Source organism: Empidonax traillii, unplaced genomic scaffold (genome assembly GCF_003031625.1).
Source record: "Empidonax traillii isolate 1590-97213 ecotype Southwest subspecies unplaced genomic scaffold, ASM303162v1 scaffold164:size861626, whole genome shotgun sequence".
In the NCBI taxonomy this organism is placed as follows: Eukaryota; Metazoa; Chordata; class Aves; order Passeriformes; family Tyrannidae; genus Empidonax; species Empidonax traillii.
Window position 1 is genome coordinate 232,951 of NW_020955357.1, and position 64,923 is coordinate 297,873.

The following is a 64,923-nucleotide window of genomic DNA, read 5'->3' on the forward strand; positions in this document are numbered from 1 at the left end:
TTGTTTGTGAATATTTAATAACTATTATTCTAATAGTTATTATGTAATAATGTAATATAATACAATTAGCAACTAATGTCTATACAGTGGCAAGCTGCAGTGATGATTAATGAAATGGTGTTCACTTACACTCTCTTTGGTAGCAGTGCCCAAGCGTGCCCTTAGTTGTATTTATTTTGGACTATTCATTAGTCCTGTGTATTTAGTCCCACTGTCCCACAGCAACCAGTGCACAGCAGTGTAACTGCAGTCACCCCACACTTCAGCACAGTGGGGCGTGAAATCTGCCAGACCCCTTTGCACCTCACTGCTACAGACCTCACACGCTGTTCCCAACCTCCTTCCCCCTGCACATCTGCTGATAATCCCCACATGCCACTAATGCCTTTGCCCATTAGTCACAGAAGGTCTCTGTCTTAAGGCTCCCATGCTCTCTGCAAGAGAGCCTGGTACCAGATTAGTGCATTGTACCAGTAAGCTGGACTCCAGCATCCATGTGGCCTTGCAGCAGAGTGTTTCTTCACTTTCTTCAACCAGCTGAGAAAAAAGACCACTTTTCCTTGTTTTGGCCATTCCACCTCCTTGCTGGACTCCTTGCTCCTCAGTTCTTATATTAGAGAGGACATTAAACAACTGACACTTTGTGACTTTCTTCATGCCTTTCAAGATGTTACAGATGTCTGCCAAATCCTATCTCTGTCGTGAGCCAGAAAGGATCTAACATGTATGGAAGAACAGGAGACTAGGCTGGGAATATAGAATCATGTCACTCATGTTACTACTGAGGCAAACCCATTCCATAACAATTTAGGTTGTTTTTTCTAGGTGACAATACGAGAAAAACCTCCAGTTTTGCATTTGGTCTACTTAGCTTCACTTTTAGCTAGAGAAGGGATGTAGTGTGAGGACAATATGTACTTCCCTCCCTAAATGCCCGGCCTCTGTTACAGCAGAGCTCATCCACAGACTACTGAGCCTGGTGTCGGGTTCCCACCTCTGCTTTATTGGCTTCCCATGCAAAATGGAAGATACTAGAACCAACTTAGATAATTAGTAAGGTAATCTCTCTAGTAGCTGGATGTGCTCCCAATGTGCCTGCTGTTCATATTACCTAGTTGCAACTTGCACCACTATAATTCTTGTTCTGTGCAAGGCTTGAATTATTTGCATCCTTGAGGCCATCATTGTCATGAACACTGAAGTGACTCATAACTTTTAAAATTGAAAAAACAAGTTTATATTTGAGTTGCTGTCAGTACAATGGCTGATTCTAAATTACTTCCTTCAAAAAACTCATCTTCCTCCTTTTTTTTTTTCAGGACTTTTTTCAGGTTTCTGACATATTTTTGTGTTTATTGTACTTTATTACATACAGAAGTATCATTACTTTCACTAGCTTTTGTCCAAGAACCTGATCGTAAATTTACACGGGTCATCCCAGATGACTGCTCTAATTAAAGTATCAACCTGCTGAGACCTGCTGAGTGTGTATGGATGAGAGTCCACCTGTCTGAGTCCATGCACAGCAGTCTTGTTCTAGCTCTGACAATGTCCCTTCTCCATCCCTTTTGGCCTCTCTCCCTTTTCACTCCAAATCTACCTTGGTAGTTCTTATTTACACAAACTGGAAACAGCTTTAACAGTTCCCACACTCACCTCAGGATGTGCCTACGGTAATGAGGAATCTATTTTAACGAGAGTATTACAGTTAGTAATTTTTTAGCTGATTAGGTAGAGATATATTTGAAAAATGGGGGTAGTTTTTCCCTTATGGGTTTCTGGTTTCAAAGCTCCTTGGAAACACGCTTATGATGTGGAACGCATACTTTCTGCCTCTCTATTCATCACTTTCTCAAAAGACCATCAACTGTGTGGGTCTAAGAGAAGCCTGTTGAAGTCTGAGTTACAGATAAAGTACTGAAAATCTTGTTAAAAAATACATGAGAGCAAAAGTTAGGAATAGGAAGCCTGCCATAGAAAAAGGAAAAAGGTAATAACTCCTATTAGAAAGTTTACAAATACAGTCAACATGCACAATAATGAATGTAAAAATCACAATATGCATTCCATAGGGACAGCTAGCATAATTCATATGTCTTGGAGCTCCCCTCTTAGAAAGAGGGGAATTTTCACTGTTGGATGAATAAATGACCCAGACGTGTTCCCTGCATCCAATAGCTTCAGCAATGCTTTGAAATTCTTCAGTCTTTTGATAATGAGACCTACATATTTAGATAAAGTGTAGCATTTCCAGAGAGGTATACAGGAATTCAAAACAAATACAGCCTTTGCATGACTGTGCAGTTGCACAGTACTCTTAAAAAGAAGCTCTGCTTGGAAGACAAGGGTCTTTTAGTACTGTGAAAATAAAGATGACAATATGGGTTGAAAGAGATGACATTTCTGTTGAGGGGATTCATCTGCACATTACGTAGGAGGAAGAGTCACAGACTTTCAACTGCTGACCTACGCAGGTTCGTGTTTGTGGTTCAGGTACAAGAACAGGGCTACTGCTTCTCAGGGATCTGTGGCAGGATGTGAAAGCTGAGCAGTGGCATCTGAGACATGATTCATAGGGCATGGCTGCAAAAGAGTGCATGCTGCAGAAATCCGAGAGGTTGAAGGGCAACAAATGGACCTGCAAAAAAATAAAGTTCTTCAGAGAAGTCCTCTCTGACCTTTTCAATTTCTTAAAATCTGTCAACAGTGAAGATGCCAGAATTCTAGAAAGTGGCATTAAAGCTACTTTTATTTCTGATGTTACATTCTTCCACAGCATGCTACTTTACAATATACCCAAAAGGTATTAGATCTTATAGACACAGATCTACATAAGAAGTTTGTGTTGGGTTGCTTGTTTACTATGCAGCCTAGCTTCTTTCAGACCTACCTTACTATTTATTCCTATAGTTGTGACCCTATATTTGGCTGTATCTGAAGGTCCCATTTAGGAGGTACAAGTCAGAGCACAACTAGGCCACCCCTGGCTGACCATGGTGTCCCCACCCTGGATCTTGAATCTACACTGTTTACAACTCAGAATTTTAAGTGAAAGAAAGTGTCATTGCTTGCCTTAAAAATGCAGTGATGACTGGAAAGTGCTTATCAGCTCATAGACGTTTGTAAGGCTGGAATAAACCAGCAGTAGCTGCCAGTAACCTCCCCAGCTATCCCAGGCTAAGCCATTCCTTCTACATCAGCACCTTCAGTAGGTGAACCTGTTACTGACCCCTCTATCCTCAGCCATTTTTTGCCATTCTTCCAGGCTCTCCGAGTCATATACAGCTTTCATTCACAGAGATTTCACATCGACTTTCTAAATTCAGTGTTATAATAAATCCTAAATAGCATCAGTCCTACTCTCCATTTCTGCACAATCATCCAGAATCATCTCCACTGATCGATAACTCCTTTTGAGCTATGCCAGTCAACTCACATCTGACCCATGCAATGTGAGCTTTCTTCATAGAATACAACATTGACTTTCCAGAAAAACACCTGAGTACCATCCAAGTATATTATATCTGCATCATTACCCTTAAAAGCAACTTTGCAATTTAACACGAAATTAAACATTTTTCCCTAAAGCCACATCAGCTGCTACTGCTATATGTCTATCTTATAATTCCTTATTTTGTATCAGCATTTATTGTCTGTGACTGATGTCAGATAAGCCAGTCTACTATTACCTGTGTTCTCACTTCTCCAATTTGAATATAGTCAGTCTTCATGTCTTGCAGAAATTTCTGCAATAATTTAAGCTTTATTAAAAGTTAATAAGGTTTCATGCTTCCTGAGATCAGACATGCAAACCTCTTTAGGACTCTCAAATGCAAGTTCTTTAGGACCTGCATACTTGAAAATGTTTCTCTTTAAGAAAAGTTGTTTAATATTCTTCTTAATAATGACCAGAAAAGCATTTAGTCATCATCATATGATACAAATACATCACATATTCTTTCAAGTACAGAACAAATTTATTTATTAAACAGTTCTATTTTTTCTGTATGAGTATCAACATTTTTTAAAATCTAGATATAATAGGCCTATAAAAGAGTTAAGATTTAGAAAACTTGAGCAGTTTCTAAAGCTATCAACCATGCATATTTCTTGGCAATCTTATCCATTTTTCTGTGCTTCATAACTTGTAGTGATTGCTAGGTTTGCCTTTTTTCTACTGTATGTATTTATTTCAAACTGCTGTGTTTGCTTCCCCACTAAACTAGAAACGTATTTTTCTGAATCTCCCCTTTTTCTTGATCACAATACCCTGACTTCTTTTTAGGTGTCTTCTTCTTTGTGGACTCCCTCTACTTTGATAATTTTTCTATGTATTTTTTTCTTTTCACTCAGTAATTCATTTTCTACAGCTTTTTGGGGCACAAGTCAGAACAAATGCCTTGAAAACAAGGAGGCATAGCCAATGTCCACGTGTGTGTATGTACTATGGATAGTAACCTTTTATGCATATACTGAATGTAGTCATATCTATACAATCAGGCAAGCACAGACTTTTATTCTAGCAATAATTTTCACCATAATAAAGTCTGAAGTCATTAATTTCCCTAATATGATTTTTTTTGTCAGAAAATAATAAGTTAGGAGTTTTAGTTTGCCTTAGTACATGTGTGCACTTACTCATGTGTGCAATCTGAATTTCATAATAACAATGCAATTTTCTATCCCCAAATTATGATTAGATACTGCAACAAAAAGTTATCTTGTTCTTTAGTCTTGACTGCTCTGCAAGAAAGCGGCTCTCTGGTAAAACCAGTTTAGGCTTATTCCTATTATGTTGATCCATATGCAGTTCCTTTCCTATGAATATGAGAAGTTTAAAACTGTATTCAATACTCCATTTCCTCATTTATTACTCAATTCCCGGTGGGCCAAAACCTCTGTCAGATCAAGGGCCTTCATTATTTACATGGACTAAGGGAGACTAACCTTTAAACTCAGTTAATAACAGCCTCTCATGGTGCCTGAAGATATTTCCTTACAGATACAAACTGTCAAACCTCTAGAAATGGAGAGAAGGAATTGACCTGACATATTTTTGCTTTCTAACTCGTAACTCCAAGAAGAATAAACAGAGTTGTTTTTTCTTTTCTTTCACAACTGCTTTTTAGCACAGGAAGTTGCTCTCGATGCCCAGCCTTTCTTCTGGAATCACTGGGGTGGAAACGTATGAAAAAATAAACCCCCTTGCCAAATATAATGAGAATTGGAATAAAACCTGACCAAGTGGGCACTATTGTCAGGCTGAGCATTGTTCAGGCTGATATCAAAAGCTCACAAGGCCCATTAAAAGAAGCTGAACCCAAAATTTTCATAAAGCAAACCATGCAAACGGAAATCAATGATTGAACTTCTTGTTTTCAAATCACAAAAAAAAAAAAAAAAAGAATCAAAACTGCAGGGAGCAGTGTGGTCTATACTTAATCTGATGGCCACAAGAGGGTACAATTTGTAAATGGTATGTGAGTATAGCGCTTCTACAGGGGTTTCTCTAAGTGACATCAATCTTTTCTGAAGTCACAGAAATCCATCTCCAGAACAGCCTAAGAGAAATTCTGCCACAGCACCTCCCCAGGCATGTCCCCTCAGGGGCTGCACAGGGCACAAAACAAAGGTGATGAGCACCTTTCTGTGCACCTGCTGTGTGGTGGCTTCCCTTCATCCGGGCCACAATCCACAGTTCTCAGACATCTGAATCTCTTCAAACCTTTTGCTGCTTTAGCCAAGAACACCATACTGAGAAAAATGAGCATAACATACCTTCAGCTACATCATGGACACCCAAACAACCCTCCCGAAGGCTCTTGTGTTCTTAAACAGCCCTTGGGCATCAATGCCAAGCACAAAAGCAAAGGCCAAATGGCTTTGTCTGGGCACACCAGGAACCACAGAATCACAAAATATTCTTGAGTTGGAAGGGACCCACAAGGGTCACTGAGTCCAATTCCTGGCCCTGCACAGGACATCGCGAGAATCACACCATGTGCCTGAGAGCATTGTCCAAATGCTTCTTGAACTCTGTCAGGCTTGGGGCTGTGACCACTTTTTTGGGGAGCCTGTCCAGGAAACGGGGTATCAATTCTGTAGGCAAACATTGCCTTCCTCACGGGGCAAGTAAAATAGAAGATGGAAAAACGAAAACAGGGCTTCACTGGAAGCTTCCTCGTGACATGTAATTAATTCTGTGGGGAAAGTTTGTAGTCTGTGGTTTTGGCTCAAACCAGCCTCAGGATAACTCACTTTGATAAACAACTAATAGTACTTGTTCGAAAGCATAAAATAAAAGTAAGTGGATCTAATGGAGTATATATTGCTGTGAGCTCCCATACCCGCTGCATATCTCAATGCACTGTGAAATGGGCACCTGCAGTGGTGTCTGTGGGGTCCCAAATGTATCAGCGTTTTCACGTATTTTAGGGAAGTCTGTCAAGCATATGCTCAGATGTTGGCAGCAGTGGCAGAAGCAGAGCCTCGACAGCTTCTGTCTGTTATTGCAACTGTTTGATCCCATCTCCGACTGCGGAGTTCTAACACACGCTAAACCAAAATCTGTTTAACCTTGGAATTCACTCGAAATAAAAATTAAGAAAAAAAGCAAAAATAAAAGAAAGGAGCAGCCGTGCTCAGCCGGAGGCTCTGCCCAGCCCGGCGGGGACGGCGCCCCACACACCTCCCGCCCTCGCGGAACCGCGCGCTGGCCCTTTAACTGCCGGCGGGCCGCCCGTGCCGCCGCTGGCTGGGAGACCCCGCGCCTCCAGTGAGAGGTGAAACCAAGATGGCGGCCGCGCAGTGACTGAGGCGGAGCCGGGGCCGGAGGGAGCCGGGCCGGACGGGCCGCACCAGCCGCTGTTGCTCGCCCCCTCCCTCCGCAGGGCACAGCGTCTGTCTGCCGGCCGGTCGGCTGGGCCGCAGAGCGTCTGGAAGCGCGGCCACGTCGCACGGCGCGCTGGGGAGTCGGGACTGAGCCGCCGCAGCACCGGGAGGAGGAGGAGGAGGAGGAGGAAGAAGAAGAATAACATGGCGGCGGAGTCGAGCTGGGAGTGAAGCCGCCGCCTGCGACCGGAGCTCATGGGGGAGACGGGGCGCTGAGCCCGGCCGGTCGTTTACCCCGCCGCGGGCCGGGCAGTGTCCGTAGGCCGCGGGCAGCGCCGGCGGGAAGGAGGGCGGCTCCGCGGAGCCTCGAGCTGACGGACGGCGAGCGAGGGGCTTCGGGCCTGGGCAGCAGCTGCACAATAGAGCCGGGCTCCGGGCCGGGGCGAGCGGCCCCTCTCCCGCCTGCCTCCCCTCCTCTGCTTCCCTCCGGCCTCGCCCGGCCCCCGTCTACTCTCCTCGGCAGGGCCCCGGCCTCCAGGGCCGCCTGCTCCTGTCACTGCCCGCCGGCTGCTGTCCGCCCCTGCTTCCAGTCCCGCGGATCCACTTCTCCTCCGGGATCTTGTCTTCACCGCCTCTCCTGCCTGCTCTTCGCCCTGCAAAGAGCCTCCCTTCTTTCTGCGGCTCTGCCCTGCGTAGGCTTTCTCGCCTTTTGTGCAGCGCCTGACTGTGCCTGGAGGAGCAGCTCCCCTTTCACATCTTCACCCCTTGTTCCCCCTCTTCCACTGCGCACCCCAATCCTCCGTTATCCTCCATAATGAGGATCCCGTTGGGGCACTGAAGAGAAGACCTTGCTTGACGTGCCCGTGTGGGGCTGCTCCCTTCTTTCCCGCTCCCCTCCCCTGAGGGGGGCCTGGCCCCCGACCAGCCTTCCGCTGCTCCAGCGATTGCGAGCCAGAGTGGTGGCTGCGGTGTGGCAGGCGGCAGGATGACGGACACCCGGCGGAGGGTGAAGGTTTACACGCTAAATGAGGACCGCCAGTGGGATGATCGAGGCACAGGGCATGTGTCCTCTTGCTACGTGGAGAGGCTCAAGGGCATGTCCCTGCTAGTCAGGGCAGAGAGTGATGGTAAGTGTGTATGGCTGAAGGTATAGTCTTTCCTTGTCCTACCCAGAAAAGGACCTGGGTGTAGCTTTGGGTCTGTTGCCTTAATGTTTTGCGGGGTAATTCAAATGTTATTTCTGAAAGCAACTAGGCACTAACCAGCAGCCTTCATTTGTGTTAGGCCAAGTGAAAAAAAAGATTGCCATCAAGTGCGAGCATGGTAGGCACTTTGTTCATACTGAATACACAGTGTTGCTTACAAAATGCGTTCAGGTCTCGTTGTAAATCTTGTATGGGTTTGATTCTCTGGTGATCTATTATTAGATGTCCAGTGTACTCCGGTTTCAAAATTGATCATTGTGATATATCCTTTCGTGGATGTTTCTGGAAACGATTGCCTTGTGAAAGTTGTTGTTCAAAACTTAGGTCTTGGTTTGTATTACATGTTTTGAACGGTCCTTGGATGATTAACACCCTTCTTATCCCCCGCCTTTTTCTTTGGTAGCTTTTGGAATTATGTAAGACAGTCTAAAAGCTATCAACAGTTATCAAAGTACAGTTGTTGTTGTAGTAAAGACAATACAGTGGACAGAACAGCATTTTCAGAGATGTTTTTTTCCTTTTTTTAATGGAATGGGAGCTCTCAGTCCTTCAGCAGTTCTAGGTCTTCCTGTAAATAAACTTAAAATGATGCATTATCAACTTCCTTCACGTTTTCTGGCAACATATGTCGATAGTGTAAGTTGAGTAGTAGTGTCTAGCCCTGTAGCTACATGTTTGGGCTAGTCCTCATTATTGATTAAGTGAGTTCACGACTGCTATGATCAGAGTAAATTTTAAAATGTGTACTTTGGAATATTAAGCTTGTACCATTTTGCTATTGAAGTTTGTTAGTGTGTGACTTACGACTTCTTTTGATGTGTAGCTACTGTATTTAGTGACTTGTAGATCTAGTAGATTGTGACTGTCAACAGACCTTGTAATTTTATTTTTTAGGCTTTTTCATTGTAGGAACTAGGATGAAAAACAACTTGAAATAATTCTTACTATTTCAGAAAGTTCTAACAAACTACAATAATCCCTGCAGCAAAGATCATAAACTGATACGGAGGAATCAATCATCTGAGCAGGATTTTGATAATTGAACTTCTGATAAGCACGAATCTCAGGGTCTTGTAGTTTCTTGATTATACTTGAGAAATTTAAACTGATACTTGATTTTATTTATTTTACAGTGAGGAAGATGCGTTTAAAGTTTGAGCAGCTTCATAGTGTAAGAGAAAACATTCAAAACAGAAATAGACTTAGTTTAATTTCAACATGAGGGAAGGAATTATAAAGGTTATCACTAAGTTTTTAAGCTGATTTTTACGCCATGGTTTGTTGTAGATACTGCCTTGGCTACCTACATGGCTGATGGGGTCATGTTTAAAAACTGTCATGTTTCCTATGTATGAACAATTTCTTGGTATTTTTTTCATTCTTTTACAGAGAAAAGGTAAAAGAACTGCAGTTCATAACCTGCTTGAGAAGAAATAGCCCATTCAAACTAAAATCCTTGTATTAACTTTCAGTAGAATATATAGGCTTAAGACTGATTAGATCCTGAATTGAACCGTTGTTACCAGCTTATTTGTTGTAAATGAACGTCTCTAAGAAGTAAGACACAAATTAGTATAAAACCAAAAATGAAGTCACTGCTTTGTGTTTGTATAGCTGAGATACTCTAATCAAAGCAGGACTGTCTCAGGCTTGCTAACTGCACCTAATACACAGAAGTGTATTTGGTAGGACACACGCATTAGATCTCTCTCAAACCACATATAAGTACTTCAAAGTATTGAATAATATACAGAGCTTAAGTTCTTTATATAGTAGGTAGTATCAGTCCTGGGTAAATGTGCACTCTATTAATAGGCTAGTTTTTCTAACTTGCTGGTGTAAACACCTCATAAAATTTGATTTATATTTTATTTGCTCCCAGTGTCTGTTGTTTGTGGGCTAATTTTGAAGATAGTAATTTTTTCTTGACCAAGTGATTTTTTGAAAAAGGTAACTCCAGACTTACGTATTAGAGACTGTGCCATTTATGTGTTCCATTGCATGCTTTTTTAACTAAACAAAGCAGTTGACTGTGATTTTTCACTTTTTCCCAGTTAGTGAAGACATACCGGTAGTAGGAACTGGGCCTATGCACCATTTGCCTCCATGTTTCCATTGCGTTCTTGCATTGTCTTTCTTTGTCAGCTCCTCCTCCTTCCACAATGAAACTTCTTCCTTCCTGCATTCTAAACCAGCTTTTCCTAGCCTTTGAGCTGAGATTCATCCTGTGCAAACTGGCATGTTCTTACTGACTTACTCCAGGAAGCTGACAGAATACCTCAGGATCAGCATGAAGGTGAAGGCTCCGTTTTTTGAGTAGGGGAGGTCATGGGGATGTCAGTAGTAGTTCCTTCTGTGTATTCTCTGTAATTCCCACTCCTGGGGGCCAGTTTGGCTGTACACAGAGCAACAGCAGAATTAGCAGAGGTTTGTTTGGCTGGCTGTGTGAGCTAGCTTGTGGTTCAGTCTTTGGATTTTGCAGCCATGACTTGGTGTAGTGGGCTGCTTTACAAATGGTTGAGATTTTATGGCATGGTCAGGGTGTTCAGGTAAGAGTAATACAGTCCGTATTCGAGGTCTAAGGTAAGCTGTAGTCTGGAGTTGAAGGAATAAGAACCGAATAAAAGGGGTTTTTTAATATGTAGGAATGGTTTTTTAACTTGTGTTGGTGTTTGTTTTAACACCATCGTAAAAGAATTAAAGTAGATGAGTGATTTGTGTTGTTCTCTGAGATGTCTAATGTTTCCAGACACTAAACTGTAAGAGGCATTGCAGGCAATTTGGAGTAATCAATTTTAGAACAGAAATACCACAATCTGCTTTCAGATTGGTTATATTATGCTTTGAAGCAGAAAAATGTAACTTTTTTCCACTTCATTAACTGCTAACTTTTTATTTAAAACCCTGGAAAGTTTCTCTGTGTGATTCAGAGTTGGAGTGTATTCTACTTGAATTACAGTTGTAGAGCAGTTGTGAAATATTTTCTTACAAATTATCACCTTCCGTGTGAGTTTCTTAGTGTAGTCAAAAGCCTTTGATTTCTTACCTATTTCTCACATGGTATTTTAAGCTCCTGTGGCCTACCTCATTCTTAAAACGTCTATCTACTTCTTGGTTTTTACTGCGTGGTTTCAGATTCTCTTTTTTTTTTTTGTTCTGAGCCCAGATAACTAAGTGACCTCTAAAATAAACTCTTCTATTCAGCTGCTTTGGGTTAATTTGAAGGCTTAAACCTTTAATTAAAACTTACTTATCCTGTACCTAAACTTTCTGACAAGCCAAAGTGAACCCCTCCATTGGAGGCCATATTTGCCAGCAATTTTCTAGGAAGTATTTCACCATTTTCATTCAGAAGTTGTAGTTTGCTGCTTCTGAAGTCTGTATGTTAAGCACTTCTGCCACAGGGCAGACACCCATCCTGGCTGTTTCTTTAGTGTAGGCATCAGTAACTTTGTATTACTAGCAGAAGCTTAGACAAAATTTGTCTTAAGTTTGTTTTACCTTGCTCAAACTCAATGGATTCATTTCATTCACTTATTTTAGGAAAGCAACTGAGTACTTATCTTAGATCAAAATGAAAAAAAGCAGGGAGGAGGATGTATTATTCTGTTGGTTTTTTTTCCTTTTATCTTAGTTATCCCCATAATATTTGACTGTTCAGAAATGTTTTAGACTGAGGAGTAGTCTCTTGTAATGGAGAGCATGTTCTTGGACCTTGGTTTGAGCTGTTTTCTGAGTTTCTGTGATTAAGTTGCAGCAGAACTGATTGCAGAACTTAAACCTCTGTGTGCATCTTGCAAAAGACAACTCTTGAATTGAAATTTTCATTTAAATGTGTACTTGTTTATACCAGTGAGGGGTAATGAGCAGTGCTTTTTTTTTTTTTTTTTTAAAGGAAGAATCCACTTAACAGTTTGATGGGACAGGAGCAGTGTTCCAGATCAGCTGGTCTCCTCTATCTGCACATACGTAAACAAGTCTGCAGATTTTTAAGTTTAAGACTATGGGATTGGGATATTTGGTGTTCTCTAAATATAGTTGAAAATAAATGCAATATCTGTATGTAATCTCTTTTGAGCAAGTCTTTCCCTATACGCACATTCCTTCCACAGCACAGAATGGTGTTTTTATACTAACAAACCTCCCAGCTGTGCTGTATTGCATTAGTGTGACAGGTAACAGAATTCTGCAAATCTCTTTTCTTTTTTATGGGTGGTTTCAGATGTTACTTTCTGGCACCAATGCCTTGCAATTATGTTTATAAATCCATTCAATGCTATAACTTATAAAAATAACTGAATTGCATAATTTTGGAGTGTTGATTAAAAACGGAGCTTGCTTTAGGATAGGTCTTACCTAACTTTGAATAGAGTCATCTGGTCAACGAAGATGAATTTTGTTTGTGTGTTTTTATAAAGTAGACTGGATAGTCGGAACAAATTCTAGGATAGTGCCACCAGAATATAGAGAAAAATGCCTTCACAGAAAGTAATTGCTTATGACAAGGGCATCTCAAACTGTATTTAGGAATCAATACTGCTAGTGACTTTGAATGGAAGAGAAGTTTATTCGCAGTATGTTAGAGTTCTGTAACCTTTTTCTAAAGAATATATTTGTGTTTCAGACATCTGTTACTGCTGCCTGGTTTCCAGATGCAAGTAACAGAGACCTAAGGCTGCCTCATACCAGGAAGGGGCCTGATCCTGTAAAACTTACTGTATGAAAATACACTTACTGGAACAACTATTAGAATAGTCAGTGATTTGGAATGGTTGAACCCTTTTTGTGGAACATATTGCACAAATGGAGCATCGTATTCTCCAGCAGGAGGGATTTGGAGCAGTTATTAGTTGCAGAGCACAGTTTATCTTTCAGTATGTGTCTGTCTCTAGATTAATACTTTTCTATTGTCTGGAATGGTGAGGAATAAAGTTGAATCATGTGTTAATGAGAAGCAAGTCAAGCCTTATAAGGCTTGATTTGTCCTTCCCACAAGCATCAAGTTTAGTAGAGAAGAAGAAACACTCTTGTGATGAGTCTAGTGAAGGAGTCATTCTCTAGTGTCTGCTTCTGGCTCAGAAAATTAACTGTCTGCATTCAATTGTTTTCACATTTTTTTTAAAATAGTATTTATTTTAAATAGTATTTTGTCAAACGTGGCATTCAAGTTATGTATGATACTCTGCTAATTTTGGGATTTCCGTGTCTGTAGATCCATGTTCAGCAGTTAAAATACAAGGTTGAAATTATCAATTACTTTTGATTCTTTGAAGATTCTAATTCATATTTGCTGGTATTAAATCTTTCTAGACAGGAAGGAGTTCGTAGAAGTTAGCCAACTTAATAGCACAAAATAATATTCTAAACTTCGTGGAGTAGAAGCTGGGATTTTGAAAGACTGAAGCGAAATACTGGCTGTAGCTGATGATCATAATGGAAAAGGGCATGCTAGTTTTAGATGTTCATTAGGCAAACCCAAAATTCAAAGATTGAGACTATGGTCAAGGTATGAACAGTTTATTGGATTTCATCAGTAAAGCTCATCTTAGATGTTTTCCTCCTCTGTCCTGCTTTGTGGTTTGTGATTGCTTTTTTCTTTAGGTATGCTGTTACCTTTAGGTAAGCTGCTTTGGTAGCAAAACTGATGCAGGTTAGAAAACTGGAAAAACTCAAAAAAAGAAAGGCTAGTATAGTTGGGTTTGAGGTGAGAGAGAGCTTTTTTGTCGTCTTTGTTTTCCTTCGAAGGGTATTTATTTTAGTTTTGTTGTTGGATAGTATCTGAGTTTTTAGTTTAGACAAGGTGATAGTTTCTCAAGCCAACTTTGTTAGTGAAGGCTGCTTCTTGTAGAACAAAAGACTTAGAAATGAGGAACAAGCAGCCTTCACTGTTAATTTAAAAAAAAAAAATTACCTGATTATGACATGCATGGTAAGCTAATGAATATAATAATCTTTGGTAAAGCTTCTAAATTCATGAAGTAATAACCTTTCTTATCAGACAACAAAATATTCTGATATTTGTGTAATTTTTTAATGATACACCGCTCTTACAGCAAGTGAAGTTCTGTGATCTGGTTCTTCAGTCTCTTCCCTCACTTCCCCCAGCTGAACATCTTCATCAGTGCCACAGACAGTGGGATTGAGCGCACCCTCGGCAGTTTTGCAGGTGACACCAAGCTGAAGTGGTGCAGTCGACATGCTAGAGGGACAGGATGCCGTCCAGGGGGATCTGGACAAGCTCGAGCAGTGGGCCTGTGTGAGGTGCAAGGTGCTGCACTTGGGTCAGGGCAACCCCTGGTGTCAGTCCAGGTGGGAGATGAACAGATCGAGAGCAGCCCTGCCAAGAAGGACTTGGGGGTGCTGGTGAGTGGGAGGCTGGCCATGAGCTGGCCATGTGCGCTCACAGCCCATGTCCTGGGCTGCATCAAAAGCAGTGTGGGCAGCAGGTCAAGGGAGGGGCTTCTGCCCCTCTACTTCCCTCTGCTGAAACCCCACCTGGAGTGCTGTGTCCAGCTGTGGAGTCTGCAGCACAGGAAAGACTGGGTCCAGAGGAGGGCCACAGACATGGTCAGAAGGGTGGAACACCTCTCCTGTGAGGCAAGGCTGAGACAGCTTGGGTCGTTCAGCCTGGAGAAGGTTCAGGGGAAATCTTATTTAGACTAGATGAAAGAAAGAAATTTTTTACTGTGAGCTAGTGAAACACTGGCACAGGTTGCCGAGAGAGGTGGTAGATGCCTCATCCCTGGAATCATTCAAGGTCAGGTTTGATGGAGCTCTGGGCAATATAATCTAGTTGAAGGTATCACTGCTTATTGCAGTGGGTATTTGACTAGATGGTCTACAAAGGTCCCTACCAACCCAAAACATTGTATGATTCTGTGATCTTCAATTAGTAGTAGTTCTTTGGCAAGGGAGTGTGGAGGGTTTTTTTGTAATTATAACCCATTAAATTGAGGATGGTTATACCTCATTTGCAGACTTTGGTTTGGGATATTTCTTGCTGTGGATTTTGTGTTTCATATACTCCTCAGATAGTGAAAACTGGCCAGCCTTTGTTGATTCTGTTGAGAGATTTGAAAGTATGGCTTTAAATTCCAAGTATATTTTTCAAATCCAAGTAGTTTGTTTACTTGTCTTCAAGTTCTCAGGTTTTCATCTGAGGTGGTTGAAGCATTTTAGTTTTTCTTTACTATAGTTTTTGTGAGAATATGTGGCAAATATTTTAGTATTATGATTACCTTAGAACTATAGCGATGAAACTGAGAAGTTGACACTTAAATTTTGGACTCTTCTTAAGGAATAAATTTAAACAGGTAAGTGAATGGGGAAGTGCCACTTAAAAGTGCTTACTTGCAGCCTTATGTTTTAATTATACGATAGTTAACTTACCAGTATTTCTTCATGTATGCTTAGTGCAGCTCTGCAGATATGAAAATTTGAGTCATGAAAAAGGGTTAGTGCAGCTGAACAGCAAGATGGGTGGGGGAAGTGATGGGACCAAGAAAAAAAACAACAAGCCAACAACGTTTTAAGGGTTGTTTTCACTTAGATCACCCCTTCAGATCATCTAAATTGACATGTTAATGCCAGTGCTTGTGTGAAAGGAAAGGAAAAGAGACATAGAATGGAATTGCTCTTCTGTGTCTTGAATCAGTATAAACTGCTGTGAAACCGTTGTTCCTAAGTTTATCATGTGTGAAGTTTTTCGGTATTGGCAGTCACAGTGGTTGCCACTCCAAGCATGAGTTTCTAGATGTGTTTCCCAAGAAAAAGTGTTTTAGCTAACCTTTACAAACAAATACCAGATGATTACAAATTTCACATGGAACAACCATGGGTATTCCGTGGAAAGCAGTTGTGAAGTTTTTGGTATGCTGACTTTTTGCAGACTTTATAATCTCTAAAAAATTTTCTGTGGAAGAGGTATTACTCAGAATAAGAAAGAGGTTTAACATTCAGTCCTCAGAGCACTCTTAATTATTCTGTACTATGTGAACAATATCTTTGAGGGACAAATGAAATATAAAGCTCAAGAATAGGGGTTAACAGGCTTATCGTTGGGAGGAAAGGTGACAATACCTGCTCAGGGAAAGAGCGATCCAAAAATTCATGTGAAGATTAAAATTTTAGTACACATGTAAATAAGTGGAACTTTTTATTTTCTAGGCTCTCTTCTTTTGGAGTCCAAAATTAATCCGAACACCGCCTACCAGAAGCAACAGGTAAACATACTTTTCCTCTTGTTTAAAGGCCGGTTCTTTAACAGTACAAGCAACAGTCTTGCCATACAGTATTTTTTTTCCTCTATTGCAAATTGTATTTTATGTTCTTGTACCAAAAATAGAGGAGGCAAAGTAGTTTGCACCATTTTTGTGCATTTTATGATCCATGTGTTATTTTTCTGTGTTTTTTGTGAAGTTGTATGGATAATTTGCACTCTGTTTTGCACCAAAAATTGCTCTGGCAGAGAGAGGTAAAACATAATTGTGAAAATCACAAAGGAGCTGAAGTTCCTGAGGTTTATAGTATCTGAAACTTTATATCATCTGCCTTTTTTCTTCTTTATGCTTCAGATGCTATAACTTGCAATATATTTTTATTCACAAGAAGACTAGGAAGGCTTTAAAGCTCTTTACATGTTAATATGTGTTTGTCTTGTGCTTGGAAGGTGGATATGGGTTAATACTGCTTCAAAGCATTCTGTATAAATAAAAAGCTGGTCAACTGAGACTTGCCAGAATCTTGTCAAATACAATTAATGTCTTAAAACACTTTGCTTTAACAGTTTATTGCAGGCATACACATACTGTTGTTTTGCTCGTTGGCAGTCCCAATGGTTGTGTGGCTGCAGCTGTTTGTGGGATTGTATGTTGAACTGAATGGGGACAATCAGTATGGGCTAAAAATATCCTTCCTTGAAAAATTTAACCTGTATCTGTCTCTTGATATAATTCATCATGCACCATATAAACAGCCTGTACTGAACAACTGATAAGGCCAATGTGGGTTTGAAGAATCAATTCCAGCAAAAGTGCTAAGCAGACTAAGAGTTAGCTATAATCCTGACTAGCTTGAGGTCACGGTTCTATGATACAGTAACTTGAGCTTTAGGACTCCTTAAGTGACACTGAATATTTCACAGCTCTACGGTATAAAGTGCTGATCTAGTGTAAACTTGCTTTGCTGGCTTAAATCTGTTCGAAGAGCATTGAGGGGGGAGCTTTGTGTCAATAGGCTTTTTGCCAAATCAGCCACGAAACCTACTTTGAGTTGGCACAAAATTGTAAGATTGGTGCAAACCACCACATGTACCTGGCAGTGTAACAGCATTTGCTGCTCTGGGTCAGAGTGGTGTTGTAGTCTAGCACTGCACAAATCAGTACTGGCCACTGTGTGAGAATATGGTTAGAGAAATAAAAATATTAAATACGAGTCTGTCCCAGTAGAACAGCACTACCTTTTCTGTGCTGGAGAAGGAAGAGTGCTGTTCTTAAAGCTTTCAAATGCTGCATGGACAGAAATTTATATTTGCAGGTGGATTGTTCGTATTATTTAAGCAAAGCAGTGTCTAATGTATGTTGAATGTAGGACTCTGAATGTAGGACTCCACTCTGAGCCTTAGAAATGCCAAATGTTTCTTGGTGTGTTTATTAAATCTGCTTTGTAGCCTGTTATTTTTCATGTGAGGTCTACTTACACATTTCTTTAGTAAAATGTGAGTTCAGAGTTTAAAGGTGATTCCATATGAGCTAAGCTTGGAACTTAGCAGCTGAAAGGAAGAGTAGCTTTTTTCCAGCTCTGCTTCTAGAACTCTGAACTACCTTAACTCAGTAAACCACAAGAAAATCAAGTTGGTACTCCAAATCCCTCTGCAAAAATTGGTAATGCTTTGTGTTTGCTGAAGTTTCAAGCCACCTTACACAGATCCATTTGTGGAACTGAGATGGAAGAGTGCGTGAGATCTTTCTTTCTGACTGCAGGAGGCCACTTATGTCGCCTCATGCTGGTGAAGTTGCAGCCTGAGACAGGAGACTTGCTTTTGAGTTTGCCTGCAGTTGTTAGTTGTGCTTACAAAATTTCAAGAATGTAAGACTTGAAACTTCAGAGTAACTGTCTGGTCTGTTATGATCTTACCAGGCTTTTATCTCAGAATTTTGTTGTGAAGGTGAACCTCCATTCCATTTTAAGGGGTACCTAGCAGCATGTCTGTTTTTACTGTGACATACTCAGCACGTGGCTTGTGGGCACTTCAGATATCTAATGGAATAAGTGGATGAGTTCTGACTTAGTTTCTTTTTACAAGCTTCGTGTCAGCCCAGGCAGTCTTTTATCGGACCAATTGAAATGTGTGATTGGAAGGAAGAAGAGACCATGTGCGGTAAATTGCAAAAACTTGCTGTGCCAGTTGCTTTGGGTCCTGCAGCGAAAGCGTTGTAGATACCTTTGTGATAAACACTGAAGTTCTTCTGCTGGTGAAAGAACCTTCTACCTATGCTGCACTCTTAGTGCCAGTGTGGAACCGACGGTTTTATTAATTGTTGATATCGCAAATTACACAATCTTATGGTATACGTATGTGCATTCTAGTAACTGCACATCTTAGATAATTATTTATCAAAATAATAATGTGAAGACCTAGGACAAGGTTGCCTTGCTACCTCTGTTCCCTTGATGTGTAAAACATCCATGGAAATTAAAAACAAACAAACAAAAAAACCTAATAAAAACCCAAACAACAACAACAACAAAAACAAACAAACAAACCACACCAAAACCCAACAGAAGTTATACCCTCTTAATCTGAGCTTCTAGTAAAATTTTATCTATTTTCTGTTTCTTGGTGTTTTGAATTGAAACCCGTGACTGCCCTTTATGGTGGTAAATACCACTGTGTGCCTTTCGTTTAGGAGAGAAAGAGTACTTTGGAAGATCTTGAGTCCTGCTCAGGGACTCATTTATCATACATCAACCTGAGATACTTCATCTTGCATGGTCTGCTTTCCAGTCTTCCCACACTTACCTGACATCTGGAGATTTGAAATAATTCCTTAAAGCATGGACACATAGACAGTCTTTGAACTACCCTTTCACTAGTCAGATAAATTAGTCTTTGTCACAATGAAGCCTCATTTTCTGCCATGTGTTCAAAAAGAAAGATATGTCTGTGTATCTGATTCTGCAATATAGAGTTGCTACCAGTGGAAGTGACGTGGTTCAGAGCATCCAGAACTTCCTGGCAAACTCATTACTTATAGTAGAAGTAGAAGAAAGGAACCCATATGAAGAAAACGAGCTAGAAAGAAAACAACTTGAGAAACTAATGTCCTGTGGCTCAGAAAAAGGAGTTAATATTTCTTACGTTAAGGTACTATTTGTAGGCAAAAACTTCTTCAGAAAAAGCAAAATGTGCATCAGTACAGCTACTTGGACGCCTGACTTGTATTCTTGTTTATAGCTATATGTTGTGTTGGTTTCTTATTTTAAAATGTCAGATAATGGTTCTATAACTTTGCCATGGAATATACTGGGTAAGTAGTAGCACACAACTTAAAAACAAATTTTGTTTAGTAAGTGAAATTTAATTATAGAGTGCATTATTTGGTCACACATGGAATACTTGGTTTTCCTCTTCTGTTTTTGGTTGTTTTCTTAGTATGCTAGTAAAGGTAGAAGGTATCTTAATTGTGGGGTATTTTTTTTGAGGCATTGAAATTTCAGAATGCTAGTGACAGAGATGCTGTTCTTAAGCAAGTGATTCTTATTCAGAAAAGAAATTGTACTAGTATATTAGGAGAACACACCTCTTCCTATGCAACCCTGAAGGAGGAAAAAATATATACATAGCATTGATCAAGGGAGAAACCTGATACGGGTGTGGACTTGGGTATACACTTCTCAATATGCTTGGGCAATGCTTTAACAATAGAACAATAAATATCCTCAACTGTTTGGTAGATACATCCATGAACATCCTGTAACCCTGTGATGAAGTATGTTTCCCTTTTGATGTCTGAAACAAGGAAGACCCGAGTTGCTTACAGCTTCCTGCTGCAGAGTCTTGTCTCTGCACTAGAAGTGTCGTGTCCTGTGCTTTTGCAGCCTCTTTTTCAGTTCCTCACAGGAGTACAAAGCTTCGACTCATTCAGAGTACCTTGCAGTAGCTATGGAACTTGGTCATCCTTGAATGATGGAGAGCAGGCTTATTAATAAAAAAGCCAAATTTTGAAAAGATCCAAAAAGGCACTGGCAGAATGCTCAGAGAAGATGAACTTCCTACCTTTGCTGTCATGACAAGTGAGCTAACAGTGAAACTATTTCAATAAAATTTGTGCCTATGATAGCCAAGTTAGTAAGGAAAAATATGTGACTTTATGGGCTGAGGGGATAAACAAGGGGAAGGAGTGCTCTTGGGTTTGGGCTGAGCCAGTTCACCTCTTTTAAATTAACACGTTTCTTTTCTTTCATGTCTGTTTTCATGTGTAATCTGATTTTTCTGCTGTTGCTTGGTATGGTCATTAGGCCAGTGAGTTAACATTCTGTTACAGAACTAATAAATTGATTTAATTCCTCATGATTCATGGGAATGCAGCTATGAAAACACTAACTTAAAAGTCATGTATAGTTTCTGAGCTTCCAAGAAAGCTAGCAGAATACAGGCTAAATATGCATTTGATATGTTAGTCCAGTTTTAGGGATAAATTGGTAGCACATCTAGATAACCATGTTCCAGGTGAGGAAATGCATAAAACCAAAGGCAGAATAGAAACTTTATATTACATTACTTGAGTGGCTTTTTTAGATTCTGCCACGACCTACCACAATAACTGTATATTTACCTTAAAAAACCCGGGTAGTGCCGGTAGTTGATTTCTTAAACAGAAGCCTGCTTATGAAATTGTACTTTTGATTGTAAATATTTACATAGCAAGATGCTGAAAGGTGGCTTTACATGTCCAGGGAAGTGTCTGTGACTGTAAACAATATAAGTGCCTAGATAAGGAACAGCAATCAGGCAGTCCCTGAGGGGGAGAAACAGCCTTGCTGTGTTGAATTTTCAGCGTGGGCCAGGAAAGTGTCATAGGCCTGAATCATTTGAGGGCTAGTAGGAAAAGATTCGTTTGCTTTTTAAGACTGAAAGCAGGAATTTATGAAACACCTGTTTAATGTAGGGGGTTACTACTTCTTGAGTATAACCTGAATCTTATAGGGATGCCGAGAGAAAGTTTTGGAGCTACAGACGAGATTGGTGTTCTCCCTGGACACGAACAGCAGTGAGAGTCCATGGTCAAACAGTAACAGTTTTGTTAATTTTATCACAAGAGGAAAGAAATTGTAATTTTATGGCAGAATCAAATCCTGAGTACTGGTTGCTCTGAAATTCTTCACTGTGAAATCCCAGGGCTTGCTTTGGAGATCTTGTGAATGCTGTATAACACATCTGCTAATCAGCTTTCCAATTGTTAAATAAAACTGATTTAATGTCTAATAAACTTGTGACTTCTAGTGAGTGTTATGGCGAGGTCTTTAGACTGATAATGTGTATTCAACAAATTTTTACTCATTAGGAAAGTAAGAAGCCTTTTGGCAATAATTTCAAAAAATGAGAAGTCAGAGGGTAGATACTAAGCCCTGTTCTTTTAAGTTCAATTGCCACTGCCTCCTGGCTTGAACTGTTGTAGTTGTACGTTTGAAGGTTAGCTTCTCTAGGCATGAAGTCTCAAAACTGTAGCACACAGCAGTACTTCCTTGAAAACCTCTAACTAACCAGAATATGCTTTGTATGGGCTTGATGCAGCCAGAAATAAGAGAAGCAGCACAGAAATCTCCAATTGCATTCTGAATTGTTGCCTCAGGCTCTGTCCTTACAAGGATTAGAGTGTACAAAGTTACCCTCCATTGATAGAAATGATTAATGCCTCTTTATGGGAATGTTAAATACACAGGTCTCCTAAAAAGAGACCATGCCTAAAACTTCTGCTTATATTAAGAAATTCACCTGTGCAGTCATAAGGAACTAATATGGGCTAAGACGGTGATGACATATCCAACTGGCACTACCGTCAAAATACTGTCTTGCAAAGCAGCAAATGATTTTCAAGCTTGAGATAAGATTGTGAACTCCACATAAATGGCTCCTGATTATCATCCTCTTTAAAAAAGGTCTTGCCAATAACTGTGATGCATCTTGAAAAATATGAGGAGCTCAAATGCTGGGATTCTTGCAGAGCACTCAGTATAAAAGCCTTCAATGATAAAACATCTGTCCGTGTTTATGACAGTTCATACAACTGTGATTTAATACTGAAGTTTCACATTCTAATTGTATAATGATGAGCTCGATACGGACAAAGTTTAGATGTTCTAATCATACCATCCAGTTCCTTGTGTAGAGGCTAACATTTTGTATGTAATGCAAAAGCAGAGGACATGTTTTTGATCAAATTGAGCCAGAACTTCCATGAAACATGTAAAATTGAAGATCTCATCGAGGTGTAATATAAGACACATCTCCTTACCTCTAACTGGTAGCTGCTATTACTAAGCATATTCATCCATGCTCCTGTTTTCTCTTGGAATGGAGAATGCATTCTTAAGAAATTTCAGTTGCTTTCTGGAGTTAAAAGAAGTAATGTTTGATATTTGAAAGCAACAAATAGTCTTGTTCCACAGCTGAGAGATCCAGAGTAGTTAGTGGATTCAGATTACATTGAGGAGATTTCAGATCAAGCATACAGATTTTATTCTTAAAATAAAACAAGCAGAAACAACATTGTTGTTCATGCATTTTTTTATCTCTAACTACATTTAGAATTTCCTTTAGTCATTTCTTCATGCAAGTCTAAGTCTTGTACTGCTCATCCTTTTTGATGATTATAAGTTTTGAACTGTTAAGAAAATGAAATTACATTCATAATTGTCTGCATTTAACAGTGAATTTAAACTTTGATAGAACTGTGTATTATGCGGAAGAGTGAAGTGCTTTTGTCACTGTTTCATGTTCTCTTCTTAAAAGACCTTTGAGGCAAGAAGGGCTGTACAAACAAATACTGTTTCCTAAAGATCAGAGAGTAAGTAGCAATTGGTAGATTTCTATTGAGGAAATGATAATAATCTATAATATGAAACACTTGTGTAATAAGACAACAGATAACTAATAACTTAGACTTGTTGATGTTGGCAGTTGGAAAACACTTTTCTGATATTAGTAAACCAATTCTGATATTAGTAAAGCAATTGCTGTACTATGGCCAAATACACTTCTGTTCATCTGTGACTGTAGTTTTCAAAAGCAAGTTTTAAAAATAGTCATTTCCCTGTTTGTTAGTCATGTTCTTTATGAAGAAGAAAATACATTTTGAACTTTTGGAAAATTGCTTGCTCAGAAATCTAATCACTTTGACTTCAACAGAATTAAAAGTAGATGGGAAAGTTGCAAGTTCTGCTAGGATCAACTTAAAATGTAGTGTTAGGGTTAGTTGTGGGGTTTGGGTTTTTTTAATTAACTAAGCATTACACAGTGTGAAGCTAATGAGACAATGGCCTTGAAAGTTACTGCAGTATGAATACTAATTGCAGAGATTAATGTATTAGAATTTGAACCTGATACCTACAATGAATACTGCAGTAAGATACATACTGTTTTTAACAGATGGTAAACAAAAAAATTAGTGGGGTTTTTTTTTGGACCTTCACTTTTCAGATTTTTGTAAACTTATTTTCCTTACTCTATCGGAGTCAGCAGTACCAGGTGCTGTCAATCTGTTATTACCAGAGTATTTGCACCATGACTTTGTAGAGAATAAGCTATTAATTATGACTTTTTTTTCTTCCTTTTGTATTTTGGAGGTGGTCTTCCTAAATCCCCTTCTTCTGTGTACCACCTCTTCCTCAACCCTTTGGAAAAGGAAAAGGTAAACTATTTGCCATTTACAAGGTAAAGCCATTAGTGCCTCTGAAGCAGTATAGCTGCTCTGGTAATGGCAAATTGATTATATTGTATTGCTTGACAACCCTAATGGATCTAGCTGATGGTGCTATTTAGATTGTAGTTTAGTTTAAGGAGTTTTCCAGTAAGTGCATATCAAAATCTAAATCTAAGATTTCTCTTTATCCTCAGTGTTCATTTTAGTATTTGAAGCAAATTAATTAGTAAACTGTATTAAACTTTATAAATGCATGGCAACTTACAGTGCTTGTGCAAATATTTAAAATTAATTTCTTCAGGAATAATCACTGTTAGCAAAATCTATACTTTAAGAAATACAAATTCTGTATTTTATGTTCCCATTGAAATGCAAGCAGAAAAATCCTCATGTCCTTTGTCCTAGTGAGTAAATGCACAGTTTGGCACTTAGCTGACATAATACAGTTTTATGGAGATATATATATTTACTGTGGCTGTATTTTAGCTGTTATAGGAAGACAAAAGACTTAAAATAAAATTTGATTCAGTATGTGTAAATAATACCGATTTTCTTTTCTTCTTTTAATATTATTTATTTATTTATATTTTTATTTAGTTATTCTAAGAGTTATTTAGCAGACTTTTAACTACTTCGTCAGCTGCCTTGTCAGTGAGCGACACTGCTGTTTGCTGCATCAGCTGCCACTTTCGTATATTGGGTTTGCACGCAGTGTGAGGGCTCTGATAAACTCTTGAACTACCTCTCTTGTAGATGAGAACTGAAGTGTCTGGGCACTACGTATAGTTAAACACAGCTTCAAATAATTTCTAGAAATCTAGGGCAAAACTTCCTTCCAGAATTGTAGTTAGGAATAAGTAAAGCTCCTGTGCGTGGCTCAGTGTAAAGGTGTGTGTGCTCTCAGGCAGTTAACTGTGCTTATTCAGGTTTCTGTTCTTTAAACCTTGTAGGCCTCTTGGGGCTGCCTTTTAAGCAACTGTTCTGTGCATTAGCACAGTGTCTTCTGGGGCCTATAAAAATGGAAAAAAGAAAAGATTGTAACTTTGATCCTAAAGAAGAAGTGCAGTTTTATGTGATCCAATTGAAAGATTTTTTAAAAAAACCCCCCAAGCATAAAAGCCGCAAAAGCTGTTGCTTTTGTTATTGTATTTTATCAGAGGGTGCGTTGAGGTAGAAGTGCATATTCTGGATCAGCCTTTTTGAGATTTACAGTATTATGGTCACATGAAATAGGAAATAAGACCTTCAGTATCTTTCTGAAACTTCTTTGTTCTGATTTATGCAGAAATCGTTTTAATCCTAAGAATCTTAGAACATATAAACATTTTAAAAAGTATTTGCATTTGTGTTGCAATACTATCCTGTCAGAATTAGATCTCAGCCTGTTTTTATTTTAAAATTTTACTATTTAAACATAGAAATACATTGCCTGAAAATACTCTTCTTCTCTTTAAAGGATACCTTGATTGTGTGGTCTGAAGCTGAAAATTATGATTTGGCACTTAGCTTTCAAGAAAAAGCAGGATGTGATGAAATATGGGAAAAAATATGTCAGGTAAGTTTGATAAATGTAAAATTGAGACAACCTAATTCATCCTAATGTTTGTGTTCAAACTTTCTAGGCTGTTCTAAGAGATGAATCTGAACACAGTAGATAGAAAGTTTATTTTGTCAGTTCTTATTTGGGTTTTTTCTTCCATTCCAAACATCGCAGCTTTTCTTAATTCTCTGCTACATTATGTGGGATTTCTCTAAATTGCTCTCTGTGTGCTGTTTCTGTTCTTAACAAACCTCTAGCTCTCTCCACTCTGTCTTTTGGAATTCATTGTCACTGATTTCAGAAGTAAAGCAAAAGAAATCTGTTTTTGTGGTGGCATGTGTATAGATTATTCCTTTTTTTAGGAATGAGTCTTTTCAACAGTTTACCACTTATGTAAATAAGTAGAGAAACTTATGTAAATAAGTACAGAAACATTTCCAGGAACCTTAGCAGTCAATGGGTTGAAAGTTGGGGACAGAAACAAAATGGGGAAAAGGGGAAGTTATGTTCTTGGGAAACACCCAGATAAGAAGCCCAGCTTCCTCAGCCTCATGTAAAGATCTAATATTTTTGTAGGAAACCAGTGTCTTTACATCCTGTTTTGAGACCATGCTATTGTATTTGTGTCTAGTGCACTTTATAGATCTTAAGCTTCCTCTGTCATGAAAACTTCTTCTAAAAGGAAAACTTCGATACCATTTATAATGAAAGTGGTTGCTGATGTATAAGCAGAACAATATGTGGTTTTTAACAGTGTTTTGGATCTTAATCCAGGTATAGGCTTGCTGTTACAAATGAAATATTATTTCTCCAAGGGTTTTTTTGCTGACTTTCAAGATGAAAAAGAACACTACCTTCTGCTCTGCACAGCAGTGCCTTTCTGAATTTGACACATCAGACTCCAAGCAGATGCTAAAATTAAGATGTCATTAAAGATGATACGCTCTGATGCCCAAGCATCTGTCAATTTTTTTCAGTAATTCGTACTTTCCACATTTCCTCGTATCTCTAGAGAGGTCTTTTCAGGTCCTGTGCCTTGTTTTTCTGACAGTTTTCCATTACTCTTCTGTCAGTGTTTGGGCTTTTCTGTTCTTATGAGGGGATTCTGTGTCTGTAGAGTATTTAGAAAGTGCATGGTAACAGATTTTGACTTGTAGGTCTCCAGAACTGAAAACAATAATTAAATTAGCAAGACTGGTCTCTCTCCTCTGTTTGAAGTAGCAGAAGCTTTCAAAGCATCAAGAGCAGTTAGTAGCCTATAGATGAGTGTTTAAAGCTGTCACTGCAATAATGTAATACTGGTTTGCGTTTAAAAATCTGTCTGCAGAGAATAGACTGGAAACATAGCTTAGTTTAGTAGTCTATTAAAAAGTTGCCATCCATATTAGTAATTATGAATTTCTGTTTTTGTTTGAAGTACTTTAAAATGTAGCTTTTTTTCATTCTTCTTTTTTTTAGAAAATAAATATTTAACGTAGAAATAATTTTGTAAAGCCTTCTGTTTGAAGAAATCTTTTAATTATCTCTTGATTTTCCAAACCAGCTATACTCAATGTCCAACTTAGATTTGCACTTCTCTTTTACCCATACAGAGAAAAAGCATGTGATACTTGAAATTATATTTTTTAAAAAACATTCAAGCAGCAGAAAAATTAATCTCTGCTTTTTTGACAAATTTTATTTTGTAGGTTCAAGGCAAAGATCCTTCTGTCGATATTACTCAGGACCTTGTCGATGAATCTGAGGAAGAACGTTTTGATGATATGTCATCACCAGGTCTAGAACTGCCATCCTGTGAACTAAGTCGACTAGAAGAGATTGCAGAACTTGTGGCATCTTCACTGCCTTCACCCTTACGCCGTGAGAAACTCGCACTAGCACTGGAAAATGAGGGTTATATAAAGAAGCTCTTGGAAATTTTTCATGTGTGCGAAGACTTGGAGAACATCGAAGGACTACACCACTTATATGAAATTATCAAGGGAATTTTCCTTTTGAACAGAACTGCACTTTTTGAAGTCATGTTTTCCGAGGAATGTATAATGGACGTAATTGGATGCCTAGAATATGATCCGTCTTTATCACAGTCACGGAAACACAGGGAATTTCTGACTAAAACAGCAAAATTTAAAGAAGTGATACCTATATCTGACCCAGAGCTGAAGCAAAAAATACACCAGACATACAGAGTACAGTATATTCAAGATATGGTCCTACCCACTCCCTCAGTTTTTGAGGAAAATATGCTATCAACACTTCATTCTTTCATCTTTTTTAATAAAGTGGAAATAGTTGGTATGTTACAGGTAAGTTTCAAAATTTCATAGTCTCTTATTTGCACTTGGGCACAGAAAGTTGGATAATTATTCTTGGAAAAATTGATGTGCTTTGGTGGAACCTTCACTTCTGTGATTCTGGAAGTGATTGTGCAGTATGACAGAAAAGGTGTGGATTGAGCACAGAGTTGTTAAAAATATGTTCTTAAATGTCTGGTTTTGAACTAGATTCTCTGCAACTGATTTAAATGGAGTAAACATTGAATAAGGTTGTTTAGAATGAATAGTATTGTTTGCATTTTGAAGCGTTGACTTTAATAGGAATTTTGAGGGTTGGAGGTTTCTTTTATTTTGGGACTTTTTAGTCACTAGACTTAAGGATATTTTTGTCATATAACCACGAAAAAAATTTAAATTACTTTGCCTAAATTTCACAATACAGTCTCCTATCAGGATGTAACTGTTGTTATTTTTAGAAGTAAATTAACTTAGTTGTTTGGAAAGTACAGGTTAAGAACACAACACTGCCTTAGGCGCTTAAATGTTTGCTGAGTTTACCTTTATAAGTCACTAGATAATGCAGCTTGGAATTAGCAGTTTTTCCTGAAGTATCTTACTGCAAATGTAAAGAGAATATATGATACTTTAGATATCTTAACAATGTGTCTTCAGTATTCTGCACCAACCCATGAACTTCTTGAACAGTGTTACAAACAGAGGAGCTTCTTAAAGCTTCCAGCTAACTCAGCACATATATTTTTGTTTGTAGAACTTAATTATCTAAATTATCTTAATTCTCCTGGTGTTTAATGAATGAATAGCCACTGCCTTTGTAGGGGCTATCTGATCTAGAGAAATGGACTTAGTGCTAGGTGTTATTGATTACCTTAATCATATTTATCTTCAATTTGACTCTCAGGATGCACTGTGTATAATTTCATTGAAAATACAGCAAAGGAGAGTGAAAAGTCCTTTTGCAAACTCATACAGCAAATGATTGCCAAAACTAGACCTCACAACTTTTCATTCACCACCCACTCCCTTGGAGCTTTAATATGTCGTGTCCACATGTGAAGTGTTTAATAAGCAGCCGGATGTGCAGGACATCACACAGACCTTGCTGCTGAGGCCTGTGCCTGGTGGGTCTGTGAACCAGGCATTGGAGCAGCCACTGGGGACCCAGTGGAGTACCTGGGGCATCTTCAGTAGTACTGGGCCCTGGCTTATGCTCACCTGAACCAAACTGTTCATGTCCATGTGTGTGTCCTTGATAAAGAAAGTCACAGTTGCTTGTCTGGAACAGAAGACGTTACTCATTTTGGAGCAGCTAATTTGAGAAAGTTGACAAACCTGACTGAGAGAATGCCAAAAAGATTCAGTTAAGGGGTCTCAACTTGAGCATATCCAGTTGACTACTAGTCATACTGTCATAAAATGTCTTTGCAAGCTAAAAGCAAATTTCTGAGCATGTTACAGTTTGGCTGGAGGAGGGGAAGAATTACTCAGGAGTCTTGGTGACAGTGGCTGATTCTGAGGGGGATCTAGAACTTTAAAAAGAAAACTGGGAGAGGAGAAAGAGGACCCGATCTGGCAAAATCATTAAGGATGTGTTTACCAGATATCTCAAGATAACTTTATTGAGGACTAGTGACTGATGAGTTTCCTTTATTCTGTCCCTTACAACCTGTGTTAGGTTAATAGGTACAGGGTAAGTTTTGGTTAGAATAGCAAGTTGTAGTGTGGTTGCCAGACTTGTTAGTTGCAGTTCAGAGGTGCAGTAGACGCTCAGGTTGTGATTTGCTGTATGACAGTGGATTTCTGAACCTTATCTTCACTTCTCTTGCTGTTGTCTGTGGTTGAGAATAAAGTGTATTCCATGTGTGTAGGAGCCAGAAGAATTGACATTGCATTTCAGAGGTAGATAAATATTTCAAATTGTTCAGGTGCTTTCTACAACTTTGAGGAGACAAGAGTGGTAGCACACAAGAAAGATAATACATCCTGTGCTAGATTGCATCTCCTATACTTTCACAGTACAGTTCTATAGCAGTGAGTGGGAACTCCCTGAATCTGTAAATAAGCATCTGTTGGAAATCATTTGACATTGTTGATCAATTTTTGATTTTGAGGGAGTTAAAAAAGACTATCACAAATTATATGTCCATTGCATTTTTAAGAGTTTAAAAGGCTTGACTGATGATTTTTCAAGTTCTTGCAGTGTAGCTCTTAACCAAGGTTTCAGCCTAATTACCAGGCATTTAGTTTTTCATTTATTTGTAGAACAATATGTCAGGTTTTTTCTGTAATCTCTACACTCTAAACTCTCATTTCACCTCCCATTCCTACGCTCTGTGTATAAAATGTATGATACTGTTCCTTCTCCTTTCTTTAAGCAGAATAAATAATGCTCTGAGAACAAAATTAAAAGACTGCTTTTGTTGATTTCACTCCTATAATTAATTCCTAAGATCTTTCTTCCATTCATGTGTGGTTTAACATGCATTTAAGGGTTGGAGGTTTCTTGCATTTTGGGACTGTTTAGTCACTAGACGTAAGGATATTTTTGTCATGTTACCATGAAAAAAAAATTAAATTACTTTGCCTAAATTTCAGAATACAATCTCTGTTGGTAGTTGGTTGTATGATAATAGTTTGTGTATGTGTGTGGGGTGTTACTTCATGAAAGATGTAAAGTTCTCTGGAATTCCTGGCATTCATTATTGTAGATCTTACAAGATCTTGGTGCTCACTAACCCTACATGTGCACTGAAGCGGTTTCTCTTGTAAGTCATTATTAATTGAAAAGGCTCTAAAATGCTTCATGGTAGTTTATTGGGAGCTGTGGATGAGTCTTAAGTTCTTTATTGATACATAATACAGGTTGTTAATGCCTCTGCTGTTGACTTTAGCTAGTCTCTCCTGGACCATTGAGGATGTGACAAGAGATCTCCCTCCTTTTGGGAAACTGTACTGCTCAGAATAAATGTCAACTCCCTGAGTAGCTGATATCCTGTGACATACTGCAACTATTGCGTGTACAACTGAGTTGTTGTGCGCTCTGTTCTTTTCTCACTGGCTGTGAAGGAAAGGAAAAGATAAACTGTTACATCCATCGTGAAAAAAAATGAGCTCTAAAGAGGCCTTTCCATGTCAGGCTGTGTATTAACCAGAGTGGCATTTTGCGGTACCCTCTTCTCAACTCAACTGTTCCTCAGTTTCAGAGAAGGGACTAGAAATTTGTACAAGACTGTGCAGATTGTGTCTTAGACTTTTACACAGGCTGAGTGACTTCACTCAAAACCACCGCTGTGTTTTATTTAAGGCATTTGCTGTCAAGATGGGCCATTTAGGGTCATTAAAGGTCACTGACCTTTAAGGTCAGTTTTTCAGTTATAACTGGTGGATTCTGTAAATGAGAACTTGGTGATTCTTAAAGAGTTCTGGCTTTATTAGAGAGATTTTGGATGTGTTTAAGAAAAAAACAAATTCTGTAGTCATGGAAGATGCCTGCTTCCCTGATTTGCCTTCTTTACTAGGTAAATATCTGTTGCCCCTCTGTGGTAAAACCAAAAATAGAGACTAGGTAACCTTTAGCACTTAGCAGTATGAACCTTATTCCTCCCACCTTCTTCATGAAGGTTGGCTTTCCCATAATCTTTACAAAAATGCTTACACTGATGGGCTGTTCTGACAAATGGAGGTTAGTTTATTTGTGATACAATTTTATAAGATCTGTCATTTTAAGTGAGCATGTCAACATTTCACTGAACTAAGTACTGTTGTTCCATGGTGAACAGCAGAGCCACGAAAGCAGTATTTCCAGCCTGCAGAATTAACTGCTGTGGAAACTACTCAATGACAGGTTGTGTGATTTGTTGTATGTAAGATCCAAAAGAGGTATATAACATGTTCTTGCAATTTCAACCCCTCCTAATATGCTCTTACTGCTTGGGGTCCAGCCTATTCTAGTCTTGAGATGTCATAGCCTCCAAGAAACCTTGCTGAGACATGGAGTTCGCCAAGTTTTGAGAGTGGGGGTGGGACAGGTAAGTAAGTGGTGTTTCTTGCTTTATATGACGCTCTTTTGCAATTAAAAAAATACATGCTGATGTTCACACTGGAGGCCACCAGTTCTTTCCCTTTGTATTATTAACTAGTTGTTAAAAAACCAAAAACTTGCAAAACTGCGCCATAGAGTGAGCAAACACTGTTTCCTTCTGTTCTCTCCCCCCTTTCTCATTGGCATGTTATTTTTGCCAGCAAGATCCTGCAATGTTTTTATCTTCCAGAATACAGAATATTGTTAACATTACTTGTGGGTATGTGCATTTAGACTTTGGTGTCTTTTATTTTCAGGAAAGTTGAGATTAGAAGGGGAAGATTAGACTTGTTAAAATAATTTTGGTACCTGATAGGGCAGTGATCACGTGGTATTACTGTACTGGGAAATGAGACTTTAAAGACAAAAATCGTGTTACTGATGGTCCCTATCTCCCTTTTTAAGAACTAAAAACTTGTAGGCATTTAGGTACATCTATGTATTTCATGGGTTTATGTATAACAATAGCCAAATTTTTATTTTTAAAGTAGTTTTACAGATAGTTGCTTATTATTAACTGAGACCCATGGATGTAAATGTAATTATCTATAGTTGTTTTAGAGAAAGAATCGTGTCAGTGCACGCTGATGGTTTTGCCCAAATCCAGTCTGCTATTTTATAGTAGTTGACTTAGGAAAAACTGGAGATTAAATACACCTTGTAATAAAGTGTGAAAGGATACCACCTCCTGGGGTAAATAACTTGCTGAAAGATGTTTGCAAGTGATGCATACTCATGATTTCTGGGATAAACATCTTCGTTGTAGAAAACGATTTTCCATGTGAGCAGAAACTGCAGAGGTGATTGGGTGGATCCCACTGCTGTTTCAGTGTGTTGATGTGAGTGGAAGTAGCGCACGATGAAGGTCTGTGTGGAAAGGCAGTCTGATATAAAGGAGATTTTAAACTAAGACATCTTCTAGTGTGGTAGCAGGAAGGACTGTATGTTTGAAGCTTTAATTATCTGTTCACTGGTAACATGTTACAAAAATTTAACTTTATGGGCTAAAATACAGTTTCCGCCCAAAATGAATATGGAGGTGGAAAATGCAATGGAAGGTATGCTCTCTTCCCTGCTTGGGTGCTGTTGAGTTTCTTGGCTGAGGTTTTTTTTGAGAAAGGGATATTTTTTGTCATTTATCTGTAATTACAGGCACAAAGTATCTGATCACTGCAAGTTAATTACATTTTAAGAGAGGCCTGGTTTTGAAGAATCCTTTTTTAAGTGCCTTTTGAGATGAGGAGGAGGACTGCTTTGAAAGTTGTATCACAAATGTAAATAGTGTCTTTTTTTGTGACCCTACTTTATCTGTGAGTTTTCTTGGTTTTAAAGTCATAAATGATTGAGGGAGTAATTGGCCTGGCTTGATTTTATGTTCATAAGCTTTAAATGTGTTAAATCCTAGAAGCATCTATGTAGATCTTGCAAAAGCATAAATGAATATACTTAGTGTCTGGTATACACATAGTTTAAGTATTGCACTTCTAATAATTTCTGTGCATGGGGAAAATAGCTAGATTGTACAATTACTCCATAAACTGTTGTTTGCAGTTTTATTTCCTTGAAAAACAGTTGTGACCTTCACAGCTTCTAAGATACATCTAAATGTGTTCTGATACTTGTCTGTATGAAGAGGCCAGATTCTGCAAAGTATTGTGTATTTGCATTGTGTTCACTTCACAGACATATTTTGGGTGATTTCTGTAAGTTGGGGAAAAAAGAAAACATCTAAATTTGTGTAATTGTAGCGTTCAATGTTGGTGCTTTGTGATGTCTAAAATATGTGAATTCTGCCCTGAGACTGAGCATTTCCATAGATTCTGGTAGTGTTGTTCAGGAATGTATCTTTAGATATGCTGCCCTCGTCAGGAATTTTACAGTCTTGAGGGAGAGACAATCTTGTATTTGTGCAATCACAATTTTTCTATAAATATGAGAGGACTAGTTTTTTCTGTCAGTAATACAAACTTGTCTGCCTTTCATTAAGCACCTAGAATGAGAAAAATGCTAAATGCTTTTCAGGGCTAAACCATAACTGTGAAGTTGATTACAAGTTGTTCTTATTTTCTTGGAATAACTGCCATTTACAGCATATTATCCATGTAAGGGTGGGATCTTTCAAATCACTCAGATTCATCTTAATTTTTGATTTTAAATAGATCACAGTTGTTCTGAGTCCTAGAGCTTTCAGATAATCTTATTAATTTGCAAGTACAATGTGTTTAATAGGGTTTGGGAGAGAACATGGCATGGGAAATGCTTCAAAATTATATGTAAAGCAGAATTGTAAAATACTATGTTGTGGTATATGTTTGGAATGCTGAAAAATCTTTACAGACCAAACTTCTGCAAATTCTTCTTGAAACATTAAGTGTCAGCATTGAAGTCTTTGTCACTTGCCAGCGTTAAAGGTCTCTCTACAAATCCCAAGCCCAGTAACAGGGTGAGTGCGTTGCCCTTCGCTGCAGACAACCATCTCTTGAACTGGTTGGGGACGTGGCAGGATCCGGTCCCAGAGCTGAGCTGGGGTCCTGCCCTCACCTTCCTGCCCAGCCAGGTCTTGCCTGTCCTGCTCTGCCGTGCAGTGCTGGAGGTGCAGCTTCCCCTTCCACCCCGTCTCTGGTAACTGCAGCATAAATGAGACCCACATGTTACCAACGATGCAGGGTCTCCTCTCCTTCCACATTTTGACTTAAAAATCCCAATTTGATACTTTGGGTAATATTGTATACTTTTTTTTTATGCAGAAGCACTCTAATCATGGCTCTCACATGTTTAAATGCTGAAGTTTCCATTATTTTTTTCCTAGTGAGATTTTTCCCGTTCTGAGATATTTCTGTGAGACTGACTTGCCCTTACTCTCAGGTATCATGGAAGAGGTGAAAAGTTGATTTCACTCTGAGGATGGAAATAGGAGTTATGGTTTCCAACTGGGGATAAGTGCGCATCTTCTCCATAGTTTTCATATCTAAGATTAGCTTTGCATCTTGATCAAAATAGAAAAAAGAGAAATTAAAGCAAACTGTATACCCTTTTCTTAAATGCACTGCATGTTCTTCCAAAAAACGGGGAATTTATAGTAGGGGGGGTTGTTTGTGGTTTTGTTGGGTTTTTCTTCTATTTCAGTAAATAAGTATGTCAGTCTCTCTGCTGTGGGTTAGTTATGTTACTTGTGACATCTGAATATTAGAACAGCAAAGTTACAAAGCCGTGTAACAGCTGGATAGCAGGTAGTCCATATCCTTGTATTCTCTCATCAAAGTTAAAGTTCTCTTTCTTGAAATCAAACACCTTAATAGTTGTTTATAACATGTGTGACTGTTGATATCTGAAAGTCAAACTTTAAGTCTCCTTTGCTTGATCCTCCCGAGTGAATTTTGGTATACTTCAAGTGAGACTTCTCTTGTCTCTTTTGTTTTGATTTTGAAGCAGTCACAGAAATAGCACCTGAAATTGTGTCCAGAAATCATTATTTTTGATTGTCACAGGATTGTTGGGTCAGGTTAGGAGCACAGCACAGCATCAGACAAGAGGAAACATGTGGCATATTCTAAATTTAGGGTTTACCTTACAGTGTGGTGAAATGCCTTGTAAGGCAGTAGCTCATGCCAGCCTATTTTGGGTTTATCTGTGTTGTGCAGTGCCATGTAGACATCCTGGATTGTGTTGTGGCAGAGTAGTAGCAGCATTAGCATGGTATGCTGTCAGAACTGAGGTATTCATTTTCTCAGCAGGGTTTCAAGGTGAGCCTGGATGAGGTACTGAGGTAATTCACAACATAAGAGAATTTTTGTGGATGTAACTGAACTGCTTTCATGGTTTTGCTTTACACGGTGCAAACATTAGCAAAGTAACTTGGGTTTCTGGCACTGTGGCTTTGGGATGGAGGGATATTGCACATGGTGTTACTGACTTGACAAGAAAGAACACTGGCAGATTTCTGAAAAAATCTCTTAATATCTGATGTACAGGTATCTTTCTCAAGCAGGTGCTGTCTTAATTCTTTATAATACTGGGGAAAGGATGGCACAAGATTTATTTCTGTTTTAATAGTCTCCTAGTTCTTAGGAGTGTAAAGGTTATGGAAATATAAGTATTCCTGCTTCTTTCAATCAAAATACACATTTCTATTGTGTTTGTTGCTGTTTGTAGTTTTGCTAAGGTACAGCAGCATGAAAGATAATGGACTGGTTTTTGATTGCTGCCAGCCAGAATACCCAAGAAATGTTGTATGTAGTAGGAACAGTTGTTTTGATTTAGTTTCTAGAATTCAGCCTTGTCACAAAACTGTGGGAGAAAGAATCCCACCCCATTCCTGCAGCCCCCGCATCATCACATCCTTGCTTTTATTCTGCTGCAGAGATTTCATAACATTCCAAAGATGTGTGTGTGTGTGTGTGTGTGTGTTGGGAGGTCATGTTTATAAATGTATGTAAACAGTTGAAGCAAGGATAGTGTGGTTTAGGGGGACAGGCATGTGACAAGGGGGAAGGAAGTTAAAGAAGTCATAGACAAAATGATGAGAGTTGCAGTAGAAAATAGAAAAAGGACAACCGAAGGCAACACAACATATGTTGTAACCAAGAGTGAATTGTTGGGGAATGGAGTGGTGCTGAACATGATTAAAACTCAAAAGCAAAATTCATATTAATTTGTTTAAGAATTGAATTAGAAAGCTGATACTGGTATGATTAACTACAGTATACAAGCATATGTTCTCCTAATTCCAGGAGGCATGGTTTAGAACTTTGTTATACTTGGATGCCTTTTGATATTGTCAAATAAACAAATGGTATTGTTTTGCCTTTGTAGGAAGATGAAAAATTTCTGACAGACTTGTTTGCACAACTAACAGATGAAGCCACAGATGAGGAGAAAAGACAGGAATTGGTAAGAAATCTGTAAATATGTATGAAAGGGACATTTACCACAAAGGGACTCCTGTATCTGACGAGTATATTCCTGGTTTTCAGGTAAATTTTCTGAAAGAGTTTTGTGCATTCTCACAAACACTGCAACCTCAAAACAGAGATGCATTTTTCAAAACCTTGTCAAATATGGGCATACTGCCTGCACTAGAAGTCATATTGGTAAGTCATTTCAATTCTACTTGTCATGACAATTTTGTTCATCTCCAGAGAGGTTTTTTTAACAAGTAATTTCAACACAAACTTCAGCAACTGGTTTTCTGATGTGTTTGCTTCATTTGTCTTATCTTAGCTTGAGATTCAGAATGTTTAAAATACTTCTGTAAAAGTCTAAAAGCAGTTACAGTATGACATTGGTAAGTGCCCTGGCATTCTTCTGGTTTTGTTTTCTCATTTGCTTTCCTATCTTTACATGCTTTTTGGTGTACAGGTAAGTAAGAAAATAGAAGGGCAACAAAACCATAAAGTTTATTTTACCCAACAGTTGTCAAAGGTACAGGGAAGCAGTGAGAGTTGAGTCAGTTTTAGAATATGGTTTTAGCAGTAATTAGGTTTGACTTGTGAGTAGAAATTAAAGCTTTATGTTTTTAGGTAACATTTAAGCCTTTCAAGGAAACATAAATGATTTTATTTGACTGTTCCAGGGTATGGATGATGCACAAGTACGAAGTGCAGCCACTGATATATTCTCTTATTTGGTTGAATACAACCCATCCATGGTACGAGAGTTTGTCATGCAGGAAGCGCAGCAGAATGATGATGTAAGTAGAGTCCCCAGAAATTGGTGTTTGAAATTACTGTTTTAGATTTATGACTCTCTGATGACATGAGCCCTAGTTCTGAAGAAGTATGGGATATAGTCATGCCAGGAACAAGACACTGAACTACAATGCTTTTAAAAATTCTGTTAGGTGACATGAGTGCTCACTGGTTCAGATACTCGTTCCATTGTATGTAAAGTAAAACAGGTTTCCTTAAACCACCATTCTGGTTAACATCAGCAGTCATGCAAGCAAAACCAAATGTACTTGAACAATGTCCTCCTTAAAATGTGAAATGTAAATTTCAGTCTTGATATTGGCATGTACATATGTTTTTATTTTGCATATAAGAAACCTGTGTTCAGTTTATTATCGTACATGCTGAAAGTGGAATTATGGCCCTAAGTGTCAACACTTGTTGTCAGATTTTCCAAAGATCCTCTGTAACTGATTATTACAAAATGTTAACTCACAGCTAGTGGTAAGAAAGGTATTTCAGAGTGGTATCCAGTGGACTGAAAACATTATGCTGCCTTTTTCACAGAGGAGATAGTTAATGTTTTTTTCTTTTAACTGCCAAAATCATAACCAGAGAACAGGAAGCTGCTGGTGCCACTGCTTCTGTACTGAAAGAAAGGGGTAGCTGGATCAGTGAATATTGCTGGTGGTTCCAGCCACTTGTTTCTGAAGCCTGTCATCTTCTGTGGGGGAGAGTGGTAACCAAACAACTTCAGTTTAGGGATTCCTAAATGTAAATTTTATTTTTTACTTTCATGTGTTATTCTTGTTTTCTGAAAATACACCTTTTGGTTATTTTTAGATTAATATAATTTAATCAAGTGCAATAGCATTATAAAATTTCTTGTTGTATGTTTGTGGAAATTAATATTTTGGTATGTGTTTTTAAGGGGGATACAAATTAAAACTACTTTACTCTGAAAGGGCTTCCAGAAATTGGTTGAATTTTGAGACTGTTCAGGATGTGCCTGTGTACTTTTTATCTTTTAATATTTTGGTGCGGACTAAATTCGAAATTAGATTGTTAATTTCATTACTGTTTTTAGTTGCTTTAAAAGCTTCCTCTTCACTGCTTGCATTCTTGCTGTTGAAGCACTGATCAGTATGTATCAGTGGTATGTAAAGTTATTGTTTTTGTTAAGTTTGGGGGTTTTTGTTTGGTAGTTGTTCAGACTTCACAAAATTTTGCTAGAACACATTTTTAACCAGGCAGTAACCCTTTCAGAAAGTAATTTCAGATTTGGGAAAAGGGACAATAAGAATTGATTTTTGTCTTTTTTTTTTTTTTTTTCCCCCGTTAGGATATATTGCTCATTAACCTCATTATAGAACACATGATTTGTGACACAGATCCAGAACTTGGAGGGGCAGTGCTACTCATGGGTTTGCTTCGTACTTTAGTTGATCCAGAAAATATGCTTGCCACTGCCAACGTAAGTAAATACCTTGAAATGGAATTGTATTTGGGTTTCTTAGAGTATTTGATGATATGTTTTACATGTGGGTTTTTTTCATTCTTTAGAAAACAGAAAAGACAGAGTTCTTGGGTTTCTTCTACAAACATTGTATGCATGTTCTGACAGCCCCTTTATTGGCCAATACTACAGAGGACAAGCCTAGCAAAGGTAAATGAATACCTGTCAAAGGACATTTTCTGTCTTAAAGAGAGTCTGAGACATGTTTTACATAGTTCAGAGTAAAGTGTTGATTCGTGATTTAGTCATTTGAATAATGCATAAGCAAAACGAGAGACCTGATTTATGAAGTGACAACATTTGTTGCAGATTTGGCTTCAGCAAAAATTATTTTTATAGTTTTTGGGGACTCATGGGGCAGTTCAGTGACATAGACTTGCACACATGCATAAATGTTTTTTAAGGTCAGGGATTACCAGAGATGTTGCAACATTTCCCCAAAGAAGGTATACTGAGTTTGAGGGTATTGTTCTTACATCAGGCTAAGAAAACAAAGATCAGTGATGAAGTAACTGTTCGTGCTGGCTACTAGCAGCAATTTTTATTACGAGTGTTAAAAGAGCCTGAGATATTTCTTGCATAGTATTTTTGTTAAAAGGCATCATAGATCACAACTTTGGTTCAGACTTAGTCAAGACACTGCATATGGGGTGATACTTTATGATACAGACGTGTGGACATCATAATGAGATTTGGTTAAATAAACCTGACTGCTTGTGTTAGTCTTCAGTTCTGTACTCTTCAAACACCAGTTTAAGAAAATGTAATTGTTTCTATATTTTAGGAGGTTTTCTGCCATATCTGTATTTATAGAAAATAATCCATAACAAGCTTGTTCAATTTCTGTTTTAAAGACTAAACACATCCTGCAGCGTGTCCCATAAATTGTCTGTGGGAATATACAAGAACTTGGAAATGTTCACCAGACTGCAGCTGGATATTTGAAGTTAGCTTCTGAAGGCACTATTCCAGATAAGTTTCATTATTTTGGTTTTGTTTCTATTCCAGATGATTTTCAGACAGCCCAGCTCTTGGCATTAATACTGGAATTGCTGACTTTCTGTGTAGAACATCATACCTATCACATCAAGAACTACATCATTAACAAAGATATCCTGCGGAGGGTACTCGTTCTCATGGCCTCGAAGCACGCTTTCCTGGCACTGTGTAAGTTTGAAAGCTAAGGAATAAACTAGTACTTCGTCAGTGTGAAGTGTTACGGGTCTTCATTCTGCTGGGAGAAAACTGTTCATAGATCATGACAATTTGTGATTGACTATGGAAATTCTACTGTTATAGTCCATATTTCTCATACCAGTTTATAGATATATCAGCTAGTATTAGGAAATAATTTTGCATTTATTGATACCTTTTTTTCTTAAGAAAAAGAATTTTTTTATTTCATTTCAGTGGAGTGGTGATTTGAGAAGATGGTATGTCAATATTGAGTATACTAAGAGAAGCATTGTAAGTTTTGGTATTTTTTAGAAGTTATCAGAGTTACTTAATTAGAGATACAGCTGCCTGACTGCATTAAACTGCACAGAAATTCTGTGGGCTGCTCTTGAAACTCTGATAGTTTCTTGACCATGCTCAGCTCAGTAATAGCAAAGCAGTGTGACTTAATTCTGAAGGCAAGTAAGAGATTTTTTCCATAATTCTGTTGTGCACACAGATTTAACAAAGCTTGAAGCTGACTGAGCAGTACCATACAAAGAGAGATACCTTTTAAATTTGTAACTGAGTAACCTGCGTTTGATTTTAGAACCCTTTAATAATCTTTTTCCTGTACACCTCGTTACTAAGCAAAACGTGCTGCCTTTTAATGAGATCATACTGTGCTTTCTCGTGATGCATGGACATTCTCTCACTTATATATGCTTTGGAGTTTCAGAAGGAGCTTCAAACTGTAAATTGAGCCTTTACCTTATTATGAGTGTGAAGAAAAGGCATTTACCAATTTTAAAATGAGATCATTTATATCCCAATCAAATAGAACTAATTAAATCTAATCAAACTTACATTTGAATAGTAGGAATGATAAGCACATTTCTCAGTTCTTTACTGAAAAAATATTTTACCTTTACCATATGTAATTTAAAAACAGAAAATACACCTTTATGTTAGTAGTAAGATAGTGAACAGAGGTAGTTTCATTTGTACAATCATGATGGAGGATTTTTTAATGTTCAAACAGATGAGTAATCTTCAGCAGTGTAGTCAAGGCTATTGAGAAGCAGAGAATGGCTGAATGTATTACTTGTTTCTAGTACTGTAAGGTGTATACAAACCAAAGTTGTAAATTGCCCTAACTAATGCTGAGTCATTTTTGCATTTTTTTCTTTTAAATTTAAAAATTCTTTTGACAACACTTCTGTTTCAGGTGCCCTTCGTTTTAAGAGAAAGATAATTGGGCTAAAGGATGAATTCTACAACCGTTATATAATGAAAAGTTTTTTGTTTGAACCTGTGGTCAAAGCATTTCTAAATAATGGTTCCCGTTATAATCTGATGAACTCTGCAATAATAGAGATGTTCGAATTTATCAGAGTGGTGAGTGCTGTTCCATGCTGACGATAATTACTGTATTGTTTAGTCTTGTAATTCAATTTCTTTTTACTTTTGCCTTAAATTATACTATCATAATGGGACCATGTGATACTGTATTTATATGAACCTTCTTTTATATCACTGTTACATATTTGTACATGTTCTTTCCTACATTCAAACAGTACCATTACTTGAAAATTAAATTCACTCGATAGTGTGCTCACAATACCCAGATTTGCAAAGGCAGCACTAATCGAGTTTCATCATGCAGATTGGATAAACTTGTTATGCATGACAGGAACATAATTTGAAACTAGTGCTACAAACCCATCAAATTCACCTCTGCTCTGTAATGACAATTCAATGGAATATGGAAATATACGGAAGAGATACCAGTCTTTTGATTATATTAATGGACTGCTGCAGAGTCCCTTCCATGGCGAGCCTCTTAAATATTCATGGTAATTTGGCTGTCTGCACAGTACTGTTTCTTCCCTGTTGTTTGCATCCAGATTCTGAGAGATGCTGTACAGACTGTAAATGTGGTAAGGTAGGCCTAGCTAGGGTGCAGACAGCTGTGGAGGAGTAAGTCACCGGACCTTGTCACCTCTTGAAATCTTCTGTGCTGATACCTCTTTCCTCTTTGAGTTGGAACTCAGGATAATTTAAGACTGAAATGACCTGATAGTCATGGCAGAGTTGATTGAAAACTGGTTTTGAAGCTGTGAAAAAAAGTGAATCCATACAGGTGACCCTGATTTGTGCTGTATTGGGTTTGTGTGGCAAGGTTTTGATGGGCGACAACTAAAGAGTTGGCATCTGTAGAACCTACTAGAAGCTTCCCCTGTGTTCAGTATAGCCAATGCCAGCTAGCTCCAAGACTAATGTGCCACTGGCCAAGGTTGGAGCAGAAATTCCCTTGAAGACCATGGGGAGGTAGGATGTCCCCCTGCAGTCCCTGGAGGACCCCACACTGGAGCAGGTAGATGCCCAAAGGAGGCTGTGACCCCATGGGAAGCCTGCACTGGAGCAGGCTCCTGGCAGGACTGTGGCTCCATGGAGAGAGGAGCCCACACTGGAGCAGGTTTGCTGGCAGGACTTGTGATGACCCATGAGGGGCACACAATGGAGCAGCCTGTTTGGGAAGGACTGCGTGCCGTGAAAGGGACCCACACTGGAGCAGTTCATGAAGAACTCTAGCCCAGGGGAAGGACTCACTCTAGAGAAGTTTGTGAAGAACTGTCTCCTGTGGGAGAGTGTGAGGAGTCCTGCTCCTGAGGAGAAAGAAGCAAAGGAGCAACAGAGACAACTGACCGCAACCCCCATTCCCTATTCCCCTGCACCGTTTGGGGGAGGAGGTAGAGAAAATCATGAGTAAAACTGAGCCCAGGAGGAAGGGAGGGGTGGGGGAAGATATTTTTAAGATTCGGTTTCTTTTGCATTGTCCTACTCTGATTTGATTGGTAATAAATTTAGTTAATTTCCCCAAGTCGAGTCTGTTTTGCCTGTGACAGTAACCGGTGAGTGATCTCTCCCTGTCCTTATCTCAAACCACGAGTCTTTTGTTATATTTTCTCTCCCCTGCCCAGCTGAAGAGTGGAATGATAGAGCAGCTTTGGTGGACACCTGGTGTCCAGCCAGGGTCATAGTACCATGTGTGGTCTTTCAGTATTCCATCAGATTGGGTGCGCTGATTCTATAGATCATGCTATGGGAAAATAAATAACTATTTTTTTTCTTATCCACCTTTTCACACAGATATCAAGGTTGCATTCCCAGACTACTTCTTGATATCTGTCAATAATTTTGTCAATTTTTTTTTCATCCAAGTTTATTTTTAAAGACAGCGAATTTTCAAAAAGCATGTTTCTGTTGTTATTATTGTATTACCATTTACAGCAGATGACTTTTAAGCACATAACCGAAAAGATTACTTTTAAGCACATAACCCATAGTGTATGGTAATTCAAGTGTTTATTCTGCAGTGTATTCTAAGGGCTGTGCAGCGTTAAGAAAGCCAAACAATGCACAGGAGCAGTTTTCCTGCTGCATTGTGCAGGCCCGTGCTAGTCTCAACTGTGTACAGTGGCTTTGAGCAGCCACAAAGCTAAACTGAAATAGCAGAAGAGTTGGGAAGCTTTTGTAAAGGACCTTGACCAGTACTGCTTGGCCACAAAGTAAAAAACTTGATGTTGGATTGTGATGAAAAATAGCTTTCTTGTTCTCATTCTAAACAAATGCATCAAATAGTTATTTTTAACTCAACAAGTACCAGTTAATCTCTCAATATAAAAATATTTATAAGTTACAGTAGGAAAGACGTTTTAGAATTGGGTTTGGTATGGATTTTTTATCAGGTTTTGGGTTCTGTCGTGTTTTGAAGAAGATACTTCTAGAAAATTGACACTGTTTTGCTAATTAAATATTTGACACTCTAGATTTTTAACTGCAGTTGTATGCTTAATACTTTTGCATAAGCTAATTAATACAGTGCTTCATACAGCATATTTTAAAATAATTTCTCATTTGAGTTACTTTTTATATTGTATTAAAGAAATTCATTTGAATGAAAATAAGTCACTTTATATGTGTTTGTTCCTATAGGAAGATATAAAATCGTTAACGGCTCATGTAATTGAAAATTACTGGAAGGCACTGGAAGATGTAGATTATGTGCAGACATTTAAAGGACTGAAACTACGATTTGAGCAACAAAGGGAAAGGCAAGATAATCCAAAACTTGACAGGTAAAATGCACTCAATGCGCTTAATAGTATATTAATGTGTTAATTCCTTTTTGGAATATTGATGGATTGTTCTCTGATAGTGGGAAATGTACATAATTTAGACTCCTGCTTGCGTCTCAAGCACTGTCAAGTTTACTTGACTAAAAGTGGGATTTTCAAATGTGTTGCTGCAGACTTCTGATCAAATCAACTTTCAGCTAACATTAGTTGCCGGACTCCCAGTCATAATGCTAATTTGTCATATCCTAAACTTACGTACATTATTTTAATGAGACTGGAAGCTACCGAGTATCTGAAGTTCATTTGTTTAAATAAAGCATTTCCGCTGCTGATTTCAATGATTGCTCAGTTGTGAATTATCATTCTGTGGATTTTTCCTTAAAAAAATTCACATGTCAGATTTCCTTCTATTTTAGTCAACTGTGGGAGTAGATATTTAGATAAGCTCTACCAAAATGCCTGAGAAGTAGAATATGCAGAGAAATTTTCCGAGAACACTTTTTTGTCACTTTTAGAGCTACTGATGGAGTAAAAAAGAACCTGATGTAACACTTAATTCACACCTTCTGTTGCTTGCCAGAGCAAAAGTTCCTTTCCTTAATACACATTTACCCAAGGTTAAAAGGTTGTGGAGTGCATAAAAATAGGAAGTTTAGGCCTCCCTACTCCATTTGTTTTTGACTTACGTCTAGTGTCATTAAAACAAGATAGACTGCTTGTGTGAATAGATGAGTTACTCTTAAGAATTGTTAGCAAGACCTGTTCTTGTTGTGCTCTCTTGAATTAGCTTGAGAAAACATTAAAAAATTAATCCTGATTAGTCCTACGAGGACATCTTGAAATCTCAGACTTTTATTTTATTTCCTACCACAAGATTTCTTAACCAGTATTTAAATTTGAGACTTGTACAATTAAAATAAAGAGTATAAGTGTACATTCAATTTAAAATGTTGAATCACCTCCAAGAGCATGGGTAGGACCTGCAGTTTTGAGTACTAATGTTTTATATGTGAAATGTTGCTATTTTGGCTTGTGTCAGCTAAGCTTATCACTTCAACAGCTGTGAAATTCAAGCCTATGATTTTTACTTACTTACATTAATGCATGTGTTGGAAAGAACACCCAGCTGTGATTCAGTACTTTCTATCCAGTACAGCAAGTAAAACATCAGTCTTTTCTTGGCTTTAGTTGAGCTAAGGAGCTGTGTATAGTTGTGCTGCATGAGTTTATCCAACAGAAAATAGAGCTTCAGGAGGTCTGGAGCTCAACCAGCTCGGTTTTTACCTTCTTCCTACATCTGATGTAGTGGCTGCACAAGTCTTGTCATAGTCCCTGTAATTTCCTAAGTCAAACCCCAGAAATATTAACATGAAAAAATAACAAGAATCTGTTCACATATTTTAGCAAAGAATAGTTTGGTAAGGAGGGAGACCAACATTTTGTTGGCATGGGCCACACAAGTATTCAGAAGAGTTCCACTTAACTCACAGTTCTGCGCTATTAACAGAACTCAAGGTTAAGTGCAGTGTAAAATGATGCAGGATGTATAGATCCAGATGATAATGCTGGCAAGTAATTTAGTCAGAATTAGATTTATTTTTAAAAGTACATTTAGCATTCTTATTAAATACCTCACAATTTCGTAATTTTTCCCCTTCTGGCTTTTTTCTGAAGTCAGTAATGCAAGACCCTTTCCCTAAATAGAAGGTCTAGGTTGTATTATTAACATTTTGATCCCAGGAACTGAGATTTTATGAAAAATACTGTATTTCAGCCAGTAAGTTGTGAAGTGCTCCATCAAGGGTTTCATGTTTCTATTGGAAATTGACTGTTCAAATCAACATCTAGCAGTGAAAAGAATGTTTTTAACCTCTCTTCCACTTCTCCTTTCCCATTCTTCAAGGGGCACATACCTGTCCCTTGGCTCCAACACCTTAATACAGCTTCTGTGAGAAAAGAGAAAAGGGAGGTTGAACAGAGATAAATCAGCACTAACAATAGATCAAATGGGGAGGGAGAAGTAGCGGTTCATATCCAAGGCTCTGAAGAATGGAAAATACTGATACTGACCAGAGGTTGTAACAGGTTGATGTGGCAGAGAGAGAGCGAGCTGTCTTTTTAATGTATCTGTTTAAAACTGGAGTAATATTTAAATTAGATTTTTATTTCATTTTCCTTGGACCCTGAATACTGACAGGTTACAAAGTATTTTCAGAGGAAAAGTCTATAATCTCTAAATTCTTTGTTTTACAACATTTTATCAGTGCAAACTGGCAAACCAAGCTTGAATGCAACGATTCAGTGAGATTTATCAAAATGACTTCTAATAATGATGTTTATAAGCTACAAAATTTTGTATAGAGAGTCTGAAAGTGCTGTTTACAGAGTTGTACCTTGTTTGATTTAAATTTTTTTTTATTTGATAAAAGTTTTTAATGATATTTGCATTGAAGATACAAAGGTTCACATTACAGAATGATTTGCTGGTGGTTTTATTGCTCTACAATGTATGTAGCTGTACACTGTCACTGTAACTGCAGAGCAGAAGTTTTATTATAAATGAGTTGATTTTTGAATCTAAACTTTTAAAACTTACTGTTTTGCAGCATGCGCTCCATTCTGAGAAACCACAGATACAGAAGGGATGCGAGAACCCTGGAGGATGAGGAGGAAATGTGGTTTAATACTGATGAGGATGATATGGAAGATGGAGAGGCAGTGGTGCCCCCTTCTGACAAACCTAAAAATGATGAGGATATTATGGACCCGATCAGTAAATTCATGGAAAGAAAAAAATGTAAGTGATGAGAAGATGTAACTTGTATTATTTTAGTTCTATTGCAGTGAAGAATTTGCATGTATTAATTCTGAAGCTTGTAGATTTCGAAATTGTGGCATCAAGTTGGTGGACCACCCCTTTAAAACAGTTTTGTTGTCTTTAAAAGCAGAACAACACAAAATGTTGTTAATTTCTAAAGCATTTCAATGATCTTACCTGGTAGTCGAGTTTTCCTGTGTTTTATTCAGGTTTATAATTAAAAATTTCTTTATAATGTTCAGGTGATATCATTGATAGAACAAAATAGATACTGTCCATAGAACATTCATTCCTGGCCAGTGGCAACAGCTGGTAGGTGGAACAGTAGTATGGAAAAAAAGTCAGTGATGACTCACTTACTGAGTTGTACATAAAGTATTAAGCCTTTTTCCACACAGTAAAGTGATTTGTAATTAAGTGTTTCATTCAGTAATATGCTTTGCTTTTGCCTTTTTTTTTTTTTTTTTCTCCCCTCCAGTGAAGGAGAGTGAAGAAAAGGAAGTTCTTCTAAAAACCAACCTTTCAGGTCGTCAGAGCCCAAGTTTCAAGCTTTCTTTTTCCAGTGGTACAAAATCTAATCTTACCAGCCAGTCATCTGCAAGTAATCTACCTGGATCCCCTGGGTCCCCTGGGTCTCCAGGGTCCCCTGGCTCACCAGGATCAGTTTCTAAAAGCACATCTCAGATGGCAGCTATTACAACTAAGGTAATTTTCAGTGGTTGTAGGTTGACTTCACTGTTATAGAGTAGGAATTTTCTTTAGCATGTATCTCACATTTTTGTGAATTCTGGCACGTTAAACACTAATGGATTGTCTGGTTTGTGTGGATTTATTGATTGGCCTTCAGCATTTTTAATGAGATCTGCCAAATAAAGAAGAAATAAAAGATGTTTTAATGCCCAAACTCTTCAAGCAGGAAGCACACCTCTGGTTACTCTTAGCAGTGATATTCACTGGGAAATACAGGCAACACTTTACTTTTATTAAATTGCACAGGGATATTTGGCAGGTAAAAATACAGAAATATTTTAGAAACAAGGCCAAAAGTTTGTGAGATTCCACAATGTCCTGCCACACCCACTGGAGGTTTCTGCTATCACTGTTTTTAATATTGTTCAGAGTTACATAACTAGCATTCGTGAAAGAAAGAAATTGTATTAGGGGTGGTTGCTGTAAGCTAAAACAGTTTTTAATGTCCTGGTGAGACTTTTTTACCTTTTGAACTAACATATAGTTTTGATTTGGAACATATTGTAGTAATAGAAGAAAGCCCCTTTAAAAGAATATTACAGCTTGCAGTAAATATTCAAAACTAGCATTTCAAAGTACATTTTAGGACACTGTTGGATTTTATCAAATATTTGGCTAAAAGTATTTAAACCAAGTCAGAGAAATAGTGACTGGTGTTTTCCCAGCGCAGGGGGCCAGATGGGGTAGTGTTGATACAGGGTAGTTCAGATAATGAGAATTTATTTTCATAACAAGTGTTTGCGTTTCTGAAAGGTCAGGTACGTATACCACTTGTCACACAGCCTTGGAATAACTCTGATTCTTCATCCTTGTTTTTTAATGCCACCATACTGCTTGTTCACCTAACTTCTAGTGAAGGTAAATGGCAGGTTAAGTTTTTTTCTTTCTTCTAATTGAACGTGGCTTAAGAGTTTGTATTTGGGTTGCCTTCTGTTGAAAACACCTGAATTAGAAGAGTTTTGCTGATGGAAGAACTAAAGGAACACTTCCTCTAAATCCCTCTGTGGAGGAAACTCCTTGCATAACCCAAGAGTTAGTCAAGCACTTTTTAAAAGGGATGGAACTGGCTTGGAAATCAGTTCAGTCTATTAGAGGCCTGTTCTCTCCCAGACAGTGTAATTCCTTGAGTCTGAAATGGAGTCTTTACATATGGAACATATTGCATACAGTTTTGGCTCCAAAAATTCAAATAGCGGTGGCAAATAAAAAGTGTTCAGGTTACAGTGAGTATGCAGAGCACTGAAAAACCACTTGTGGATTCAGGCGTAAGGTACATTCTTTCAGATTAAAATGTGCCGCAGTCACAAACTAGAAAAGTGTTGAAATTGGGTTTTCCATGAATTATCTGATGCTGCTGTTTTAGGGGTAGTATCCTCAGTGTTGTGTTGTATGTGACTCTACAGAATGTGTGTAATGGTTTTTCAAATTGTATTTTGGTAGACAGTTGACTGAAAATTTCTGGTTTAGATGTCCATCATTAGGTACCTGAATAAGTAATAGAACCTTTGAGTAAAGTATCAGTAATTGCCATTGTAGTTAAATGCTGGTTAAGCTTCAGAAATTGCAACATAGTTAGAGGAAGTTTCAGAAGTTCGTGGTGCTGCGTTATGGGTCCAGAGCTGCCTAATCTTAAAATTTTTTGTTATTTGCAATACAAGGAAGGTTTTAATGTTACTAGATACATTTCCATTTTCAGCTGACAAGTTATTTAAACTTTGTAACCTGTACACCTCATTCCATTATCTTACTCACAAAAAAAAAAAAAAAAAAAAACTCTAAGTTGCTACACACTTAACTAACTTTTTTGAAAACAGACTGTATTCTAAAAGTATCATAACTCAATTCAAATTCAAAGGATATTCCATATTTGTTTCTGAAGTGCTTCCAAATCACTCACTGCAGTCATCTGTGCTCAGTAAAAATAGAATTTACGTCTTCACAGATGGAGCTGCAGTGACACTTAGCAAAACTAAGTAGATTTTTTACTTTACTTAAATTTCAACTGGAAATACTTCCAGTTGGATAGGTAAAACCCCATTTTGGATTTATTAATTTAAAAATCTTTCAGATAATGTAATTCATTCAATTCATCACTGAAGGATTTAATTTTGTTCTGCTTCATTTTATTCAAAACCTCCTGAACCAGAATGCTTGTGGCAATATTCTGTGCAGACATGTCACGATACAGATGTGAAATATCGATGTGCAAACATTTTCTTAATTATAGTAATTGTGTCTGTCTTCATAGGGAGGCCTCGTTGGGCTTGTAGATTATCCTGATGATGATGAAGAGGACGATGAAGATGAAGATAAAGAGGAAACTTTACCTTTGTCAAAGAAAGCAAAGCTTGAGTCATCATAAAGGCAACTGCTGAAGAACATTACCAGTTGGGGAAGGATATTTTTTCCAAAAACAAACAAACCCACAGCAAAGCAGCAATCTTTTGTGAATTACTGTGTGTGACACAGATAAACCTATACAAATGGATTTCTGCCAATCAAGTGCCAATTCAAAGGAGCAGAAGAAGGAGAAATACTTTGTTTAGGGGAAAGACTTATGCCTTTGAGCTCTCCAGCTTGGACCACATGTTGCCCTTTTCTCAGGGAAGGAAATGGAAAACAAAACAAAACAAAAAAAAAAGCCAATAGGGCAGGAGTTTTGTTAGTGGAACTCTGGATTGGCTGGTCAGTTGCTACAATCAGAATATGCTTTCTTGGACCATGTATGAGACTTCTGAAGAAAAGGCAGGGTTTGCCATAATTCTTCACTAGTTAAGAATGCCAGCAGTTTCTTTGTAAAAAAGAGACCTGCCTTTGAAATCGTACATTCTGAACATTTTACTCAAGCTACAACAGGTTTTAAAAACCTCTACGGGGGAGGGCCGAATATAAAGTTTCCTCTTTTTTTTTAAATCTGTTCCCTTTGCCCTTTAAACTGCAGAAGTTTTTTTTTTTTTGAGGTGGGGGATTTGTTTGTCCCTTCTTGATTAAAGATTGAGTGGAATTCTAGATGTGGTCACTTTTGTGTCATAATTTTTTTTGCCCCCCTGAGTGTATGCTTAGTTGTTGAGTATATATTTGGGACCATTAAAATTTTTTGATGTAATATAATCTCACTGTTGTGCTGGTACCTGTTTCACACTGTGTAATTTTGTTCTGCATCACAGTTTTTAATATGTTTAGGATTTTATGGAAGATGGTATAGTTTTTATTGGAGAAAAAAAAATCTTACCACAATGTGCATAAAAGCAATAACTATTTTGTGACTAAATATTTTATATTAAATTTTACATCGGCAACTGTTGAGAGAAGAATCAGGGAAATAGGATGAAATAAAAAAATTGAAACCTATAAATAGGAAATTAGTATTCCAAAGAGATTTTGAAATTTCATAACTCAGAACAATGATGGTAACTAACTCATCAAAATGCAAGATGGATGATTTAGGAATACCAATATGTTGACTCATTTGACTTAGAAAAATAAAAAAGAAATAATTTAAGCTGAAGGAAATGGCATTATTGGTATTTTTTAAAAGTATCTGATTCCCTTTGGAATACCAGTTTTAGTGAAAGAAAGGTGGTTGTAGAATAAACTCTTTACAAGGATACCATCTTTTGAAATTTTTTCTAATACTCAGTTGAAAAACAGCAATTAAACTTTGGGTCTAAATCAATGACTACGTTCTTTCCCCTCTTCCAAAAAATCTAAATAATATTAGTTACTAATTTGAAACTAGGCTTCCTTATTCCTTTTACAGAAGATAGCTTTGCACAGCAGTGCTTCCCATGAAGGAGAGTTTATTCAGTTCCTTTGCAAACATGAGACCCTTCATTACATAAATTTTCAGGAGCTGGTTTCCTTTCAGACATTCAGAGCACCAGTGTTGCAGCAATCACAGTATATTATATGTTAACGTATCATATGCAAATAGAAATAAGAGAAGTGAAGATCTGAGGTGGGACCACAGGTGATCACACCCAAGAGTAGATTAGTACTTTGTTTCTGAACGTTGTATGTTGTGTGGGAGATTCTGTGCCAACTGCAAAAGCCAAAGCTTTTGTGCTCAGACTTTGTGAATACATCCCAGCCATTTTGGATTTAAATAGGCGTGTGCGTTGGGGAAAAATTATTAGCTGTCTTCTCCCCAAAAAGTTCATTTGTAATCAATTCCTAAGGTTGAGTTTTTGCAATGTGTTTGAAATGTCTGTGGCAGGGCAGTTCTCAGCAGTAGATTTTACACCGAGGCCAGGAGTTGTGCATGTGGTCACTGCAGGATTAGATACAACCTGCTGCTGCAGCAGGAGAGTCCCTGTGCTGTCTCAACGACCTGTCAGAAACCTGATTTTTGCAACTTGTGTGTCAGAGCAGACATCCATGACAAGGAAATATGTAATTTTTCAGGTTTTCTTAATTAGCCAGAACCTTAATCCATCCAAGCTGCCAAACTTCCCTTGAGCATAATGCTCTCCAAATTTATCCATACAGTCATCTTCAAGTCCTCCAGGCTGTATCTCAGGAAGTCTTTCTTCTGAGCTGGTCAAAGGACATTTTTTGTTAATGTTTTTCTGTTCCTTTGGAAATGGAGAGCTTGGATCTTGTGGTGTTTGATGCCTGCAGTCTTCCAAACTCTCAGATACCTTCATAATACTTCTAGGAATCTTGGATTTTGGAGTTTTAGTTCTTGAAGTATTGCATTTAACCGAAGAAGTACTACCCTTAAGTAACTGGGTTTGGTCAAAATTATAGTGAAAGTAAGAATATTTTTGAACTTTTTATATTTTTATGAAGCTCTAAAGGACTGGTAAAACATTAAGTTGCACATCTTTTAATGCTGTCTAACTTCTATTTAGATAGTTAGTTGTCTTCCCAATTATCTAATGCTTGTGGCCTGACAGGACATGTCTGCACTTTGACAATATATTCATGGAAGTGGTCAGGAAGTAGGTGAGTGGTGAGTATGCTCTTGCACAGTAATGTTCTCTTTTGTATTCCTGAAATGTATTTGGGGGGGGAATGGAGGGGGGAAACTGGGCTGGTGAGAAGTGATGGATAATTTAAAAAAAAAAGTGGGCTTGAGTTAAGAGGTGGAAAAAAATTACATTAGGAAAGAGTGTTTCCTTCTAGATCTTTCTCTGGGCTGATTTTTTTAAATTATTTGTCTGCACTCCAGGAGAGCTGCGTGTATATTGTACTAAACATAATTCATTTGTCTTAATTGCATTTTAATTGCATCCTGAAGTATGGTTAAACCCTTCAGCGTTGTACAGGCAAGGTCCAAGGTCCTTGAATCATCGGCCCCTGTCTTCCTTCAGTGGCCGAAAGACTTGATGCTGGTTACTCTGCTGTGTGCTTCCCACCTTTGAGCCTTGGTTTCCTGGGAATAGCAGGCAAAGTGTATGCGGAGTACCTGGTCCCCCAAGGAACCCATACACTAATGAAAGTAATTCCAGGTGATCTGGAATACTTCCAGATTTTCTTCTGCTGTATACAGAGCGTGGCTGCACTCAGGTTGACATTACCAGAAAAACACATTTCCCGTGTCTCAAGAGCGAGAGGATCTAAAAGCTGGGGTGTCTAAACAAAGTTGTCTCTTCAGTGTACTGTCTGTAATACACAGATCAGGCTGTTCACCCATCTTTCTCAACCTGCCCAGGTGAGCTACCGTGTTCTCGTGGAGTTAAGTGTCAAGTAGGCCCAATCCTTTTTGACATACCAAGGATGGAACTGTTCAGATGGGGTTTGGCCATGTTTTTACATCTGAAAATTTCCAAAACTGTTCAATTAGAGAACTAATAAGGCTGTGCGCTCGTACTGCTGAAGGCAAGTAGCTACCTTTTCAACCTGGCAGAAAGGCGCTGGTTGCCTTGCTAAGTTATATTTCCTGGCTCTGTAGAGTGGCTGCAGAAGTTCAGCCTTCCCTCTGTCAACCGTTTTACAGCTGCAGAGACATCCTGGAGCGGTGCTGTCGATGCTACAGTAGTACTGCAGTTCCCCTGCCTCAAGGATATCGGGACTCATTCCAGGTAAGTTGTGAAAGTGGGAGATAAGATGGGTTACTGCTTTGGGCTCACTCGCAGCCTGCATGTAACAGCAGATGAACATTCAAAGACAAGAAGTTGCCACAACTGAAGCTCTTCCAGATAAGTAGTCCATGTGCATGTTCTCCACCACTTTCTCTTTTTGGAGTCCAGAAGAAATTAAAGTATGTACAGCTAACAGTTCAGTCCAGAAAGGAGGCGGGGCACGTGGGCGTGCTGCAGATACAGTGAATCCTCCTGTGGGAGGATCTGTAATGCCTGCCTTCAGTTAGAGCCGCAATTTAAAGTCTTACTTCATGTGAAGGAGGCATAGCTTAGTATATTTTGGGGTTGTTCTATACAGAGCCAGGAAATGGACTAGATCCTTGTGGATCCTTTCCAACTCGGGATATTCTGTGGTTTTATGTTTTTTTTACTATTCTATGATTTCATAGGTGGCTGGCTACCTGGTGAGCTTGTAGCTTGATTTAATACTGCTCTAGTCGCAATCACATTCACTGGAGTATGTAGATCTTGTGGGGTTTTTATATAAATTAATAAAAGGCAGTCTAAAAAAGGGAAGTGGGAGATGCAGTCTTCTGTATGCCAATGGTAGGTATTTATGAACAGTGTAAAAATAATACATAAGCCAGTGGATAATATTTAAAAAAACAAACAAACAAAAAAAAAACCCAACCAAAACCAGTAAAGTGCTACTGGCAAATGACTGAAATAGCTCCTGATTTAGAGTGATTTCAGATCTAAACCTGTGACCTTGCTGTCACTGTTGAATCTCCCAGAGATGTATCTGTTTCAGGACTCTGGAAATGGTTCCATGTGAACACCATTAATGGTTCAGGAGGCCTGGAAATTATCCAGTACAGAGTGTAATTACGCTCACGAGATGTGTATCTGTAATACAGACATGGGATGATTTGGGCTGAATAGTGTTGATTTTGATACTGCACTTCTAAGCACCTTTAAATTACATTTGTACAGGTACTGTAGGTGAGCTGTGCACCCAAAAGGCTTCAGAAGCATTTGTGGCCATGTGTACCACTGTTGGTTAGCATTCCTTCTGGAGGCATGTGCATCCTGGAGCCCATACACTCTGCTCCCAAGTATTTAGACCAGGCTAGTCTTTTCTTTCATGTCTCAGATATACACATCAGCAGTTGAAATCTTGGAATTTTGATTTTAAATTGTGCTTATCTCGCTAAGGCTTATTTTAGACTTGCTGATGCCAAGAGGCCTTTTGACAGCTGTGATGTTCAGGTAGGAGGTTGACACTGTTGGGATGGACAGTTCAGTCTTCCATCCTCCTGCTGAGGCCAGAAACAGTACATCTTTACCTTCGTCTGTCACTGAATTGGTGTTGAATGGTCAAGGATCCCCAAAGGAAGCTACAGTTGGGGATGTGCATTCAGAAGGATTTGATCCATATTGTCACTCAGGATGTGGAGGTAAGTGGAAGCAGCTCCTGATGAACTGATTTACAGGAGTCTATAGTAACAACAAAAGTGTATACTAACAGTAATGAACATTTGGGAGAAACCCTACATTTCCAATCTGCTGCTACTTTTACACATCTGAAAATGGTGTTAAGTTAGATCATCTTACCCTGAAAAAAGCTGTTTTCCTCCACATGGCTTCCCCCACCTCCACAATTCTCTCCAAACAGAAGTGGCTTCCTCTGCTGCCATCAGTCTGGATTTTGTAGATTAGCCAGGAGAGCTGGAAGCTGTAATTTTTATTAAAAAATAACTGCTGATTAAACCCAACTGCAGAGCACAGCTTTTAGCATGTTTGAGTTTAGCCTCAAAATGGAAAAAAATCTTCTACCCCTTCAAGGTCTAGATTACCTGCGGTAAGAAACAAGGAAGATGGAATTGTTTTTCATGGGCAGGAGAACTAGATACCAAGGCTAATAATAGAGCAATACAAGTGTTTGCCTGTCTTGGAAGTTTTTATATATATGTGTGCTCTTTATGAAGCACCTTTCAGTTCTTTTAGTATTTACATAGCAAGCTATATCTTTGAATATATAGGCAGTATTTCATCTTTAGAGCATGTGGGGAGATGCACATTTTGTTAGACTGGTTGTGCTGTGGGATTTTATTTTTTAATACAGTTGTCCATCCGTGCCATACAGATTTTCTACACAGCAGAGTAAGAATAAGCACAGTCCTCAGTGTTCGCTGTGATGAACAGGACAACTGGTGGAACCTTGTGAGTACCCACTCACTGCTGACCTGTGGATTTTCCTCATGCCCAGTTTGGTGAATAAGATGAGCTCTCTATATTTGGACATCCAAAAGAGGACCTCCCTGTAGGGGTCCCTGAGGTGCCTGACATCAGTGGCCTAAGCTAGACTCAGGTCTCTAGGATCTGAACTCCACACACTTAGTACGTTTAATTCTCCTGATTGAATGGGATCTAATTCATGTTAATTTTCTACTAAGGAAGGCTACATTTGCATGACATGTTTGCATGCAAATCTCTCTTGACAACTCTTTAACAGATAATGTGACTGTGGCTACATCATGTGTGTGATGTGATACCGGAAGGCAATGGCTGTGGTGGTCACACAGTTTGTTTGGGGCTATGAGATGTCTTTCGCAGCCTATTGCTAATGTAAGGATGTTTGATTGTTACCCCAGGGAAAAACACATTCCTGCCTCATTACCTGGCAGCATTAGGTGCTTTATGGGTACACACTTCAGTCCCTCATCCCCGAGTGCAGCTTGGACCACGTTCTATCTGTCACTGCCCATGTATCCTTATTTTTGACACCTAATAAATGTATTGCTCTGCTGCCTTTTGAGACAGACTCAAAGAGGTTAAGATGGGAGGGAGAATGCTTGCGTGGCAGTAACATAAGGGATAAGCAAGGTGCCAGTCTTTGGCTATCCAGCAGCAAGAGCTGGGTCATTTTGATACCTGCAGCCACATTTTCTCTTGATAGCCAAGAATAGGACACACCTTTTCGCAGTGTCGCTAACAAAGTTCAGAATAGCCATCGAGTTTGCACACTAGACCTGAGAACAGCAGGCAAGTTCCAGTATCTCCATTGAAAGACAAACCACCTTTATATCACTGGGCAATTCTTTGCTGGCGATATTGTAAAAGACCGTAAGATCTCTTGGTCCTTCCCATAAACATCAGAAAAACGGCAGAAATTCTACAGAGATTTCTCTGTGTGTTTATTTGGATTATATCATCCTTAATGAGATTACTAGAATTACTCCAGTTTTCAATGTGCCACCAGCCTCAATGGACTCCTAAAAATCTCATTCATCTTGCAAATTACCTTCACAGTGGCACATTACCTCAACCCAGCATTGCTGTTAATTACATCGTTTTAAAGAAAAACAAATAAAATACATCCTCTTTAGGGATCAATTATTTCAGGAATAAGGCAATCTATAATTAGAGTACTGCAAGTGCAGTGACAAATTTCTATAGACCTTGGCAAATGAAGTCCTTTTTCTGTATGGAGAGGATAAGCATGCTACTGGTGATGTATTAAAACTAGCCAGAGAAAGCCAGGTGGTTGCCAAAGTGCCCTTGGGAAGCCTCTTGTAGAGGTCTGAAAACAGCCAGCTACAGACACTGTGATGGCTATAAAAACCCAGAATACCAAAAGACACCCAAGATAGGAGATGCCACATTCAGCATTATTGTAACTAAGGGCATAAAACTGCTCAGCAGAACAACAAAGCATCTCCATAATACCTGAATTTGGAGTTCACTGCCATCTTTGGGGAGCCCTTACAATTAACTGCTGCAAAGGTCAAAGCAAGTGTCAGCTTGCCTGTCCTTCTCCAGAGCCATATCTGGCAACTGGAGAAACTTTGCAGGATAGATGTGTGATGTCATTCACATCACCATCCCAGCTATTTCTAGCCATTATCCAAACATTGGAAAGGCAAGTCTACTGTAGCCCAACCTAGCCCACCTCTTACTGGTAGGCTGGCTGATGGACCTTTCCCACTGAGTATCGAGTCTTCCTCTACTGCAGTAACAAAATGCTATGGCTGTTCTCGGGTGCTGCTAATACCAAAATGTGCCTGGCACCTTGTAGTGTCCTACCAGGCTTTGTAAAATATTAGCAAAGTATGGCTAGAGGCTGACATAGGTCAGATAGGACAATCTGCATCACTGCAACATATCATTATATCTTCTCTCTGTGCTTTTTGGACACCCCAGCTGCCACTGCATCAAATAGTGGGAGAACTGAGTCATGCTGATTGATAATCTGCCTACAAGTCTTCCATCACAGTATGAGGATGGTTAGGAGGTGTGGATAGCCAGAGAAAAGAATGGGTTTTGAACAGCAGTGTCACAACAGTAGAGTCCTTGTGTGCTCTACAGTGCAGTCTCCGTTATGCTCTGCAGCCACTGCAGCACCCGGGAAACACCAGTGTTATAGTGCAAATAACAATTCTCTAAAGCATCTCTAATTGAAAAAGTCTCCCTTCTAAGAGAGTAAGTCAAGCCCATGTGATTTAAAGTCAGTTTTGGTCCACACTGACCTTCTCTAAATAATAGTAAAGTTTTACATAACTCAACTAAAATCAAAGCCACCTTCTGTGTACATGATACATAAACCACTGTTCACCAATTTTTATCATATTCTTGTAAAACAACTGTATCTAGCCCTTTATTTGGGGTTATTACTGGACAACCTTAGTTTTGTGCCTTCTGTCACAACTCCTTAAAACTGGAGTCTTTAATTAGTTCCTCAAATTCTTAAAATTCTTCCCATGTCTGTCTGACTCTTGCACACAGAAGCAAATCTGGGATGCTGTTTGAGCAGGTAGCAGGGACACAGTTTTCCCTGTTCCCCATGTTGTTCACTGTTCTGAGAAATCGCTCTCCTCTTGGTAGGTATCTGAGGTGGTGATCCCAGGCCTACTGCCACGTGCTTCCCTGTTGAGGCTTTGGTAATTTCTCCTCCTTGGAACGTTTTCCTTGCACATGAATTTAAACTTTTCTTCAACACCAGCCAGCCTAAGTACTTTTCAAAGCCACATATAAATATTTCAGTTGTGCTTGCCTGTTATTGTTACCTCACCCCCAATGTCATTGATGTAGATACGGATACAGTCTCATATAACTAAAATGCCAAAACAGCAACCCGAAGAATGAAAATTCTCGAAAGTGTTGGATCTTCAAAATCACCTTCTGGTTTTATACAGACATTTGCTAGTGATGATTGATAGGAATTGATCCTAATGATTTGAAAATATTTTTTCATATTATTAAAACATAATCAAAAGATGTTCTATTTGACACATTTTAGCCCTTTCTATACTTTCTATACTTTCGTATTTTCCTTTAAAGTGGCCAGTAACAGTCCCTAGCGTGATCCTTCTGGTTCTTCTACTCATCTCATGATTCCCAGTTAATGCTACTGGTGTAGTTCTTTTACCTCCTGCCAAAGAGAAAGAAAGTGAGGAACATACACGGCAATCTTCCACCTTGGTTATGTTCTGTGGCTTGGTGAGAACCCCAGCTTTTGGATAAGCTTCCCAAGCCTTTACACAATTATTTTGGTCCTTGCCTCTTCAGTAATCAACTTCTCATCAGAACAGGACCTGTCATATCTTTAAAACCTTCAAGACTTTAAAACCTTGCTGCTGCTGCTGCTTCAGGTGAATCTTTCTGAGTTTGCTGGATGAGGTTTCCATTCTCCTCTACCTGAGCTCATCACTTTATGTCTCCACGACCACCTTTTTTTTCTAGCACCTCTTTAGCCTATGAGTCTAACTTAAACTAATTTTTCCTCTTCTCTTGCAGGCCCATGAGCATTCCTCTGCTGCCGTGGCACTCGTTTCCTCTCTGAAGGGTTCAAGTCAGGGAGGTTATATCATCACTTTGTGCTTGCTTGGGATGCGAGTGCTCCTCCTTTGCTTTCAAGTTCATGCAAAGAGCTGTACACCTCTGGTGCCCCATCATCTTAGCCCCATATCTCTTGCTCATTATTAACTTTATTGTTTGCCTTGTGTATTTGACTCTGTATTTATTTTCTGTGGACTCTGAGGTTTATGAGATATTCTGCCCAAACTCTCTCTCCTTGTATTTTAGATTCGGTATTATGTCAATCTCCTCAGGAGCCTATTCAGCTGGGTTAAATTTCAGTACTGAACAAACCTGTATCGAAGCTTAATGCTGGGTTTTCTGGGAGTTTCTTTCTGAATGTTTCAGATACCAGACATAGTGATTGTAAATCACTGGCATCTCCCCCGCCAGCATTCAGATTGATCCAAGGCACATTAGCAAATATTTCTGGGGGTTTGTTTTTGTTTTAGTAGCACATACAGATTTGTTTCTTTTTACTCTCATTCAGATTTCTCTAACAGTGTTTCTTTACCATCTTCCTCCAAACAAAATGAACAATATTGAAAACAGCCTTTCAGAATCCGACATTACAAGGAGCAAAGCAATCTTCTGACCACCTTCTTTTTTTCCTGGCACCCATTGTTTACAGCTCCAGAGTCTCTTAAAAGCAAACTTGCTTCATAGCTGAGAAGCTGGTTGATGAACAGTAGAGTCATATTTACAAGAAAGCAGCTTAGCGACAGTCCCAAGCAAAGGAGGAGAAAAAGCTCTTTCCTGATTACCATGAGTTTAACTCTTGTATTGTAACCTCGTGAATTCTGTTATTCCTATCCCTCAGCAACTTACACTTCAGACAGCAGCTGAATGGTGGAGCTTTGTTGATGGTTGTACTCGTTGCTAGGGGACAGTCTGAGGGGGGTGAATCATGCCATTTACAGTCGGCCTAAAGGAACATTTGGAAATGCTTGAGCTTGGAAATTTCCTTCTGTAGTCTGTGTCGTTAAAAATCGAGTGCTTTGTGGCTGTGAAGAGTGCTTTAGAAATACACATGGTGATAACGGAGGCATTAAATACGCTGGTGTCTCTAGCTGCTTGTACCTTTTTACGTGCTTTAAATCACTGTTCTGGTGTTTCTTACTTCTTTGATGATTATGTTTTTAGTTAAAAGCTGATCACGTGCAAATGTTACTAGAAGACAGTTGTTGCAAATCACATTAAACTGAAATACTACAAGTTTCCGTCATTACCACTAAGAAGCATGATTTCTAAATGCAATCACATGTACATGTCTGGATCTGAGCTTTCTTGGTTCTATGCATTGGTATTTGTTTCATTTTATCTGCTATGGGATGGCAGCAGCTTCTCAGTTCTCAGAAATGAGAATTTAATCTGTAGTAGGTAACCTGTAGGAGGTAGGTGAGGTTTCATAAGATGCGAACTGGTACACAAGGTGGGTGAATAAAAGTACTTGTACTGTGAATGCTAAGCCGCAGTTTGGAGAGGACACGGAGGAAGCAGCACACACGCAGCTGGGGCTGACAGGTATGATACAGAATTACCGAGGGGAGTAATGCCTCTCCACAGGCGTTTTGGAGGCCAAGAGCCAGAGTCTGGATCTTGCCCACGGCGGGCAGCCCGCCCTCCCCCAGCCCCGCACTCGGCGGGGTCCAGGCAAGCCTGGGCTTGTTGCTGCCCGTGGCAGCCGGGCTGTGCCAGCCCGCAGGGCGCGTCGGCCGGCGGGTGGAAAAGACTCGCAACTCGTCGGCATTTCCCAGAGAGTGTCCTGCAGCCCTTCGCAACACCGCATCCCCCCTGCCCCGTGCGTATTGAACCAGTCTGAACAGTATTTTTACAAACTACATCGGCGCTCCCACCGCATTTCAGAGCAAGAAAAGCGCAATAATTTCCTTCGCTTTCGGCGTCACCCGCGGGAACGCGGCCTCTCCCGCAGCCGCGGGCCGCGCCCGCCACACCGCCCGCCGCCGCCAGAGGGCGCCCGGAGAACGCGCGCCGCGGCCGAGGCGGCGGCACCGCATTCCCAACTCCATCCCTATCCCATCCTCAACCCAGCGCCATTCCCAGCTCCACTCCCGGCCCGTCCTGCAACTGCGGCTGCTTCTCCAGCACCAGCTACCCTACAGCTTGTGGCCAAATGTTCAAGGAGACAGGCAGTCGCCTCGAATAACCGGTGAGCATTTGGCATCTAATGGCATCCCCAGGAAGATGTCCTGGATAAAAAAATCTGTTTTTTATAACCGTGCTCCACGATGTGCCCTCCGTCTCAGTTATCTCACTACTGGCAACACCTGGACCAGACCATGCAGCCGTTGCTTCGTTTCAGGAGTCTGTCGATGTTTACTCCTACAAACGAGCTGCACTCAAGTTGTGAAAAGTGGGAAAGCATTCTTGCTTCTGTATTCTGCCTTTTCTGAATAGGACTATGTATTTTCCAAATATTTTTCTTTTGATTCTATTGATTAACACAAACATCCATTATAAGTACTGCAGTAATTGCTTTAAAATTTTTTAATGGAATCTTTTCACAAAACAGGAGATCATAGATCATAAGGCTTCAAGAAATCATAGTATGGTTGTCCATCTCTGTGAAGTGTAGAGAAACTATTAATCATTCCTCTTTTTTTCTCCACACACGAGCAGGAGCTGTTACTCTCAAAAGCATACGCATTCCTCCTTCCAACTACAACAGAGGGTTTGCTTGCAAAACTTCCTTCTTTTCAGGTCCAGAAACGGTTGGACGACATGACTCACATAGCAAAGGGTTAATATAACCACTTGTACCCTTCTAGTACATCCGCTCAAGAAACTTTGAGCAAAACAGTTGTACCGGCTTGTAAACGAGCATCAGGTCATATGTGCCAGGGCGAGCTAGCAACTGGGAGTTATCCTTCCTTGATCTACAGGGCTGCCTAAAGTAAGGATCTGCATAAAGCATATCATTAAACCCGATCTTTAGTGGGACAAACAGGCCACCGCAGTGAACACCAGTGTCTATCATTTAGTAATAGATTGCTTGCAAACTGCTCTGATTCCTCAGGCACAACAACAGATGTCTCCCCCTCAGCCGATGCCCAAACACACATGTACCCACCTCCTTTCCAAAAATACATATGGAAAATTAGGTGGTTAATAATAACTATAATTTCAGATACGGTTTGCCTGAGTGTGCAAGATCCAAAATATATTTTGCGAGTTCAGTATGATCGAACAAAAAATAGGCAGAATGCACTAAGAAGTGGCTGATGCAAAGACTGATAAAAGATTACATCTGTGAAAATAGAGCAAACTGTCAAACCTGGTAAAACCAAGCCTTACTCTGTGAGACAGTGCACTAAACTGTTCATGACTAAATTATTTTTCCTCAAATTCTGAGATTGGGATAAATAAAGCAGTAACAATTCAGATTACCTGGGCTTATACATTTTCCTGATTAAAGACAGAATGAATTCTGCCCCCCAAGGGGGAAGATAGCTCGCACCCCGGTGAGAGCTCTGTCAGACGTTCGTGCCGTTCCCGCGGCGCTGCGCTCGCCGGGACACGCGGCTTCCCCCGACACGGGCTCACACCGCTCGTCCCGGCACCGTCAGCCCTGGATCCGCCGCGGGAGGGCCACGGGCACCTGCTCCCGGTTTGTTCCAAAGGCGCGTGCAACAGGCTGCGCCGCTCACTGTACTCCAAAGTTTTCCCTCTTAGTTCTTTGAGCTGCACTAAGGAGTGTACGCGGCGCGCTCGGAAGCGCCCCTGAGAAGGCTGCTCTCGCCAGCTGAAGTGCTGTCGAGGGGAACTTTGCGCTTTCTAGAGCGGTAACTTGGGACGCTCCCAGCGGAGGAGGGCAGGGCGCCGGGCGGCTCCCGGCAGGTACCGCCGCCCCCGGCGCGGCCTCGCCTCGCCTCGCCACGGGGCCCCGCATGGCCCCGGTTACAGCAGGGGAACGAGGCGCAGCCGCGGGGGGTGCGGGGCCTGGTCTGACCCCGCCGGGGTGGGCAGAGGCTGCGGGCCGCTCTCGCTGCCGCGGGCAGGGGACGCCGCTCCCGGGTCCGCGACGGGCGGGGGACAGCGGGACGGGCAGCGCGCCCCGACCCCACACCGCGCCCCGCCCCCGCGGCCGCCCGGGGCCGCAGCCCATTGGCCGGCGCCGGCCCCCTCCGCCCCTGCCATTGGCGGCGGGCCGTGCCCGTCACGGCCGTGCCGCCGCCCGGGTGTGATCGCCGGGCCGAGGGCGCGCCCGCCGCAGGTATCGCCGCGGCCGGAGCGGAGCTGAGGGAGCGGCTGCGGCGCCGCTCGGAGCCGTCCCGCGGGAGCTCCGCTTCTCTGCTCGCTGCCACGGGGCGTTCGCCGCGGACGGCTCAGCCCTTTCGCCCGTCTCTCGCGGCGCGGCTCGCTCCTGCCCGGGGAGCCCCTCTTGTAGCCGGGGGGCGAGCTCGGCGGGGCAGACCGGCCTGTTGCCGCTGGGAGGAGGCACCGCCGCGGCGGCGGCGACCGGCCCCGCGTCCCCCCGGCGCGGGGGGGAGGGGAGCGATGAGCCGCGCATTGTTTGCCCTGTAGGCAGCGCCCGGCGGGCAGCGGGGCGGCGGGCCATGGGCTCCGCGCCTTTGTCTCCCGAGTGAGCCGGCCCCGCGCCCGCAGTCTCCCGCCGCCGCCCCAGCCTCGGCGACATGGACGTGACCGTCTCCGAGCTCCTGGAGCTCTTCCTGCAGAGCCCCTTGGTGACCTGGGTGAGCAGAGCGGGGAGCGGGAGTTGCCGCCGGGGCAGCCCCGTCCTGCTGGGGGGTGGCTGGGTCCGCCCGCCATCCCCCAACCCCGCTGTGCTTCCTCCGGCAGGTGAAAACCTTCGGGGACCTGGGGAGCGGGGACCAGGACAACCTCGGCGTCTACATGGACCTGGTGGATGGCGTCGTCCTGAACAAAATCATGCTTCAAATGTGAGTGGGCTCGGGAGGGGGATGCGAGCCGGCCCCTCTCCCCCAGGCGGCGGGGGCAGAGCTGCCCCTTCCGACGGGCGAGCGGGGCTCCAGCCGGGAATCTTCCGCAGCCGGGCGGCTGGAAGGGCGGCGTGGGGCCAGAGCGACCTTCCTTTTGGTTGCTCCTCGAAATTAACAAAAACAAGGGCGGGGGGGGGG

At 39.8% G+C, this 64,923-nt stretch overlaps 2 protein-coding genes across 6 annotated transcripts in view; both read left to right on the forward strand.

The window, feature by feature from the left end:
- The first annotated feature begins 6,768 nt into the window (after positions 1 to 6,768).
- Positions 6,769 to 51,032, forward strand: PPP4R3A (protein phosphatase 4 regulatory subunit 3A). Of its 2 annotated transcripts, XM_027885327.1 has the most exons (15): positions 6,769 to 7,958; positions 16,203 to 16,258; positions 25,416 to 25,514; positions 27,188 to 27,805; positions 36,687 to 36,764; positions 36,848 to 36,964; positions 37,447 to 37,563; positions 38,883 to 39,014; positions 39,104 to 39,206; positions 40,065 to 40,223; positions 41,440 to 41,609; positions 44,211 to 44,353; positions 46,960 to 47,150; positions 47,650 to 47,876; positions 50,170 to 51,032. In XM_027885327.1, exons 1-15 carry the CDS (start codon positions 7,817 to 7,819, stop codon positions 50,281 to 50,283), a joined length of 2,466 nt encoding a protein of 821 aa, XP_027741128.1. In that variant the 5' UTR covers positions 6,769 to 7,816; the 3' UTR covers positions 50,284 to 51,032. The 2 variants fall into 2 exon arrangements, with proteins under 2 accessions (XP_027741128.1, XP_027741129.1); XM_027885328.1 differs by lacking the exons at positions 6,769 to 7,958; positions 16,203 to 16,258 and adding an exon at positions 23,887 to 23,947.
- A 13,062-nt stretch (positions 51,033 to 64,094) lies between these two features.
- CCDC88C (coiled-coil domain containing 88C) overlaps positions 64,095 to 64,923 on the forward strand; it is a 100,894-nt gene continuing 100,065 nt past the window's right edge. For 3 of the 4 annotated variants that reach the window (XM_027885314.1, XM_027885315.1, XM_027885316.1), the window contains exons 1-2: positions 64,096 to 64,518; positions 64,625 to 64,725. In XM_027885314.1, coding sequence (XP_027741115.1) covers positions 64,459 to 64,518; positions 64,625 to 64,725 — 161 coding nt within the window. In that variant the 5' untranslated portion in view covers positions 64,096 to 64,458. Of the gene's footprint in view, positions 64,519 to 64,624; positions 64,726 to 64,923 lie in introns of all 4 variants that reach the window. The other variant, XM_027885317.1, reaches the window with a different exon arrangement.

Excerpts from the sequence above, each read along its gene's own strand:
- PPP4R3A (XM_027885327.1), top strand. The coding sequence starts at position 7,817 with ATGACGGACACCCGGCGGAGGGTGAAGGTTTACACGCTAAATGAGGAC. Across the intron at positions 16,259-25,415 it reads CCGCCTACCAGAAGCAACAG|GATACCTTGATTGTGTGGTC; the intron begins GTAAACATACTT and ends TTCTCTTTAAAG. Across the intron at positions 39,015-39,103 it reads ATATGCTTGCCACTGCCAAC|AAAACAGAAAAGACAGAGTT; the intron begins GTAAGTAAATAC and ends TTCATTCTTTAG.